Genomic DNA, 69,211 nt, shown 5'->3' with positions numbered 1-69,211 from the left:
GAGAGAAATAATAATGTTAAGTCACTTATAGTTCCAAACATGAGAACTCACCACGCTGGCTCCTCCCAAAAGTCTGAGCTACAGCTCTCTACCACTGCTTTGGGCAGGTGAGGAGTAGGCAGGAAAGGGAAAGGGCCAGATCAAAGACCTTGAACTTTCCCCTCCCTCATTTTACTGATATTAACAAGGAAACTATTCTTCCCGCACTGGACATCCTTATAGTCAACTTCTCAGGCAAAGCAAGGGAAAACCTCCAAGGACCTCCAAAGGGGTAGTCACAGCACTTGAGGGTAGGTGGGGGGGAGGGTTCAGGGCCCACCCCCAAGGGGTGTATGATCAACAAATCGAAAAGTAGGGATGATGGACTGAAGTCCCTGTAACAGCCATAGGGCTTTTCTCCAACACAACCACTCCTATCCATACTTCCCCAGTATCCACAACTCTGTACCTTCACTTGCTTGGCCTCACACCCAATTAAAACCTAACTTCTGACTACCGAAAACAGTAGCAGGGCTGGAAAATTCCACTTCATCCCCACCCAAATTCTAACCTTAAAGTATAGATTACCTAGTAGCTCCAGCCAACATTCTAAGGAGAGCTTTTTGTTTTGAAAAGAATAAAGTGAGATTGCAACAACTCAATAAAATTATCTTCTCCCTGAACACTGTACAAAGTAATAGCCACACTGTGCGATGACTGACTTTCATAGACTTGGCTCTTCTCTGCAGTGCAAAGATCTAAGACAATTCCAAAAGACTGATGATGTCCACATCCAGAGAACTATGGAGTCTGAATGCAGATCAAAGCATACTATTTGCTCACTTTTCTGGTGCTGTTGTTTTATTTTGTTTCTTCTTTCTTGTGGTTCCTCCCATTGGTGCTAATTCTTCTTTACAACATGACTAATGTGAGAATATGTTTAATATGAAAAAAAGGTTATCTTCTCCTGGATCAGAAAAAAAAAAAGAAAAAGGACCTAGGTACCTATGTATACAAAATATTTATGGCAGCCCTTTTTGTGGTGGTAAAGAATAGGAAATTGAGAGGATGCCCATCAATTGGTAAATGGCTGAACAAGTAGTACTATATGATTGTGATGGAATGCTATTGTGCTATAAGAAATGACAAGCAGGATGCTCTCAGAAAAACTGATGCAAAGTGAAGTGAGCAGAACTAGGAGAACATTGTACACAGTAACAGCAATATTGTACAATGATCAATTGTGAATGAATTAGCTATTCTCAGCAATACAAAGATTTAAGACAATCCCAAAGGACTCATGCTGAAAAATGCTATCCACCTCCAGAGAAAGAACTGATTTAAGAGTCTGAATGCAGATCATAGCATACTTTTTTAAAACTTTCTTTATTTTTCTTGTTTTTTTTTTTAATTTTTGGTCTGTGTTTTCTTCTACAATGTGATTAATGTTGAAATGTGTTTTGCATAATTGCATATATATAACCTATATCAAACTGCTTGCCTTCTTAATGAGGGGAGATGAAAAGGAAGAAGAGAGAGAATTTGGAAAAAAAAATTAAACAAATGTGAAAATTTTTACATGTAATTGGAAAAAATATTTTAAAAATATATCTTCCCCTCAGGGCAGCTAGGTGGCGCAGTGGAGAGAGCACCAGCCCTGAAGTCAGGAGTACCTAAGTTCAAATCCGACCTCAGACCAAACACTTGACACTAGCTGTGTGACCCTGGGCAAGTCACTCAACCCCAATTGCCTTAAAAAAAAATATATATATATACACACACACACACACACACACACACACACACACATATATACATACACACACACATTTATTTATCTATCTATCTATCTACCTATCTATCTATCTATCTATCTATCTTCCCCTCAAAGTTACTTGTCTTCCAAGTTTCCCTATTGTCCTATATTATCAAGGGTACCGATATCCTGCTAGGCACCCACATTCAAAACTTCATCGTCATCTTTGACTCCTCTCTCCTTCACTCCTATAGCCAGCCAGTCAGTTGCCAAATCTTGTCACTTCCTTCCCTTACACAGCTCTCTTATACTTTTCACTCACAGCCATCACCCTAGTTCAAGCCCTCATCACCTCTCCACCAGTGAGTGCAAGGTAATTTGTGAGAGGTGGGGAGACACTGCATTTACTTGATATATATTTGCCTATACTTATATGTGTATGTTGTTTCATTCATACACTTGTGATTTGTCCTTTGTTCTCAAAGAGGACTATAATGTCAGGAAGGTGATAGAATGACTTGCAACTCAATAGGGAGGGCTATGCAAAGTCACCAGCCTCACTTTCTCCTCCAGAGCCATCTGGGTCCAGTGGCCAGATATAGATCAGGACAACTGTAGATGACCCAGGCCTAGCATCCATACACTTCAAGCTCTTCCTCATATAATTCTTTATTTCACTCTCCAAAGGAGCTATTCCAAACCTTCTCTTATTCCCTCAATTTTACATTACTATCTCTCCTTCACTCTTTGACTGGAGAACTTTTCCTCATACTTCGCTGAGAAAATAAAGGCCATTTGTCATAAGTCCTCTTTCTCCCCACCATACCTCAAAATTCTTTGACATTACCCCACATCCTCTCCTTTCCTCCAGTTTATTTTTTTCTATTTTTTATTCACTTTAAACTTAAATATTGTTAAATACAAAACAAGGTGGAAAAAACCTTTCCATGTATACAGCAGAACATACGACTCAATATAATACAATAAATTTCCATTTCAAGAAAATCTATGTAATAAATACTGCATATTGTTTTCAAAGCTACCCAGTTTTTCTGTGCTTCCTCCTAGGTTTTCTTTTGTTCTCTGCTGTGTACTTTTCCTCCAATTTCTAATGAAAAGGTAGCATTTCTTTTCTCCAGGTTTAAGCCTTCTGCTTGTGTCTGATCCTATCCTCTTATACCTCTTCTGGCTGTTTGTGCCCGCAACCATCTCCCCTTTCTAATTTTCAATCTTTTCATATCTATTGGCTCACAAACTTGTCTAGGCCCCTCCAAGATTAAAAAATCCTTCAGGAGTCTTCTCATCTTCTCAAGCTATCTCTTATTTTTCCTCCCATTTGCAGTTAATTTCCTTTAAAAAAAAAAAGTCAAGTAAAAGCAAGGTAATTTGTGAGGAATGGGGAGAAACTGGCAGCTAGGTGGTGCAGTGAATAGAATTCTGGGCCCTGGAGTCAGGAAGCCCTGACTTCAAATCCATCCAACCTCAGATACTAGCTGTGTGACCCTGCACAAGTCATTTCACCCTGTTTGCTTCAGTTTCCTCATCTGTAAAATGAGCTGCAGAAGAAAACAGCAAACCACTCTAATATTTTTGAGAAGAAAACCCTAAATGAGATTGCAAAGAGGCTGTCATAACTGAAAAAAAACAAACAAACCCAAATGAACAACAACAAAAGGATAGAGGAGACAAATACAAATGGTTGGAGTGGGGGAGAATTATAGTTAAGTGGGAAAATCAGGGCAGGGTAAGTAATATGACATCATAAACTATGTTCAGTGAATATTTACTTCCATCCTTTTGTATTTATTTTCTTTTCACTGAGTTTCCTATTAAAAGTTCTTTTTGAGAAAGTCCGGCCTTGTCCACATTGAGCCAAAGGGGAGGGTCAACATAGCAGGGAAGAATCAGGGTGGTAGCTTTAGAGGGCAGTAAGCAATTCTAGGTTTGCCCTCTGGGAAGGGCTAATGGTTTTGAGACACATCAAGGAGAGAAAACCCAGCAGCAAAGAGATAATTGTGTATATTCAGTTCAATTCAAAAAAGACTTATTAAGCTGTCTAGCTTGAGACCAAGAACTGAAAGTCCTATGTCAAGACAACTTCTTTATGTGACCTTAGGCAAAACTTATAGGAGCAAAGTTTGTCTTTGATGCCCTCCCATTTTCCCATTCCTCAAAGTTAGGGTTCCCCTTCTCCCCAAGATATCCTTACTTCCCTTCTACTCTTGAGGAGGGAGCAATATTCTAAACTCTGTCCCTGAAAGTTAAGCTTGCTTTTTCCTTAAAAAGTATTCCAAGCCATCCTGCAGACCACTTCTGGATTGCCTTAGTACAAAGCAACTAGGAGTAGCTTGGGGCATTCTCTGAAGCTTGGCTGTGGAAATCTAGAAGGGCAACCCCAGCAAGGAAGCTTTACTCAGTTATCCTATCTAGGAGTCCCAACGCCTGGAGTTACAGAATTTCTTCCTGCTGGGGCTAAATGTCCTTTTGTTAATTGTTCAATGACCTAATAGTGACTCATTTTGTTCCATTATCAATTCTAAATTACCATGTGACTGGACTGAGGCAGGCCCCTGTGAGAGCAGCCAGATTAAACCCTTTGTAGGAAAAGGCCATCTACATTACAATAGGTACCTCCACTTTTTCTCCACTCTTTACCCTTTGCCCCTAACAATCCAACTTCCACCTCATCCTTCCACAGAAACTGCTCTCTCCAAAATAATAAATCATCTCTTAGTCACCAAATCCAAAGGCCTTTGCTCAATCCTCACTCTCCTGGACCCAGTGGTAGTCTTTTGATGCTGTTGATTACTTTCTCCTCCTTGATACTCTCTTCTTTCTAGGTTTTCTAGACACCACTTTTTCCTGGTTGGTCTACCTATTTGGACTTATTGCATTATCTCCTCTGCTCCTCTACTCCCTCTATCCTACTTTACTTAGTGATCTTACCAGTTCCCAAGGACTTAATTACCATCTCTCTGCTAATGATTCTCAAATCTACCTTTCCTGTTCCAATCTCTTGGGGACTTCCAATCTCTGATATCCAACTGCCATTCAGAAATCTCAAACTGGATTTCCAGTAGACATATTAAATTCACTATGTCCAAAACAAAACCCATCATCTTTCCCCCTAAACCCTCTGCCCCTCTTACCTTCTTCGTTACTGTAGAAGACAACACCATATTCTCAGTTCCTCATCTGCAACTCCTCATCTCTCACCGGACCCTCCCATATCCAAACCATTGCCAGGACTTGGCCATTTTACCTTTCCAACCTCTCTCAACTTTGCTCCCTTCTCTCCTCTGAAACTGCCACCACTCTAGTGCAGGCCCTCATCACCTCACACCTGGATTATTGCAATTAGCCCACTGGAGAGCCTAGCCTATCTGTCTCAAGTCTCACCCCACTCCAATCCATCTTCTATTCAGCCACCCAAGTGATTTTCCTTTCAAAAGTGTAGGTCACATTTTGCCACTTCCTACTCAATACTCAAGTGGCTTCTTATTGCCTCCAGAAGTTACCTTTCCAATCTTCTTATACCTTACTACCTAACACTTGCTCTTCAATACAGTGACACTGGCCTTCTGGCTGCCTGAGAACAAGACACTTACTCTATCCCTCAGCTCTGGGCATTTTCTCAGGCTGTCTCCTGTGCCTGGAGGGCTCTCCTTCCTCCCCTCAAACTTCTGTCTACTACAGCTTCCTTTAAATCCCAACTAAAATCCATTCTTCTATAGGTAGCCTTCTCTAACACCTATTTGTTTGCATGTTGTCATGCCCCCATTGGATTGTAGGAAATCATTTGACAAAATGTTTATGTGTGAAGGAGGTGAATAAGCCTGTGTACTGCAAGTTTTGGAGAAACATCAGCTTTCTAAATAAAGTAACCTTTGAAACCAAGGAAACAGAACTGTGGGATTTGCACTTTACTTCCCTCCTTGTTGAGGTTTAGGGGTACTGGAACTCTGAAATCATGACATGCGGGTCCTGCCTGAAAGAATTTGACCCAACCCTTCTTTCCGCCAAAGACAAGGTTTATTATTGGCCAGACCCTTAAAGAATGTAAGCATCTATATCGCGATGCAAGGGGGCCAGATCTTAACAATCTGAGCAGTGGCTATATTTTAAGAATATGAGCATTTGACTAGATTATAAGAATCTGAGCATTTACAGAAAGACTGTGGGAAAAATCTAGGAGTGGGACCAAGTAGTTTGGGGCGACTGGAGGAGTGCTCTAAGGAGTATCTGAATGGGAGTGGCCAGTAAACTGCCAGGGACTTAAGACCACATGGCCAGGGAGAATGGAGTCTAGACAGGATTAAGGGTAGGAAGCAGCCAGGGGGGAAGCTGGAGGTAACAGAATTGAGAGAAGATTGGGTATAGCCACAATGAAAGGCCAGTTGAGTGGATTACAGCCTCAGGCAAACTGCCAGGGATTTGGGAAAGGTCCAGGGATTTTCTTTTTGGGGGTCCAGATCTCAAAGACATGGCCTTTTCCTTTTAGGGGTTCAAATCCCATCCCCATCATCCCTAGCAGCAACAACAGGATGAACGAAAGTAATTCTATTTTAAAGGGAGCCTCTACTATTTTAAAGATGCCTTGCCAGTATGGGGAGTTCTGATAAGACTAACCACAGAGAAAATCATTTCTCACAGGAAAAAAACCTGACCTTTAGAAACTCCTATAAGCCCAAGGTTTTGCACACAGCATGGAATGCCAATGATTGGCTGTGTACTTTAAATAGTCCTAAAAAGCTATAAAAGTCCAATCCATATGCTAAAGAGCTTTATGATCTCATCAGCAACTAAGCATTGAATTTTTATTTCCATGCAGATGTTTCTCAGATCCCCAGATTAACCTGACATTTGGTCTTAACATCTCCCAACATCTTACTGGACATCTCAAACTGTATGTTCCTTAGTTATCTTAAACTCAACAAGTCTAAAACTGAACTTATTATCTTTTCCTCTCTATCCTCTTGCTAACTTCCCTATTCCTGTCAAGGATACCACCATCTTCCTAGTCATCCACAACCTAGTCTCACAAACTAGGTGTCATCCTCAACTCCTATTTACCACCCAAATCATGATAGTTGGCATACTTTATACAGATTTTCTAGACTGAGAGCACAGGTTGTCTCCTCTGGGAGACTGGTTTCAAATTGCTGTAAAACAAACATTCCTAGTTCTATTTGATAGTTCTAGCTGATAACCTTATAAGGCGGGTAAGCCTTAATTTGGAATTGATTCCAAATTATGTTTTGTTTTGTTTTTTGGTTTAGTCATTTCAGTCATATCTGGCACTTGGTGACCCCATTTAGGGTTTTCTTTGCAAAGATATTGGATTGGTTTGCCATTTCACTCATTTCATAGATGAAAAAACTGAGGCAAACAGGGTTAAGTGAATTGCCCTGGGTCACACAGCTGGTAAATGTCAGTGGCTGGATTTGGACTCATAAGGATAAGTCTTCCAGATTCAAGCCCAGTGATCTATCCACTGAGAGACCTAGCCGCTCATTATCTATACATTAATCTAAAGAGGGTGTGGACATGCCAATCAAGGTCTTCTCCAGAAGGGAAAACCTTAATCCATTTAATTAGAATCTGAATCTGCTTTTTTTTTCCATTTTAAACAGGAAGACAAAAGACCAATAGCCTTACAGATTCCTACTCCCAAGCATGTGAAGTCTTTCCCCACCCCATCCCCCCATTCTGTGACACAACTAGGAACTGGGGGTTCTAGTTTCGTTTTGTTTTGTTTTGTTATTTTAAGTATTTAAGTCTTTAGTCCTCTCAACCAAATGCCAAAGATCTAGCAAGCCGACATCCTCTATTAAGGTCAGTCTGGAGACTAACAAAGGCCACAAGTGGTAAGTGCCTAGTTTGTGGCAGACCTAAAACAAAGTCTGGAAGTCCCTGCCCTCAAGGGCATTCTAGGGGAATGCTCCCCATCAACCTCCCTCACACACAAATAAATACTAAATAAATACACATCCATGACCTCTGACCCAGAAATTCCACTGCTTGGCCCAAGAAGTCCTTGACAAAAATATTTACAGCCGCACTTTTTGGGAGAGCAGGTACTCATAGAATGAGGAATAGGTAAACAAATTGTGACACACGGATGTAACAAAATATTATTGAACCCTATGATGAAGCATAGAAAGACATACTGTATGTAAATTGCTGCAAAGTGAAATATTGCATATATAATGACTACAGCAATGTAGATAGAAAGACTAACAAACACAAAACAACTGGAAAGGAATGTTGCAAAATTATGAAAAACAAATTTGGCCCCAAAATAGATATCTGAGAAGAAATTTGGGGGGGGGGGTTGAGGTCCAAAGGAGTACAATGTGAGGGAGAGAATTTGGAACTCCAAAAAAAATTTTTTTAAAGAATGTTAAAAATAATTCAGAAAAACTTGGAAAGATTTGTATGGACTGATGCTGAATGAAGTGAGCAGAACCAGGAGAATGTTGTACACAGTAACAGCCATGTTGTGTGATGACTAACATCGACAGACTTAGCCCTTCTCAGCAGTGCAAGGATCTAAGACATATCCAAAGGTCTCACGATGGAAAATGCTATCCCAGTCCAAAGAAAGAACTATAGCGTTTGAACGCAGATCAAAGCATACTATTTGCTATTTTTTTCTTCTGTTTTCTCTTTCTTGTGGTTCCTCCTATTGTTTCTAATTCTTCCTTACTATTGTGAAAATACCACTAATGTGAAAATATGTTTAATGGGAATGTATAGCCTATATCAGATTGTGTGCCGTCTTGGGGAGGGAGGTGGGGAGGGAGGGGGAGAAAAATGTAAAACTCAAAAGCTTATGGAAGTGATTGTTGATAAATTAAAATAAATTAAAACATATAAATTAGACTGATTTAACAGGAAAAAAACAAAAAAATGTTAAAAATAAGTAAATAATTTACTTTTTAAAAAAGAAGGAAAAAAGATGTAGTGCCACAGCCAACCCATGAATTTAACCAATCAATCAACCAACCGGCCTTGAGCTAGGCTCTTAGGGATAAAAATGCAAAGGCATGAAATAATCTCTACTCTGAAGAAACTCATACTCTAATGACATATAAGCAAATATAGACTAAATAGCTAGCATATGTCAGAGTAAATACCAGATCCTTAGAGAAGCCACTAACAGATGGGGTGGGGGTCAAGAAAGCCTTAGTGTAGGTAGCAGCTGCTTTTTAGATGTGGAGAATGCAGAGGTGAGAAAAGGGTTCGTTCCTAGCGTGGAGGAAGAAGATGGAAAAATAGGAGAGATCCAGCTTATGAAGGGCTTTTAAAGCCAAAGGAAACAGTATCCACTTTATCTTAGAAGCAATTGAGAACCCCTGGAGTTTATCGACAAGGGGAGCTATGAGGTGAGAGATACACCTTAAAGGAAAATTACCTTAGCTGCTGTGGGGAGAATGGATTGGAGAACAGAGAGATTTGAAAGAAGGAGAGCAATTAGGAGGATCCTGCAATAGTCTAGGACAGTTGATTCAGGCTTAGGGTGGTAGCTGGGTAAGTAAAGGGGGTTAGATGCAAGAGACATAGAAGTAGAAATAACAATATTTGACTATTGTTTGGATATAGGGGATGAGGAGCTAAGAAGAAAGCCATGATCACTAATCTAGGAGAATGGAAGAACAGTGGTACTCTTAACAGAAATAGAGAAGTTTGCAAGAGAGCTGGGTTTGGGATTTTCAAGAGGAGAGGTGAGAAAGAGGGTTTCAGGCATGAAGGGCAGCCTGTTGAGGAGGAGTGAAGTACAATAAACCTGAATAGCCAGAGTGTGAAAGGCTCTGGAATCCAAACAGAGGAATCTATATTTTAGCCCAAAGAAAATAGGAAGTCACTTTAGATTTTTTTTGAGCAGGGAAATGGCAAGGTCAGGCTTCATCAAGGTCAGGGGTTATCAATATGGAGGGTGTACTGGAGAAAGGAAAGCCATAATCAGAAAGGGGATATCCAGACAGTTCTGGTAAAAGGAGATGAGGTTCTAAACTACAGTGGCAGAGAAGCGATTAGAGGGAAGATGAGAGATTAGAAAGATTTTTAAATCCAGGTCTTTCTTTTCATCCCTATTCAATTTCAATCTCAATCTCAATCTCTCTCTCTCTCTCTCTCTCTCTCTCTCTCTCTCTCTCTCTCTCTCTCTCTCTCAATTCTATCATCCCACCTTATTAGCTATCTATCTCAGATTCGAAAATTTCATAAGACTACATTTAGCCAAAAAGGATAGTTTAGAAACAAAAAATCTAATCATCTGTAGATCTCATTTATCAATAACACTAATTAATGTTTCAATTGTCTGTTCTCTAGATTCCACTCCTTTGTTATTATCAGCCCCTTAACATAAATGACCCAAGCTCTCTAAGTTCTATAACATTGTTCCCTGCTAATAACACTCCACCTAAGACTTGTGGCTCCTTAGGAAAAATTAAATGTAGAATTTAGGAATGTTTCACAGAAAATCAACATACCAACTGGAATTCAGTATCTACAAGAAGACAAAAGTAAATTTCAGGTTGAGCTGAAAGGCTCAGAGACTTTAATAAGAACTATTTGCTTGTGTGTATATGTGGTGTGTGTGTTTCAGGATTCAATGACACATCTGGCATATTAATCCTATTTTAACTAGTGCCAAGAGAAATGTCCTATAATTAAAAATAGACCTTTTGAAAATAATTAAAACATTTAGTCTAAGCATGGGACTAAGTAAGGGGAAAAAAATAAAAATCTTGTGAACGCCAAGTGCCTTGAGCTCTTGGGGAAATAGTGCTATATAAAGTATTTTTACTTTAATCCTAGCTCTGATGTTGATTGCCTAAGTGACCTTAGGCAAATTATTTAACCCTTACCTTCATTTCCCCATCTCTAATTTAAAGATTAATAGTTACCTACTTTACAGAGGTGTTGTGAAAATTAATTAACAACTAGCTATTTTCCCAAGCCCATCCTTACCTTGAAAAGGAGAATGAATGGAGGAGTAAGGTTTTCTCTTTCTCCCTTTCCCTGACTTCTCCAAAAGCAAAATAAATCAAAACAAACAAAAACCTTCATGAAAAACATCCCACCAGTGGGAAGAATAGAAGAAGAAACAAACTATTATCTGTTAGATAAAAATATAATAAGAAGCCTAGTAAAGAGTAAGAATTGTCCCAGAGTACAGGAGGGGTGGACACCTTGGACAAAGATGCACAGATACAGAGAGAGCTTTGAAGATGAAAGTTCTCTGCATGCAAAGCATTATTACTATGATGTAAATTTGTTAACATTACACAGCTTCCTTCCATTAGTACCACTCTTCATTTCTTTACATATCCCCATTCCAACTATTCATAGCCCTAGAATTTTATCTTTTTTGTTAAATTTTTTTTTGCAAGGCAGTTGGGGTTAAATGACTTGCCCAGTGTCACACAGCTAGTAAATGTTATGTGTCTCAGGCCAAATCTGAAGTCAGGTCCTCCTGACTCCAGGGCCAGTTTCTATCCACTGTGCCACCTAGCTGCCCTCATCATAGCCCTAGAATTTTAGCTGAAAATGAAAATGGTTATGCATTTCTTCCCCAATCGCCAATGTGGGTAGGAAAAGTATATCTACCTGCCCTAACCACTTGTTCACCAAAGATAAAATTAACAAATTAATGTAGTGTCAATTTTGTGCTCTGTACTTACATGTTACGAATTTTAATTTCCTTTTTCAAAGCCACTATATTTCTCTAAGAATAAGGTATTAAAGGCAAAAGGAAAATAATCCTTCCATATATTCCTTTTTGGGGGGTAATGACTCTTTCTTTACTTGAAGAGTACTTAGTCATGAGTATTCTATGTTTTCCAATTCTTCTCTATCACCAAAGGTCCTTCTCCCTCCAGTAAGAATTGAGTAGCACAAAAATAAACAGTAAATTGTGGGATTTGGATTGAGATTGAATTTGTCATTTTATTAGCATAGGGAACTCTCAGGCCATAAGAATACAGGTTGGCAAGAATTTCACAGCACAAAATTAATAACTAAAAAATGATAAACATTCATTTTTAAGCCTTCTACTCTTCCCTGCATTTGACTAAGATCTGTTTTCTTTTGTCATTTTTTGTCCCACGAATTATGACCAGGTATGTTCATAAATAGCTCAGCAAGACTTTCTCTACTTGTTTCTCAGTTCTTCTCTTTTGTTTTTCCTTCTTTCTGAGGTGTTCCAGATTAATAAGAATAGGTATGAGGATCAAAATATTTATAGCAGCACTTTTGCGGTAGCAAAGAAGGGGAAACAAAGTAGATACTCATCAACGGGGTAAGCAAATAATGGTACATGAAGGTAATAGCATGTTACTATAAGAATCGACAAATATGATAAATAAGGAGAAGCATGGAAAGACTTTTGAGAGTTGATGCAAAGTAAGCAGGGCCAAGAAAACAACATACATAAGTATAACAATGTAAACAGATAGAACACAAAACCATTAAAAAATGAATCTTGCAAAATAACAAAGAATAAACTTTACCTCAAAGAAGAGATGAGGACTCCTTTGCAGAGGTGGGAGATCCATGGAGTATGAAACACTGCATATGATGTCAGATTTGCCTATTCATTATCATTTGCAGAATTTTCTTCTCATTTTTCTTTTTAATTCTGTGATACAGGAATATAGTTCTCTCGGGAGGGGAGGAGAGTGTTGGGAAAATTAGGCAAAGTAAAAGAAAAAGATATCAGTGACTATTTTAATAGGTATGAGAGAAGAAACCTTTCCCCAAAGTCCTGCAAAAGATCAGAATCACAATCTATTTAAAGAGGGAGGTTGGCAAGCTAGTCCCATAAGAGATGGGGAAATGTACCTTCCTGCCTTCTCTACGGAGTTGGGGCACTATGGGTGAGCAATATTGTCAGATTCAATTGATATGTTGATTAATTTTGCTGAACTGCTTTATTTCTTCTTTCTCAGGCTTTTCTGGGTTTTGTTAAAAAGGAATGGCTGGAGGGGTAGAAAAGAAGGGAAATGAGGCCTTGGGAATGAAGGCATTGTAAAAACAAAAGAGAACAATAACAAAAATTAGAATCCCTGGCTTGCTGAAGTCTCAATTCAAAAGACCACCTCCTACATAAATCCTTTCCTGATCTACCCAGTTGCTAAGCCTCTCTCCTCCCAATTAGTTTATTATATGTATATTATATATTTGCATATGTAAACAATATACCTCCTTCCTTATCTCTGTGCCCCCAATAGAATGTAAATTCCTTGAGGGCAGGATGTTTAATTTTTTTTTCTCTCTATGTCCCCCAGGGCCCAGCATAGTGCCAGACATACAGAAAGGGACTCAACAAATGCTTGTTGTTGTAGGTGTCGATAGGACAATGTCCAGTGGACATAGGATCTACTCAGGTTATGTCCCTTGCTCATTAGAGATCTAGGTAACCACTGCTAAATCTAAACTGTTCTCCTCTTACATCCTGCTTTTAATTTATTAACAACTTAGACTGGCTCTGCATTTCAAAAACTAATACTTCACATTAACTAATAATAGAGCACTTTAGAGTTTATTTTACAAAGTGCTTTTCTGATAACAAAGCAGTGAGGTAGGTAGGTAGTACAAGTCTCTCATCAGCCTGATTTTACAAATGAGAAAACTGAGGCTGCCAGAGTTTAGGTGATTTACTTTAGGGCAAAAAGCCAGGAAGTTTTTGAGGCTCCAATTCAGATTCATGTCTTTTGACTCCAAAACTGAAACTCCAGTACTCTTTCCACTACAACAGGGCTCTCTAATATAATCTTTAGAAATTTAATGTAAGTTAAAAATATAAAAACAGTTCAAAGGAGTATTCCAGGATTTTCTGCAGATTTCTGCAGATTTTCTGCAGATTTCACTGAAATTATTAGCACGTCCCTTCCTCCGGTATGCCATCAAAAGTCAGTTATCTCTGAGCCCAAGTGAACTAGAATTAAGAGGCCTCCTGACCTGGAAGGGAACATTTATTAAGTGCTTACTATGTTCCAGGCACTGTGCTAAGTACTGGGGATACAAAGAAAGGTCAAAATAGTTCCTGTCCTCAAAGAGTTTACAATCTAACCAGGGAGACAACATGCTAATGATTGTGTACAAACAAGACATATACAATATAGCATGGAGATCACCTCAGACAGAAAATACTAGCAGTGTCCTCTGGGTCTGAAGTCAGGAAGATCTGAGTTCAAATGTGGCCTCAGACCCTTATTGACTTTGGACAAGTTTTTTTTTTAATTTTTCTTTCTTTCTTTCTTTCTTTATTTGCTTTTAGGCAATTGGGGTTAAGTGACTTGCCCAGCTAGTGTTATGTGTCTGAGGCCAGATTTGAACTCAGGTCCTCCTGAATCCAGGGCCAGTGCCACCTAGCTGCCCCCTGAACAAGCTATTTAACTTCTGCCTCAGTTTCTCCCTTATCTCCAAAACTGAGAAGACAATAGCACCTACCTTCCAGGGTTGTTGTGAGGATGAAATGAAACAATAATTGTAAAGTGCTTAGCACGGTGTCTGGCACATAGTAAAAGCTATGAGTTAGCTGTTAATATTATTATTGAAAGGCTTCTTGCAGAAGTTAGGGTTTTAGCTGAGATTTGAAGGAATCCATGGGGGGTAGTCAGTAGACAAGATGAGTCTTTTTACTTTCCAGGTTGTCCTGCTGATACATCTCCACAGGACTTTCTTTACCATACCTGGAAGTTCACTCTACTCCCAGACTACTTCTCACACTGGAAGCATCCATTCAGCCTCTCTCTCTGGCTGGTTCCTCTCAGAACCTCCCTGTTAAGAAGGAGGATGCCCAGGCCAGCCATGTCTTTATTCCTTCCCCAGGTTGCTGTTTACTCACCAGACTTTATCACTCCAGGCCAGATAACTTGGATATCCCTACCCCAAACCCCAACCCCAATCCCTTTTTGAGCTTACCTTCCCCTACTAGACTATAAGCTGCTAGCCAAGATGTTTCTATTCATACTTCATATGCCAGCACTTAGTAATCATTTAATGAATGTTTGTGGCCTTGATTTGTGGAGAGAAAGAATTCTAGGCTTGGGTCAGTCAGTGAAAATGCAATTTTGTTTAGAGCCATTTTTTAAAAAGGGATTTGGAGGGGTTTTCTAGAAGGAAGCATCTTATGAGAGGAACAGCAGTATGTGGAAGGGCCTGAGTTACCAAGAACTTTAAAAGCCATTCCTACAACTCTGAGGCCCCTCAGATTCATGTATTTGACTCCCAAACTGTTAAACTCCAGTGCTCTTTCCACTACAGCAGGACTTCCTAATATAATCATTAGGAATTTAATAAGTAAAACTGAAATAAAAGTTAAAACATAAAACCAGCTCAAAGGTATATTCCAGAATTTTCTGCACGGAGAGCAGTATTAAGTACTAAGTACTCTGGTACTAAGACCAGAGTCTACCTCACTTTCCCAAAGGGAACAATACCATTGGAAACTGTCCCCTTAATCCCAGTCATAAGTGCTACCTTTTACGGATTTAACTATTATTACTTTGTAGAACTCCACCCCACCCCAAATTTATATAACCAACTCTTATCTGTTTCCACAGCAACTGCTTCTTTGCCATTCCACCTGGATGTCTCATAGGCATCTCAAATCCAACCAGTCAAAAAAATAATAAAAAACCCCAAAAAACCCAAACTCTTATCTTTTGCGTCAATCCAATGCTACAACTTCCCTATTTCCATCAACACCACTACTATTCTTTTCTTTTTTTAAGACCACTCCCATTCATCCAGTAATGTAGATTCACAATCTAGGAATTATGACTCTTTGCTTTTATTCATTTACTCCCTGCCATATTATTTGCCAAATCTTGTTGATTCTGATTCAACTCTCATCTTCCTCAACCCTTCTCTACTCATACCACAACCACCCAGGCTCTCATTACCTCATCTGGATTATTGCAATAGCTTCCTAATTGGTTTCCCTGCATCTTGTCGCTTCTACCTCCAATTCATCCTCCAGTTACAAAATTGGTATTTCTTTAAAATAGGCCTGACCATGTCACACCTCGGCTCAAGAAGGCTTTAGGTTAAAATATAGTCATCTCTGGCATTTAGAGTCCTTCCTAATCCGGCTTCAGTCTGTTTCTAGGCCATGTACTCATTCCCTGCTTGCTGTGGAATGTGTTTTCCCCCATACCTGGAGTGCTCTGGAATGCTCTCTTTCCTTACCTCTGACTGTTGGAACCTCTTGGATCTCCTTTACAAACTACAGTCCACCCAGCTTAGACCCCTAAGAGCTCACAGCCATGACCCTCTTAAAGTCTCCAAGTTTGGGGGTTGTTTTTTTTTTAATTCCCTCTGCCTGGGATGTTCTCCCGACTTAATACTTACAGAATTTCTACCCACCTCAATGCTCACTTCAAATGCCATCTCCAAGAAATCTTCCTGATTCAGAGGCTTCTAACCACTTCCCCCTCAAGCCTTACACTACACTCCATCTTGTAACTCTCTAATGAACTTCTTATCTGGTAATGGTGTGTATTATAGATGTCTGGGTGTTGTCAACCTCCTGCCAGACAGTAATGAAACATTTTAAGGGCAGGGCCTGTCCTTAGAAAAGTTTGTACCTCCTAGTACTAGTGGTAGTACTCCAAGTGCCTAGTACTGTGCTTGGTTCATGGTAGGCTTGTTGTTTTATAACTGTTAGAGATTTCAGAAGGCAGTAACTGGCTCCTCTGGAGGCCAGAATACATGTGGTTTCCCTTTACTGGACGTTCTGCTCCCACAAACAGGTAAAAGTTCCAATGACACATTACGTTTGCTGTTGTTGTTCAGTTGTGTCTAACTCTTTATGATCCCATTTGGGGTGTTCTTGGCAAAGATATTGGAGTAATTTGCTATTCCAGTTTAGTGTACAGATGAGGAAACAGAGGCAAACAAGTGACTTGCCCAGGATCACACAGCTTGTAAGTATCTGAGGCCAGATTTGAACTCAGGAAGAGGAGTCTTCCTAACTCCAGGCCTGGCATTATCCACTTCCATAATAAGCTGCCTCCACATGTCCCCTTAGACTTGCGCATTGATAATTAGCAGAACCTCACCCAACACACACACACAAAGTAAAAAGATGCCTTAAGGGCAGCGGTCTTCTCTGTGTGGTACAGCCTGAAGGCACCTAGAGAGATCACTGCCTCTCTGGATGGTGGAGGGGTGAGACCTAAGTGATTTATTTGTTTGTTTGTTTCAAATTCCTCCCACTCATTCGAACTTCAGGTATGCGGGTACAAATTATAAAGAGAAATTAAGCCTTTTGGGTCCATAGAACAAATGTTGTGCCCATACCCAGCCTTCTCTAGGTGCCTTGGAGGGTTTCTAGAAGCTTCCAGAAAGGACTCTACAAGTTTCCATTGTGTGACTCCTGGGGAGTTTGTTACCCTCTCTGGGCCTCAGTTTCTCCTTATGTTAAATGAGAGGGTTGGGCTGGACAGATTCCTTTTGGATTTTAGATCTTATGACCATGAACAGTTTACAGAAGGGTGGATCTGAAATATGAGGATGCAGGTTTGAATTCTAGTCTGCCATTTATTAACTGTTTGAAATCGAGGCAATTCAATTTCCTTACTGTAAAAAGTAAGTGTACAAACGTGCTCTCTCTCTCATAAACGTAGCTACCTCACTGGGTTGTCAGTCACTAAGCACTAAGCACTTACTACGTACGAGGCAGAAGTTACTACAACCCTGGGCAAGTCACTTAACCCAGTTTGCTTCGATTTCCTCACGAAGAGGAGAGGGAGAGCAAGAGGGCCAGGGACAGGGAGAGAGACAGGAAGAGGGACAGGGAGAAGGAGACGGAGAGACTTAGCGTCTCCTAACTAAAGGCAAAGCGCTTGGCAAAATTTAATGACCTATTTAAATGTCACTTGTCACTCTTATTGCTACTTTTGGTATTATTCTGACGTGGTGAGCTAGGGAGCTCCAGCAGGCCCAAGAATGGGGAGTTGTTTTCCAGGCGCATCATTACAGTTTTTCCAAACAGCCCCAACTCCCCACCCTCCAGTGTAGGACAAGGGGAGGGAGGCGGGGCTCCCAGAGCAGCCAATCCCAATGCTTAATCCAGTTCTCGTGGAAGGAGTCTCGCCCTCTTCCCGCTCCGCTAAAAAGCATTAGGCAGCAAGCTGCAGTCTCCCGGCCCCCCAGCAGGGTCCGTCTGGCTATCGCGCTGTCGAAGGTCGGACGAGCGGTTGCCGCACAGGTGGTGGAATTTAACCTCTAGCCGGTAAGGACATCTGCGCGGTGATTGGCTGTGGAGGGGAAAGGCCGCGGCCGGCGGAGTGGCGTTCGTTAACGATTGGCTGGTCTGTGCACTCCCCGGGAGAGGCTGGTTCGTGCTCCCGTCGGTGTTTCCGCTGCTCCCAGCCCGGTAGTCTGCGCTGGAGAGGCGGGAAGGACCGGTGCCTCGCAGTTTTCTGATTGCGTAGACGGTGCGGGGTCACTCCACAGCCGTGCACTTGAACGAGGAGTTGAGAGGTGTCCCAGGAGAGAGAGGAGGTGGCTGCTGCGGCTGTTCCATAATTGGGAAGGGGGTAGTGGAAGGGATCTGATTTTGAGTTCAGCCCTACCGCTCATCTCCAGGCTACCCTCTTTCCCTCAAGGTCATGGCCAAGGCGAGCGCCTTGGAAAGCCTCCAGGTGGAGGCGAGCTGCGCCATCTGCTTAGACTATCTGAACGACCCGGTGACCATCGACTGTGGTCACAACTTCTGCCGCACTTGCATCCTCCGGTGCTGGGAGGAGCTGGAGGAGCGCTTCCCCTGCCCCGTGTGCCGCCGCCACTTCCCGCTGCGCACCTTCCGCACCAACCGGCAGCTGGGCAACGTGGCGGAGATCGCGCGGAAGCTGAGCCCCAAGCGCAGCAAGCGGAGACGACACGAAGAGGCGGTGTGCGAGAAGCACCAGCAGGCGCTGAGCCTCTTCTGCGAGAAGGAGCGCGAGGTGGTGTGCCTGGTGTGCTGCATCTCGTGCGAGCACCGCGACCACCGCGTGGGCCCCGTAGACCAGGCAGCCGCGTGCCACAAGAAGAAGCTGCGCGCCTACCTGGGGCCCCTGAAGCGGCAGGTGGAGGACTTGCGCCACTTCATGGCTTGCGAGCAGAGGAAGCCCGGCGAGCTGCGGGAAAAGGTGGAGAACCGACGGCAGAAGCTTCACTCGGAGTTTGAGAAGCTGCATCAGTTCCTGGACGAGGAGCACCAGGCGGTGCTGCGGCGGCTGGAGGACGAGGAGAAGGAGATCCTGCAGAAGCTGAGCGAGAACGTGGCCAAGCTCTCGGACCACGGCACCACCCCTGCACAAGCTCATCGGCGAGATCCAGGAGAGATGCCAGCGGCCAGCGGTGGAGGCGCTCAGGGGAATTAAGCACATCATCAGTAGGTGCGAGAACGCCAAGATCCCGGCTGCCGTCTCCCTGGAGCTGAAGAAGGACACCTGCAGTTTCCCTCTGCAGCATTTTGCGCTCAAGAAGATGATCAAGAAGTTCAAAGTAGATATTACGCTAGACCCCTCGACGGCGCACCCTAACCTGGTCCTCTCGGAGGACCGCAAAAGCGTGAGGTTTGTGGAGACAAAGCAAGATCTACCGGACATCCCGGAGAGATTTACCTTTTACCCCTTCGTCCTGGGTTCCGAGGGGGTTTTCGTCGGGCAGGCATTATTGGGAAGTGGAGGTCGGAGATAAGACTCAGTGGACTCTGGGGATTTGCAAAGACTCCGTGACCAGGAAAGGGAAGATTCAAGTATCACCTGAGGATGGCTACTGGAGACTGAGGTGGTATAAGAATGAATATACCGCCCTGACAAGAACCCCGACCCCTCTACTCCTCAAAATAAAGCCCAAGCGAATTGGGATTTTTCTGGACTATGACTTGGGGGAAGTCTCCTTTTACAATCTGAACGACAGGTCTCACATTTATACCTTCACTGAGACTTTTACAGAAAAACTTAGGCCTTTTTTCTACCCTGGGATCCATTCATCGCCTCTTATCATACGGCCAGTAACAGACTGGGAATGATGAACTGAACTTGGAAAGCTTCCGATTTTGCGTTTCATTTGCTTATTTCAATTTCTAGGGTGGGATAAAGGGGTAGGATAATGCCAGAATTTCGGGGTTCTTTTCATGGTTTTATCACGAATCAACCGAGGCATTTCGTTCCCCTAACTTCCCCTCCATTTTTAGTAGTCACTATCTGCTTACCTACCTGGATGCTATTTAAAAGAGGTTTGTGGAAATAGAAAACACCTAAATCCTTTTCTCAGGTAGGTAGGAAAAATATTATCCTTATTTTACATTTTTAAAAACTGAGAACTTAGATGTTATGACTTGCTCTTACCACACCACTAATAAACCTAAAATCTGCTTTGTTTTTTTAAACTGACATTCCAGGACACCACCATACCTTGCAGTACTAATTGTCATGGGTTTGAAAAAAAAGTGTTGAGCTGTTCATTTGACTTGTGCTCTTCATTTTATGGGTTGGCAACACCCTTCCTTTCCTCCTCGTTTCCCTGCAAAATTCTGAACTCTTGGATGTGTGACCTTTCAAAATATTTTATCATTTTTTATACATAATGTCAATATGTTTTGTCACTAGAAATTAGTAATGGTGGTTCCCCCCCCTTTCCTTGATTATCCCAGAGAGATGATTACATAATTTTGTGGTTCAGAGCTAAGTGTCTCTTTCTATGGGAATTTTAGTCTTGGAACCTTCCCTCATGGTTCCTTCCTACTATTTGCAACATAGATAGTCTTCGAAACTGGCGGTAGGAACTGAAGTTCAATCCATTTATCACTGCTGTTTGTAATGTACATGACTATACCATAAAGTTTTATTTTGCAATTCTTCAATTGCTAGCATGCCTGTGCATTCTTTGGTCTGATCTGTCTAAACTGTTGGAATTGTTTTAAAGAAGCATTATCAGGAGAAATCAAAATGTTATCCTTAGTCACACTGCTCAGCATTGAAATGTAGTATTTTAAATAATTGTAAAAAGATATCAGGAAGGTAAAATGAGTTTGCGTATTGGAAAAAAGCTTTGGACAGAAGGTCCAGAAGGATCTGGGTTATAAGTATAGATAGCTCTTGACATTTAGCTGAGTGGATGTAGGTAAGTTAACTTGGTGCCTCAGTTTCCTTATCTATAAAAGGGAGCATACCAGCTACCTCACTAAGCTGTAAGGTTGTTCTGTCACTTTAAAACTGGAACTGAAGCAATCTGATACACATAAAAATAACATAAATTATTAACATTTACATTTGCTCATCTTCATGTATATTTTACATAGTTATGTTCTGCACATAGTAGTTTTTGAAATTTTCTTCATGTAAACATCTTAATGTATAAACAACCATCATAATTTTTTAAGTTTTTAATTTAATCCTGAGCTGTGATTTGGTTAGTCATCCTCCTGCTATCAGGCATTACGTTACTTCTAGTCTTTCACTTACAGCTCTGCTTATAAACTGCTTTGTATATATTTCCTTAGGGTACATTCTCAGAAGTGGAACAAGATACAACTCTAGCTCTTATTTGCTCTCTAGAAAAGACTGGACCAACGTACAGAACACCAGCCGTGTTCTCCCTCTTCTCTCTCTTTATCATTGCTAGTTCTAATAGTTGAGTAATTGTTGTACCTTAAAGTTTTAATGAATTATTTCTTTTCCTTGTTACCATGGAGCTACATTCTTCCATCTTATTTACTCTTTTCTCATGTCTGACATTTTGAGATCTGAATGCAATCTTACATTTGGATAGTAAACTGACCAATGACATTGTTCCTTTTTTTTCCCTTTCTGTGTCTTATTTTCTTGATGTTTTGCTACACTTAACCTGTGAAAAAGGGCTTTTACTGTATGTATTCAAAATAATCAAAATAACGTCCATAGATGGTGTTCGTGGAATTATTTTCCAGTTCTAGACTAAAATAATTGTAACTGGACTGGCTATTCAGTATATGAACAAATTTGAATGGTAGAAGAACAGTCCAGTATAGTGCAAGGCTTGGAGTCTGGAAGACTCTTCTTCCTGAGTTCAAATCTGGCCTCAGACACTCACTAGCTGTGGGACCCTGGGCAAGTCACTTAACCCTGCTTGCCTCAGTCTCCCCATCTGTAAAATGAGCTGGAAGAGGAGCTGACAAACCACTCTAGTATCTTTGCCAAGAAAACCTCAAATGGGGTCATGAAGAGTCAGACACAACTGAACAACAAAGGTGATGTGTCCTTGGAACAAATATAGGGTAAGTGCAGCACAAGATAGTGGGAAGTTGTATTTGACTTTGTGTGTGTGACTTTAGGCAAGTCATTTAACCTTTGAGCTTGTAAAATGAAGATAATAATACCCTACCTGCCTCACAGAGCTGTGAAGAAAGTGCTAAGTAAACTTTAAAGATATAGATAAATGTGAATTAACTATTATGGTAGTTTAAATATCCCAAAAGTGAAAAGGTTGGTAAATGATAAACTTTTTATAAACTATAATTGTTAATCACAACTCCATTATGGAATTATAGATTTAGAACTGGCAGGGTAATTTAGTCCAACTTTTCTTTTTACAAGTAGGTAAACAGATCAGAGAAGGGAGGATTGTTACTTGCTTTTGGACCCTCAGGATTTTGTTATTCAGTTGTTTTTCAGTCATGTCTGGCTCTTCCGTGACCCCATTTGGGGTTTTTTCGTGGCAGAGATACTGGAATGGTTTGCTATTTCCTTCTCGAGATCCTAGGCTGGATTTGAACTCAGGGAGATAGGCTTCAGGCCCAGCACTGTCTATCCACTAAACTATCTAACTGCCAAGGACTCGTATGACATAGTAAGTGGCACAGCTAGACATCTGCATTCCAGCCTCACCTTTATTTCCATAGCAAGTCAGGCGCAGGGGCAGGTTGAAAACATATAAAAGGGAAAAGCTATCACAAATATACTTGATTACAGCTCTTTGTACTCTAACTAGTATAGTGAGAGTACTAGTATATATGACTATAGCTGTGTTTGAAAATGTCAGATGTGGTTATCAACTTTGGGGTACAATCTTACTGCAGTTTGAAGTATTTGTATTTAGGTTCCATCAATGCAGTATGTGGCAAAAACTGCTGCAACTAGTTAGGGTTTCTCAGTTGTAGTTTGGAAATGAGTGTTTGCAGCAGTCTAAATCAGTTGGCCAAAAGAAATTGCTGATACTACTGGGATTTAGTTCTTTTTATTGGCCTCTTTTTGTATAGACATTATAGTATGATTATACATCAGTTTTCTGATGTCTTTCATCTTCAGTTTGGACATGAAATGCTTCATTGCAAATCTGACTTGATTCTTGGGAACCTAGATTTTCAATCACAAAGATATTCTACATTTCCAATCCAATAAACATTAAGTATTATGTGTGAGACTTTGTGCTAAGCGCTGGAGATAAATTTAAAGAATCCCAGCCCTCAAGGAGCTTATTGTCTAAAGACACACAAAAAGGAGAGGAAAGGGGTTTCAGGAGAGACACCAGAAAGTAGCTGCTTGGGAGCAATCTTAGAGTTAAAAGCAGGGAGGGGCTTAGATTCTTATAATCAGGGAGGGGAACAACACTGATTTCTTCCTTCTATAAAGGAAGGCATTGGGAAAAGTTAGTGCTCTGCCCTCCTGTCCTCCCCCCCCCCATCAGAGGGGAAAGGAGGCTGTGGGAGGTGGTGTCAATCAAGGGTTCCATTAGCATGGTAATGAGCTTTATTCTGTTAGTAGGTTATGACTGAGTTATAACTAACTTTTCATCCTCAAATGAGAATGCTGTGATTAGAGCCATATTAACTGGGGAATCCGAACCTGATTTTGTAAAGACTGCAACAATAATCATAAATAGTAGTGAATTTTAGGTTGCCTTCATTTTAAGTGCCAGATATATACACACACAGCCATGCTTGATGTTGTATTTAGTATTTTAAATTCAAGATCAGTTCAGCTGTTAGTGAAATAAGAATTGTTTTGCTTTCATGTTCTAGGCTTAATAAATTTTTGTCAGGGAGTCAGACTTCTCCACAAAACTTCGGAACATGCTTAATGTTTTTCCTCTTCCTGTTAGGACTAGTAAAATAATGAGGATGTGAGAAGGGAGAAGTTATATCATTTGATCTTCCACTTGACTTCTGTAGGCAATAAAAAAGATAGACAAAAGATATTCCAAATGTGTGGTACTCTACCTCAGCTAAGGACACGATAGCTACAAATTCCTTATAGCATATTCACTTAGGAATTTCAATCAATAAAACATTAAGCAGTTACTCTGTACCAGGCACCCTGCTAAACACTGGGAATAAAAAGGGAAGCAAAACAGCCCCTGCCTTTGAGGAGCTCACAATTTCAGTAGCACTCATTTAGGGAAGCAGAGAGGGGGAATGTACAGTTTTCTAATTGTATTAAGTTATGGTAAACTTGTTTACTAGTGATAGTGTGAACTCCTCTGTAGGGGTAGAGAGCAGGTAATAAACATGCAAAGCCATTAGATGTTACTGAGTAGATGAAAAGTAGTCTTAGGGGAGAAGACTCCTGTAGCAGGAGTGGGGACCAGAAAAGCTCTCCTTTGGGAGGTGGTACTGGAGTGAGTTTTAGAAGACAAATGGTTTTGAACTTAAAATGCTAATTTCATTTTATATTTCATATAATAGGGATTCCATAATTGTTCAACAAACATTAAGTGCCCACTATGTGCCAGTCAGTATGCTAAGTGCAAGGGAAGTAAATACAAATAAAGAATCTGTACTCTCAAGGAGCTTACAATCTAATGGAAGCTTTCAGGAAGCTGAAAAGGTAGGCAAGGAGGAGAGAGAAGATTTACAGGGACAGAGGTGTCAGGGCATAATGGAGAGTTCCAAAGAAGTCAGTCCAAAAGCAGTGTATACAGCTGGTGGGAAATGTGGAGAAAAACTTTGTTGAGGCCCATGAGTCCATGGCCCTGACCTCTAGTTACAGGGTCTGGTCAGAGGAGCAAAGGATATCAAGGAAATGTGAGAACCAGACAATTCATGTTACAGTATTCCATCTCAAAGAATAACTATTTCCCATTGAGTTTCCAGGGTAAAGAAGGCATGATGGAGAGATCCAAAGAAATCTAAAACCAGTATAGCTGGTGGGATATGGGAGTGTGTGAAACTGAAAACACTGCTTTTTTAAAAAATGTTGTATTAAGTTCGACTTGTAGGTTTCAAAGCTGTGCTGCTTTCTGGCCATACTTCTGTTGTCTTCATTAAAAAAAAAAAAAGGTCAACCTGAATGATCCAGTTAATGAGGGAATGTTTTCCAGTGGTAAGGGACAGCAAAGGACAAAAGTACAGAGACAAGAGCCTTGTGTGAAGAACAGCAAATAGACTGGTTGGACCACCAACAGGTTAGAAGGGAGTGTGATACATTAAAAAACCGGAAAGATAGATGTCAGGTTTTTACAAGCTTTAAATGCCAAACACATCTTTATTTTTTATCCTAGAGGCAACTGGGTGTCATTGGCCTTTGATGAGCAGGGTAAAAGATGTGCTCTGACTTCTACCTTAAGAAAATTTGGCTGCTGTATTAATTAGGATTAATTAGAATGAGCAGAGACTTGAGGCAGAGTTCAGTTAGAAGGCTATTTCAGTGAACTATAAAAAAGGTAATAGGGCCCTTAACTAGGGTGGTGGCTATATGAGTGGAAAGAAGGGGGCATATTTCAGAGCTATTGAGTAGAGATGTCAAACTTGCAGCCCGTAATACCCATGGATGCAGCCTGAACTAGATTAAAACATGATTGGGAAATATTTAACAAAATAAAAATACAGTACAGGATAGGTAATGTTAATTAGCTTTCTGGGTCAATACGTGCAGCAGGGATCTGTTTCTATTTGAGTTTGACACACTGGTATAGAGGAAGAAAGAAATTACAGTATTTGGAGACTGATAGGCTATGTAGAGTATGCAGGGTGGGGAGAGTCAAAAATGACATGAAATTGCCAACCAGGGAGACTTAGAATGGTGATGTTTCCTTCTATAGCAGAGATAGGAGTGGGAGAGGAATAATAAAGTTTTGAATTGTTGAATATGAGATGCCTATAGGAGGACCTGAAGAAGGTATTTGGCCCAAGTGAAGCGGATGTGGAGATAATTTATAAATGAGGTTAGTTTCAGAGAAAATGAATAGGATTGATATTTCAAGAATAAAAAATGGTATTTGCAGTGTTTGGAAGTGGAGAAAGGTCCAGTTGTTTCCAGCGCATAGAAGGCCTGGGTTCCAATTGCATCTCTAACTTCCTTAGCTATATGACTATGAACAAGTCACAATCTCTCTAGGCCTCAAATTCCTTACCTGTAAAATGGGGATGATACTACCTGTCATATCTATCTCATAAGGTGATGTGGGTCAAATGAGACATGGAAAATATCATGTAACATTAATGTGCCACATAAGCATCAATGCTGTTTTGGTCAAAGATTTAGTTGATTTCATTTTTTATTATAGTATTTGCTATTCACCATGTCCAGTGCCTCCTGGCTCTCTTTTTACACAAAACATTCATAATATAGGTTATTCTTCTGAATAGACTGTAGAACAATGAAGCCTCTCTCATTTATTAATCCTGAGTCTTTTTTTTAATATAAACTTATTTATTTTTAGTTTTCAACATTTACTTCCACAAGATTTTGAGTTCCAGATTTTCACCCCATCTTGCCCCTCCCCTTACCCCAATATGGCATGCATTCTGAATGCCCCTTCCCCTAGTCTGCCCTCTCTTCTATCTCTCCCCCCCTTCTATTTTCCTGTAGGGCAGGATAGACTTCTGTATCCCATTTCCTGTATTTCTTATTTCCTAGTTGCACGTGAAAACGTTTCTTTTAAAGTTGTGTTTTTAAAACTTTGGGTTCCAAATTTTCTCCCTTCCTCCCTCCCCACCCACCCTCATTGAAAAGGCAAGCAACTCAACTTAGGTTATACATGTTCAGTTATGCAAAACAAATCCTGAGTCTTATTTTCCAACATTTTTCACTGCCCTTCCCTTTGTTTTTTTCAAGTTTGGTTGTTGTTCATGGACCATAGCACACCCGGCCCTTCTCTCCTCTACTATCTTTCAAAGTCTGTCCAAGCTTATGTTTGTTGTTTCCATGACAATATCTATTCATCTCATCCTCTGCCATCCCCTTTTCCCTTCAGTCTTTCCCAACGTCAAGGTCTTATCCATTAAGTCTCATCTTCTCATTATGCGGCCAAAGTATTTAAGCTTCAGTATTTTTTTTTTTGCTTTTTTTTTGGTGAGGCAATTAGGGTTAAGTGACTTGCCCAGGGTCACATAGCTAGTGCCTGAGTTTGGATTTGAACTCAGGTCTTCCTGACTCCAGGGCTAGCACTCTGTAGTAAATGCATACAAATAGGACAGCTTTGAAAGTAACATGTTGAACTATATACTTAAAAAGAAAAAAAAAGTTGTACATAGTAGAGATTTGCAGTTTCATATATAGCTCTGCTCCACTGTATAGTGCAGAAGTGCTCATCTTAATGTTAAGTTCAGAATTTTTAAAGAAGGGAAACATACAAACCCTAAACTTGTTTGCTTTACTGTGGAATTTTGATTATCCATTAATATTTTACTTTTATTAGGATCCTGTTGACCTCATTAAGCTTAAACAGTCTGCTTTGCATATATCAATTAGGTGAATAACTATAGAGGCATTAATTTACCAAAGTTCTGTCATCTCATTCTGCTCTCACTAAACTCTACCTCTTCCCCATACACACAAAATATTTATAGCAATTCTTTTTGTGGTGGCAAAAATTGGAAATTAAACTGACTGAACAAGTTGTGATATATGAATGTAATGGGATGTTATTATTCTATAAGAAATGATGAGCAGGCAGATTTCAGAAAAACCTGGGAAGACTTACATAAACTGGTCCACGACAATTCCAAAAGACGCATGATGGAAAATGCTGTCCACATTCAGAGAAAGAACTGTGGAGTCTGAATGCTGATCAAAGCTATTTTCACCTTTTTTTCGGTTGGTTTTTTCTTTCTCATGTTTTTTTTTCTCTTTTGTTCTGATTCTTCTTTCACAACATGACTAATGTGGAAATATGTTTAACATGATTGTACATGTATAACCTATATCAGATTGCTTGTCTTGGGAAGGGGACAAGGGAGGGAGGGAGAAAAATTTGGAATTCAAAATCTTACAAAAATGAATGTTGAAAACTATCTTTACATGTAATTGATAAAAAATAAAATACTATTAAGTGAAAAAAAGATATTGATGGGAAAATGTGATTAATGCAGACTAAATATAAAAGTGTCATGAACACATAAATAAAATAAAAGTGGGAGCTGAAGAGATCTTAGAGGTTTTCTTATTATTTTTTAAATCAAGCATTTATTTTCTTTCCCTCTTACTTTCCTTTCCCCTCTCAAATGAAAGGGGAAAAAATAAACCTTGTAACGGATAAGCAAAACTAATTTCCCACTGACCACATCCCAAAATGTGTCTCCTTCTACAGGTTGTATATACCACCTGTCAGATGATGATATCATCAGTCCACTGGAACCATGGTTGGTTACTGTAGTAGAGTGCTTACGTCTTTCAAAGCTATCTTTATAATGTTGTTATTGTCTGAATCATCCTCCTACTTCTACTCAGTTCATACAAGTCTTCCCAGGTTACTCTGAAACCATCCCTTTCTTGTCTTTGAACACAAAATATTCCATTCATGAACCAGAATTTGTTCTGCTGTTCTCTACACATGCAGCTATCACTACAAAAAGAGCTGCTCTGTGTGTGTGTGTGTGTATTTTTTTTTAAACACAAGGGTGCTTTCCACTTTCTTTGACCTTTTTGAGGCATATGCCTAGTAGTGGTATTGTTAGGTCTATTGCTGAGTATGAATAGTTGAATGACTTTTTGGAATATAGTCTTAGAGATCAGCTAATTTAATACCATTTTTTAGATGAGGAAACTGAGACCTAAAAAGGTTAAATGACTTAACCACTTTCAGGTAGTAGATAACAGAGCCACAGCCTAGAACACCAAATCAGTTTTTTTCCACTGAACCACTCTGCCTCATCAGGACTTCTTAATTAAGGAATACCCCTTGCTCAGCTTCATGAACTGGAATTATATGATCCAGCAACTAGCTCACAGTGTTTAATGATGGCTATGCCATTAGTGAGCTGTATAAACTTAGAAATGTCAGTGTAACTCCTTTGTGCCTCAATTTCCTGACCTGTAAAATTAGATACTCCAAGATACACTTGGGATAAAGTGAAACAGATATGAAAGCCCTCTCAAAGATTATTAATTTATAGATATGGTATTGATAAGAGGCTGTCAGAACCAAGTGGTAGTGGTCAGGAAAGAGGTTAATCTTTTTTTTGTTTGTTTTGGGTTTTTTGGTGAGGCAATTGGAGTGACTTGTCCAGAGTCACAGAACTAGTAAGTGTTATTTGTCTGAATCCAGATTTGAGCTCAGGTCCTCCTGACTCCAGGGGCAGTGCTTTGTCCACTGTGCCACCTACCTGCCCCTAAAAGAGGTTAATCTTTTTTTTTTAAGGCAGTTGAGGTTAAGTGACTTGCCCAGGGTCACATAGCTAGTAGGGAAAGAGATTAATCTTAGGGATCACCAAAAAAAAAAAGAGGGACATCCTTGGTGTAGAAAAGGTAGAAAATGATAGAGGATGTCGTAGGCAGGAAGAATGGCATTATGTGAGAACTCAGGTGGGTTGTAGATGGCTGGTGATGATGGTGGTGGTGGTGGTGATGATGGTGGTGGTGGTTGTCCTTCGTTCTCAAAGAGGACCAAAATGACATCACTATGTTAGAGTCGAGTTTCACCATGTCTGACTGTGGCTGATCAGACCAATATGAGCTCAGAATGTTCTACCACAGGTCAGGTACAAATAGTCTGTGAACATTTGGGGTGGATTTTCTAAATTTGCAAATTCTGGGTTTCCTTTGAGCTGTTTCAATTCTGCTTTGCTCATAGAGCACAGCCCCTTCTCTGATGTGGGCATGCTATGCTGAGCAGCCCTGTGCCAGTGTCTCCCATGTCACAATCAATTCCAAAGTTCTTTTTTTGTTTGTTTTTTGTTTTTGTTTTGTTTTGTTTTTCCTTTTCAGGCAATTGGGGTTAAGCAACTTGCCCAGGGTCACACAGCTAGTAATTGTCAAGTGTTTGGTCCGTATTTGAACTCAGGTCCTCCTGACTTCAGGGCCGGTACTCTATCCAATGAGCTGCCAACTGCCCCTCCAAAGTTCTTAAGAGAGACCTTGTGAATGTCTTTGTATTGCTTTTTCTGACCTCCATGTGAATGCTTGCCCTGTGTGAGTTCTCCATAAAACAATCTTTTTGGCAAGCATATGTTTTGCATTCGAACAACGTGGCCAGCCCATTGGAGTTGCACTCTCTGAAGTAGAGTTTGAATGCTTGGCAGTTTAGCTTGAGAAAGGACCTCAGCATCTGGTATCTTATCCTGCCAGGTGATCTTCAGAATCTTCCTAAGACATTCAAATGGAAGTGATTCAGTTTCCTGGCATGGCACTGGTATACTGTACAGGTTTCACAGGCATACAGCAATGAGGTCAGCACAGTGGCTCTGTAAATCATCAGTTTGGTAGTCAGTCTAATAGCTCTTCTCTCCCATACATTCCTTTGGAGCCTTCTAAACACTGAGCTAGCCTCTGGCACTCGTTATCAATGTGTACATCCCTGGAAAGTAAACTACCAAGATAAGTGAACTTATTCACAGCATTCAAAATTTCTCTATTTGTTGTAGCTGATGGTTCCACATATGGAAGGTGGTACTGGCTGGTGGAGCACCTGTGTTGTCTTGGTATTGTTAGGCCAAAATTAGCACAAGCAGCAGAGAATTGATCCATACTTTTTTGCATCTCAGCTTTAGAGGCTGCATTAACTGCACAATCATCTGCAAACAGAAGATCATGCACCAACACTCCCTCCACTTTGGTCTTGGCTCGTACCCTTTACAAGTTGAAGAATTTACCATCAGTGTGACAGCTGACCTTGATGCCACGTTTACCCTTACTGAAAGCATTTGACAGCATTGCTGAAAACATGCTAAAAAGCATGGGAGCAAGCACGCATTCACTCCATTACTTCACTCCATTGGTGACAAGGAAAGCACAAGAGCATTGTCCATTATCCAGAACCCGGGCAAGGATGCCATCATGAAATTGATGTACAATGCTGATGAACTTCTCCAGACAACCAAATTTTGACATAATTTTCCATAAGCCCTCATTACTGACAGTGTCAAAGCCTTGGTCAGATCTACAAATGTGTACAGACCTCCATTCTACTCTTGGCATTTCTCCTGGAGTTGTTGGGCAGCAAATGCTATATAGATCATTCCTGGCCTCTTTCTGAAGCCACACTAGCTCTCAGGTAGATGACCATCTTGCAGGCAAAAGATCAGCCTACTAAGAAAGACTCTGGCAAGAATTTTGCCAGCAGTGACTAAGAGAGAGAGAGAGAGAGAGAGAGAGAGAGACACACACACACACACACACACACACACACACACACACACACACACACACACACCCCCTCCTCCCCCCCCCCGACTGTCCCAGGACAATCTATTTCCTTTACCTTTATAAAGATGGACAATGGAGACATACTTGAACTCATGGGGGAATAACCTTCTCCTGCCATATAACCTGGACAATTTCAGTCAACTTCTGTATAAGCAGTGGACCCCTTACCTTGTAAATCTCAGCTGGAATAGAATCAGCACTAGGTGCTTTGCCACATGAAAGGAGCCTAATGACATTCAAAACCCATTCTTCATTTGGAACTTCAGCTAGGGAGGGATTGACTTCAACCTGAGATAAAGAAATGTTCAGCCCATCTGTCGAGGATCATATCCTTATCACTAATCAATGTTGCTCCATCAGCACTGAGTAGTTGAGATGCATTATAGGTCTTTGGTCAATAAATAGCATTCAGGGCATCATAAAAATGCTTTGGATTGTTACTATCAGCATAAAACTAAATTTCATCTGCTTTCTTACTGAGCCAAGAACACTGCATCTCTCTAAGCTTTGCTTGTACTTTACTTTTGATGGAATTAAATGCTGCTTTCTTAGAAATGGATGAACTATCCTGCTGGTAAACCCTATGGACTTCTAGTTTTTCATTTAGCAGCTTCTGAATTTCCCCATCATTTTCATCAAACCAGTCTTGGTGTTTGTGAGTGTTCTGACCCAGATGAGCTAATGCAGTGCTATACACCAAATCTCTGAGAGCTGCCCACTCCTTTTCTGCTCCACTGTTGCCAACTGTGTGTTGGCTCAACTTCCCTTCCAAATCAGCAACAAACTGTTCCCACTCAGAAAAGAGCTCTAATCTGTTGACATTAATTCTTCTGGTAGTTATTTTGCCTTGGGAACGCCACTTTTGTTGGATACAAATATTTAGCTTGGAGAAGATAAATCCTATGATCAGTCCAGCACTCTGCACCACACATTACAGACCATCCTGTCTCTTATTACACTGACATAGTCTATTAAATGCCAATGTTTACTGTAAGGGTGTATCCATAAAGTTTTGTTGCATTTAGGTAAACAGATGACAGTGTTGGTGATGAGGTCATGATATGCACAAGTCTTCAATAGTGAGTAATCACTGCTGTTGCTGTTTCCAACTCTGGACTCCTGCCAAATCTAGTAGTCTAAGCCCACTCTAGCATTAAAGTCACCCAGAATTATAAGCTTGTCGTCTTTTGGCACGTCGATGATAAGTGTCTCCAGGTTTTCATGAAATTTCTTCTTTGACCTCATCAGGGCTCATCATGGTGGGAGCATATGGCGACACGACGTTTTCCTACAAGCGGCAATCACATCATCATGAGTCTGTTGTTAACTCCTTTTGGTCGGCATACAAGCTTGTTGACTAGATTAGCTTTGATTACAAAACCTACACCAGCTTCACAGCGCTCCCCTTCACTGTGGGCACTCCAGAAAACATGTGTTAACTTCAATAAACTGGCCTTCATCTATCAGCCTTAATTTCACTCAGGGCTGCTATTTGGATGCAGTATCTGCTGAGTTCTTTTGCAATGAGAGCTGTTCATCATTCAGGTCTACTAGATTTTGTGTTGTCTTAAAAGTGCGCACGCATTCCATGTGCCAATGGTGAGTGGAATTGTCTTTGCAGACATTTTTGTACATTTTTTGTTTTGACCACAGAGTGAGATTCTCCACCTGCCCTGGTAATAGGGCCAGGGTTGGGTAAGCAGACAAATTTTAGATCACCTTTTCTAGTCCCTTCCTCACACCAGGAGGCGAGCAATGCAATCCTTAAAAGGCTGCTCAGACACCCAGGGGGCTGCTGAATCCCACTGCTGCTTCCAGTGAGAAAACAACTCTTGATTCAGCTGCCTTCATGGCCACTGAAACAAATTGTTCTTATCCACCCATTCCACCAGGGGAAGTCTTCACATGCTTGGGGTAGACACCCTCCTCGATTAACCTCAAGTAGGTTTAGCCCATCTGCCAAAAGGGTTTGCCGGGGTGTGGCCACTGCGCATGCTACAGCTTCTTGGAGCCACCGGTGAGAATTAGGTGGAACAAGTGGACACCAAATGTGGAAAGCAGCCCTGAAAAGGGCTCGGCAGCCATCACACTAGAGGTACTAGTCTTCCCTGAACACACCTTACACCCCTGTAGATGGCTAGGGTTAGCATAGAGGTGAGAAAGTTAAATTTGACAGTAATAGAGATATTCTGTGCTTAAAGTTTCTTTACCCAAATTCCAACTGAACAGTTACCACTCAGTGCTGCCTTCTGAGTCCTTGTGTGACATCTTATTACACTTGCCCATTACTCAGGCACCATCCTTTACAAAATATTTAATAAGAATTACAACGCAGCTAGGTGGTGCAGTGGATAGAGCACCGGCCCTGGATTCAGGAGGACCTGAGTTCATAACACTTACTAGCTGTGTGACCTTGGGCAAGTCACTTAACCCTACTGCCTAGCCAAAAAGAAAAAAAAAAGAATTACAAACATTAAACACAACTAGTTTGTAATAAAAGCAAAGGCTGTCAATTTTTTTCAGTAGTATTTATTGTTTGAACAATTCAAAGTATTTATTATTCAGTTAGAAATGAAGTACAGACAGGCATACACACATGTATGTCAAAACCTGAGTATCCTTAAAAAATCTCCAGAACATACCTGTTATTTACACCAAAACATATTCCATTATTCTTACAAAATAATTAAAATGGAATTGCAGACCAATTGCATAACCAAATTGAGTTGAAAATAATCTGTCTTCTACACACCTAAAAAGATGGTGGGAAAGTTGAGGGCAGAGTATTTAGAATGAAGGAGAAAGAGACTTCCTGAAATGGCAAGGCATTAAGGTACACATTGATGAATACAAGGCAGGAAACCCAGATAAAACCTAGAGTTTAAAAAAGGGCCCAGACACACTTCAACCTTTCAGAAACTACACATAGTATATATTTGCATTCTAAAACAGACACACACATACACATATATACTCTCTCTCCTCTCTCTGAACTGTTTGGAGGTGACACAATCACCTGAAGAGGATACATCACTTCATTCACCAATTAAAAAGTAGTAATGAAAGTGATAAGCTTAATACTGCACATCTTGCAAATGATGTATAATTTGAGTGTTCAAATAAAAGATAAATATACCTGTATACAAATATATTATATACACAAGTTTCTATAAATATATTCCGACACACTGAAGAAACCCATTCCTTCCTACCCACAGGATTAACCTGTCAAAAAAAAAATCACTAAAACTAAAAAAAAAAAAGATTTTCCTAAAGTATTTAATGTACCCATGGCAAATGTGTCAACTAAAATTATATCCAGCAGAGGGAAAATAATACAGTTGACTAATCACCATCCTTCATAGACTGTATCAGTAACTGAGTATGTTGGGTTCACAATTTGGCCTTATCTCTAAATTTCCAACACTGGAGAAACAAATTCAGATTACTTTTTGTCAGCTGTACAAGGTCCTTTCATACAAATCAACTCAACAATGTTGTAAATCTTCTAATGACTGCCTTAGTGTGAGTGAACTGAGTAGTAGTTCTGCCCAACCCAAGGCAGGTATGTAGAAATGTTCTGAGGGTCCTTTTTTGTCTTACATAATCATGGTGGCTTCAACAAACTTAACACATTTATATTGGGCTCATTCATTTAGAAATTTCTCTGGAATGATTAACTACCTCTATAAAGAGCAAGCTGTTAAGAAAAAGATGCTTTAAGTTAATTTGGAACAAGGAAGAAATTGAAACCACACCTTTAAGGAAACTGAGTAGTTAAATTAATTCAAACCTATTATGTGAAGGGCTAGGTTGGCTATAAGCCTATATGTTTTTAAATAATAATTATAGAAATGGATTTTCCAAATATGGAAGAAGCCTTATAGTTGTAGCAAAAGAAGAAAAAGTTCAGCATACCTGAAAACAAAATTCAAGTTTCCAACATAAATTATTTTAAAAAACTAGTCAGCAAAAGCTCTAATTGAATTCTAGCAGCTTGTCCGAAGGTCCAGTGCGAGCAGTTTTATTTTGGATTCTTGAAATGCTAAAATTTGGGAGATTTCACTCTCTACTTGGCTGAGAAGGTGAATCAGGGGAGGATGTGACAGCCAGTAGTCGCTTACTTAACAGAGCATTGTGTCGTTTCAGGTATTCTATTATATCTCCTTGCTTTTCAACTACTTCTTCTAGACTGGAACTAGTCCTGTAAATAAATGAGGCATAAGGTTATAAAACACACAAAAAGAAAGCCCACCTGATACAAGGTGCTTCCTGGCAGCCTCTTAGCAGTTTCTATTAGGCAGAATACTTTTATCACTCCTGGAATGAATTTTTCTTAATCTACTAAGCTGTATATGGTTAAGAACTGAATTTCTCTAAGTGATAATTTCCAGAAGTACACAGGCTTGTTAACAAGCCCACTTTGGAAGCTCTCAACCATATACTCTTCCCTTTAATGGGCGTTCGTTCATTGTATCGACTTGGAAATTGAAAAAAAAAACCAAACCTGTAATCCTTTGAAATAAGGTTTGCTATTGCTTCACTTCAGTGGCACTGTCAGAATTTGCCAAAGATAATAGAACTGTCCTAACTAATCTAAATAAAGGATACCTGGAGTTAATTATGAGCAAAAATAACAAAAAGCTACCTTCAACTGTAAGAAAGATAGTCTAAAAGAACAAAAGAACATTCTGATCTTATTTAGCAATTAAACCAGCATGATATTTTAGGAACTAGTTGCAGTATCCCCTGGGTCAAATGGTATGCATCATTCAGTAACTTTTGGGCACATTTACAAAGTGCTTTCCAGAATGGCTGAATCAACTCACAACTCCACCAACAGTAATTTTTCCTATCCCTGTTATATTCCCTTTTTGGATGTGTGAGGGGAAACCACAGAGCTGCTTTAATTTGCACTTTTCTAATTCTTACTGATTTGTAGCATTTTTTTATAGCTTTTTTGATTGCTTCCTTAGAAACCTACCTTTTCCTATCCTCTGACTACTTAGCAATTGGAGAGTGCCATCTGAGCCAATTTCTAATGAAAACCTAGCCTCTATACCCAAAAGATCAAAGAAATTGGAAAAGGGCACACATATATAAAATATTTTATAGTAGTTCTTTCTGTAGTGGCAAAGAAATGGAAACTAAGGGGGTTCCCACCACCTGAGGAATGGCTGAACAAATCTTTGTATACAAATGTAACAGAATTTTATTATGCCATAAGAAATGATGGAAGGGAGTCAATTTCAGGGAAACCTAGAAGACTGATATGAACTGATACAGAATGAAGTGAGGAGAACCTGGAGAACAATTCACACAAAATACAACACTATAATGAAAAATAGCTTCATAAGACTTTTTGTTGTTGTTTAGTCATTTTTCAGTCGTGTCCGACTCTTCATGACCCCATTTGAGGTTTTCTTGGCAGATTTCGGGTTTGCCATTTCCTTCTCCAGCTCTTTTTACAGATGAGGAAAGTGAGGCAAACAGGGTTATGTGACTTGCCCAGAGTCACATAGCTAGTAAATGTTAGAAGTCAAATATGAACTCTGGTCTTCTGAATCCAGGTATGGTGCTCTATCTACTGCACCATCTAGCTGTACTTTTTTTTTTTAAATAAAGGTTGCCTTTTTTTATAGTTACAAAGCAAGAGTATAAATAATCTTGATTATTTTTCCTTTTTACAGTATTCACACTGGAAGTGAATGGAGAATTCTGAAAATCAGTGTATTTTTGAAAAATGTTGCTTCAGTGATTATTTAAAATTTATAGGTTTAAAAATCAGGGGTTCTTGGAGAGATGCCAAAAGGCTGTTAATACTGGCTCAAGATACAGAACAAACTTCCTAAGTTCCGGGTATCAAAAGGGTGCTAAAAAAGACTGAAGAGCTGATTTCTATCCATAAGAATGACCACATCCATGCCAAACTTGTGATACAACTGAGAATAAATCATAGATCTATAATAGTTTGTCTATGGCTTAGCTCTAACCACATCTCAACACTCTAAACCACAATGCATACACACAAAATCTCCCAAAACCATCACTAATACAATCATTGAATGTGCCAAATATCATGGTACATAAACATTGGACTAAAAATATTCAATGGATAACTAAATATACAGGAACATGTCAAATATTACACAGAATTTCTTTTTCTATAGAATTTATTATATAGCCATATCAGTAAAATGGCACAAGCATGGACCATCTCCTGAAATATGGAACTAGCCTTTGTATGTTGATTTAAGTTTCTGCCTCTATTCTCAACTGACAAACCACATAATCCAAAGAGATTCATCATCTAGGAATTACCTTTGAGAAAAGTACAATGATAGATAGAATTTGGTAAAGGCTACTTTATGTGAAGGGAATTGTTTTGTGTTTGAACTGGGTAGTAGAGAAAGGAATTCAAAAGTAAGAACTTCAATAACAAGTTTGCACATTTGCAAACTCCCCTACCCATCTTATGGCTTGGCTTTATCTAAATTTTTTTAATACATGACTCCCTGAAATCAAATGCAATCAAGTCTGTCAAATGCTTTGTCAAAGCATCATCCCAAAGGCATGTCTGCAAGTACACACAGAACTGAGGTCAAAGAGTTTTTCTGGCTCCCAATCCATCAAAGAGCTAACTCACTGGTGCAGCTCCATACTTAAATCCATTCCAAGGAGCACCACCAACAAGACACTCTTTGCCTGCTAAAGGGTCATCAGGGATGTGTACTCTTTCTGTACTCTTGTTCTCATAACTAAAGATTTCTTCTCTCCTCTGCTAACATCTACTGTCTTCATGCTTTCTCCCTTTTTCATGGTATCAAAAAAAAAAACCACTCAGGAAAAAAAGCTGAGGAAATCCTCATTTTCACTAAGTTTTTGCTTTTGTTGTTTTGGTCCAGGGTTTCAATTTCTTTAGTGTAGAAGAACCTGGGGTGGAAACTCCCCATGTCGATATAGGTACAAAATAAGGACCTGGAAAGGGATTAAGAGTCCTAGGGTGTTGGCTGGGGTACTGAAAGATTAAACAGCTGGCCCATGATCACAACTCTACTATGGGTCAGAGACAGAAACTGAACTGAACTTGTGACCTTGCCTCTGTCACCTGCCTTGTCCACTAAGTCACTTACTTCATTTGCAAAATGAAGAGGTTGGATTAGATCAGTGGTATCAAACTCAAATAGAACAAGGACCATTATGATACATACATGAAGATCCCTGCAGGCCACATAATGACTTAGAAAACCACATATTAACATAATCTATGTTCTACTGTATTTTTATTTTGTTAAATATTTCCAAATTCCATGTTAATCTGGTTCTGGCAGTGGGCAATGCAAGAAATGTTACATACCCCTGGATCAAAAAACCTTCCAGTTCTAAATCTATGATTGTTGGAAAAGTAAATTCTTCATCCACAAAATGAGGGTGTTAGACCAGATCTCAAAAATACAGCTATATAAACATTCATAAATACTAAGAATTCAAGTTTTTTTCTTGGCTTTTAAGAAGAGTTCTAATTCTCAAAGAAAATACCTCTTCCTCTCCTGAACACTCACTCCATTCTCCTACTGTTTTCCCCTTCATTATTACCTGAATCCAGTCTCTGAAGTACTATTATTGGCATATGCATACATGTTCTCTTCTTCAATTACATCAGGTCTTGGCTTGGCTTTATTAAATCTTCTTATTTTCACTAAAATGACAAAGCAATAATGGTTATTCTTGTCTAGATAAGAAAGTGCACTATTTAAAGATAAATTTTTATCATGATTTTTGTTTTTGCATCACCTCCATATTCTTCCTCCTCCTCCCCCCCACCCTTCTTATAACTAGAGATTTGCATTTAAAAAAAATTTAAAAATACAGAACACATGATCTTTTGACTAAAAAAAAAAATCATTTGAATGCTTCTTACAGACAAGTAACAGTGCTAGGTACTATGAGTGATACAAAAATAGGGCCCCTGCCCTGAAGAAACTGACAGTCTAATAGGGGAGATGAGTTTTATATATACACCAGTATGTTAATTTATACAAGGAAAAATGCTGCAAAAGAAGAAATTAACCACAAAGGATATATGAAGAAAGACACTATCTGCATCCAGAAAAAAAAAACTGATAGATAAATAGAACTATGTATAGAATGGTTTTACATATATATAAATATTTGTGTCTAATGTAACCATCTCTAAGGTAGGGGTGGGTGGTGTTAGGGGGAGGAGGGAAGAAAAAAAGGGAAAAAAAAGAAAGTTACATGATAACTTTATTATATATTTAAAAGGAACAGCAAGTTGTACATAATAGATTTGTAGTTTCATGTGCAATCATCTTTCTATTCTATTACATTATGAAAGTCCTTGTTTTATTTCTTAAGTTCAGGATAAAATAAAGAAAATTCTAAAAAATCAAAGCAAAATATAGGAGGAAGGTCATTAGCCAAGATCAAAAGAGCTGGGAAAAGGGTTAAGGGCAGCTAGGTGACACAGTAGATAATGTGACACCTACAATCACTTAGAAATGAATTCGAATTCGGCCTCAGACTCTTACTAGCTATGTTGTCCTGGGTAAATCACTTAACCTCTGTTTGCCTGAATTTCCTCATATGTAAAATGGGGTTAATAACAGCACCTACCTCCCAAGGTTGTCTCAAGGATCAAATGAGATATTTTTAAAGCATGTTCCAAACTATAAAACACTATACAGATGTTAACTATTATGATGAGGAGGAATATGGAAATGGTTTAGAACAAAACATATCATATACAAAAGTCAGGGAAGAGGGCAACATTACTTTCAGGCCTGGCAAAATGGGTAAAATCAGGGAAGGGAAAGCCTCAGTGAGAACTCTGAAGCAAAGGATTTAAATGGGCAGAAGCAAAGAAGGAGGGCATTTCCAGGTAGGCAACATGAGCAAAAGCAGAGGTGGGAAATCACAGGGACTGCCGAGGTCACTGAGGAAGCTAAGGTAGCTGAAAAAGAGGTTCTTTTAGGGGCATAGCAAGACATTAGGTTGGGGGAAGCAGGTCTGGTGGTGAATGCCAGTAATTCCAGCTACCAGGGAGGCTGAGGCTGACAGGTCTCTTGAGGTCCTGAGTTCTGATATGTAGTGGGCTATGAGAACTGGGAGAAGGACCAGGTTGTCTAAAAAGGGGCAAATGAATTGTAAACAGAGCAAGTCAAGGCTTGTGTGCCATTTAGCATTGGGTTTTGGCCTTGTGAGTAGTTCCCACCCTCTAGCTTGAGCAAGATAAGGAGACCCAGCTTTTAAGAAAAAAAGAAAATTAAACTGGGGTCAGAATGGAGGCAATGTAGTACAGTGGAAAGATCCCTGGTTCTTAGTGTGAGAAGACTTGGGTTTAGATCCTACCTGATACTTGCTATTGTGTGACCCCAATGGGAAAGTCACATAACTTTCCTAGGTCTCAGTGTCCTTCAGAGAAAAATGAGGACGCTAGATTAGATAGCCTCTGGGGTCTCTTCCAATGCAGGCAGAAAAGTTTTGAATGTTACACTAAAGAGTTTGGACTTTTTAGAGCAGGCGATGATGGTATGCCAATTTGCCATTATTCTGTAAGCAATGACTATTCTTAAATCTCCTCTCCAGAGCTGTAAGTACTAACATGCTGCCTTTTTGCCAGGCAGTTATAATACCCTCCTCAAAATGGAGGCTGCTTGCCTTTGTCTGTTGTGGGACTCTGAATCAATGCAGAGCTCTCCCTTCTAGTAAGCAGTTCTCTATTTTGGTTTATTTCTCAAGGAAAAGCCATGCTTTCTTCTTCTGAACATTTTAAAACCACCAAATAAAAACAGAACTTAAAAAAATAAATTATACAGGACTCTCTGCCCTGTCCCTCCAATCATGATACATCACACAGAGGAAGTGCTGAAACCACTATACATTTAACAAGATGATGTCACGATTTATGTTTTCAAAGTATGAAAATTAAGTCATGGGGAAAAAAGTGTGGTGTTAGGAAGCAAAAGCCATATGAGATAGCATATGGCTAGAAGTCTAAAAGCCTGGGTGTTCTGGTCTCAGCCCTAGCATCGAGTGACTGAGCAGATTTTCAACTTTATTTTCCTCATCTGTAAAATGGGGATAATCATATTTGTACTACATCCAATCAGGCAGAAACAGAAGTTGATAGTTTCTTCTGGTGCTACACTTCTAAGATATTTTTATTTTAGTCACTTGATAGTATTATTCCCTAAAAAGTATTATTCATTAGTAGCATAAAGCTTCAACCCTCTAAAAATAGCCTATATTACTTTTGTACTTCGGAGAAAACAAACCAACAGACTCTCATAATTTTTTTTTTAGGCAATTGGGGTTAAGTGACTTGCCCGGGGTCACACAGTTAGTAAATGTCAAGGGTTTGGTCTGAGTCCAGATTTGAACTCAGGTCCTCCTGACTTCAGGGCCAGTGCTCTATCCACTGCCGTACCTAGCTGCCCCTGTCATACTTTTAAATACATGTGACTATTAGAACTTAATATGCAGATCAACTGTAAATATCCTTCATCACAGGCTTTCCCAAACTAAATTACTGATTTACTGAGAATTATTCAACTAAATATTAAGTGGATTGAGGTCAAGCCTCAGTCAAGATATCCTGAGTTCAGAACTGACTCTGACACGTCTGTCCCTGAGCAAGTCAATCTCTCAGGGCCCCAGGCAGTTCTGTAAAAGTCACAGAAGTGATTACAAGGTTGCTGAAGGCCATAGTAATTTAAACCAAAAGTACTTGAATAAAAGTTGTACCTTTTGGATACTTTATTTACACCTCTCCCACCTTCCCTCCTCCTGTCCAACACTTAAATGGACTGAAAATGTTGAAGGATAAGGCCTAACATTTTTTCAAGTTATAGATCTCTCTGGCAATCTAGTGAAACCTATGGATCCCTTTTCAGAATAATGTTTTTATACCACAGCCTGTTCATAAATTAAAAACAGAACAAATAAATGTGGGAAAAAATGAATAATGTTTAAAAAATAATTGAAGGGAAGGCTAACTCAGTTAGAGGTTAGTGAAAATAAAGATGTACAATTTTTTTTCCCCATCCAAGTTCATGGGTTCCCCTCCCCACCCCCAAAACCTACCCACAGACCCCATGTACCACAGAGTAAAAACCAAGAAAGCTCAGAAATGATGGTAACAGGTATTTGTCCTGAAGAAATAAAGGGGAAAAAAAGCAAAACTACTGCATTTCTTGTCAACAGAGACTGACAAAAAACAAAGAGAAGGGTACAGATATCTACAGCTTTCACACCTGACAACCAACAAGTGTATTTGAGAGTTTGTATACTCCATGCCTGCAATGAGCTTTAGATAGCCAAAGACAAGATGGTCAATAGGCCTCAACTTCCCCAGGAAGGGGATACCTGCCAGAAAGCCAGTGTTTTGTTTTTTTTTTAGAGGATTGCCAAATAAATTATGGTATATTTGTTCTTTTTTAAAAAATTAATTTATTTAGTTTTAGTTTTCAACATTAATTTCCACAAGATTTTGAGTTCCAAATTTTCTCCCCATCTCATCCTTCCCCCCACCCCAAAATGGCAAGCATTCTGAATACCCCTAATCTGCCCTCACTTCTATCTCCCCTTATCCCCTTCCCCTTCAATTTTCCCGTAGGGCAGGATAGATTTCTATACTCCATTTCCTGTATATCTTATTTCCCAGTTGCATGTGAAATCAAATTTTTTTTTTAACTTTTGTTTTTAAAATTTTGGGTTCCAAATTTTCTCCCTCCCTCCCTCCCTACTCCCCCTCATTGAGAAGGCAAGTAACTCGATACAGGTTATACACGTGTAGTCATGCAAAACACTTCCACAGTAGTCATGTTGTGAAAAACTAAGTATATTTCCCTTCATCCTATCCCACCCCCTATTTATTCTATTCTCTCTTTTGACCTTGTCCCTCTTTAGAAGTGTTTGCTTCTGATTACCCCCTCCCCCAATCTGCCCTCCCCTCTATTATTCTCTTGCTCTCTTGTCCCCTTCCCCCTCCTATTTTCTGTAAGGTAAGATAGATTTCCATACCCAATTGAGTGTGTGTTATTCTCTCCTTAAGCCAAATCCTATGGGAATAAGATTGATTCATTCCCTTTCACCTTCCCATTTCCCCTCCACTGAAAAAGCTTTTTCCTGTCTGTTTTATGTGAGATAATCTACCTCTCCCTTTGTCCTTCTCCCAGTATAATCCTCTCTCACCCCTTAATTTTATTCTCCAGATATCACCTCTTCATAGAAGGCCAGTTTTCACTCCTCGTTATGATAAACATCCCTTTCTGTCATATGTAACTGGAATAAATGAACATGTTACAGCCAACAGAATCCCTGAAGAAATGAAAAGGTAGAACTGAATATGTTCAGCTTTTGCAGTAAAATTTGACCAACTGAGCAAGTGGTCAGTTGGTCCAAACCTAAACCTGATGGATTTGTAAGGTCCTGTACAAAGCCCTCCTGCTCTGAATAGGTGTAAAGTTTCACAATTAAAGAAAGGAACACTCTCATTTAGTCAGTAAGCTGGAGAGGATGCATTTCAGCTTCAAAGACAATATGACTTTCCAATGGCTGTTAGCCCAGCTTAAATTAAGAGGCCAGATGAAAAAGGAACATACCATACTCCCAAATACAGGGTGCAAGAGTAACCAGCTAAGAACTAAAAGCAGGTCCTCAATTTGCTAATTCTGGAAGGCTTATTAAAGTTGTTTCAACAAAGCTGAAAGTCATTCTTAGTAGACAAACAACAGGGCACATGTGTTTTCTAATACTGATTTCTAAATTAGACTCCCAGGTTAAAAACTTAAGAAAAAAAGCAAAATGACAACCAGGTAAAAGGACGTTTATCACAGGGGCGTCTCCTGTAAAAGTGCTACTTTTAGGACAGCAACATTTTAATATATTATAAAATCCTTTTATAAGCAGCAATGATCTGATTAATGTCACAGGTTAAAACAAAAGACTCTTTTAGGTAATCAAGGTTACCCTGTGTAAATGACCAACTTTGACTACAAGAGTTGTTAATCTGGGGTTAAGATTTCAGAGGGTCCATGAACTTGGATGAGGAAAAAAAGATGACATCTTTATATTTGCTCACTTCTAATTGAAATTTCCTTTCATCATTTAAAAACATTATTCTGAGAAGGGTCCCATGGGCTTTCCCAAACTGGAATTATACAAAAAAAGGTTAAGACACATCTGCACTAGAGTTTCCAACACCAAATCATATAGATTCAGAGTTTTGTAATTCAAAGACATCATGTAATTACAACGATACTGGTGTCAAATTAGACCACCCAGAATGTGTTTTCCACTATTCTTTTAGATCATTAGCCAAAAGAGGAGTGTATTCAAAAACATTAACTCTCTGAAGAACTGGGTGGCCTTATGTGCCATGCAAATCTTCTTCCATTTCATTAGGGAGCTATGATGACTACAAAGCTGGATGCTGAACCTGGGTAGATTTAATTTTAAGAAAACACAAGGCACTGATCAAATTTAGCATAATGGAACTTCTTACAGTTTAAACAATCTCATTCGTGCTAGTGATCCTGACAGTGATTTCCCTGGGTGCCATAGCAAAGGCACTGAAATTTGGACAGAACCTCCTCTGTCCCCACCACCACCACCAAGAGTTAAACTCGGCAGACCCAACTGCAGTTAAAATGTGACCAATCCAAAACTATTTTCCTAATTAAGAAGTGATAAACCAAAAAAGCAGAGTTACTGACTTCACCAATGAAGAAGGCTGCTCTGAAAGCTGATATAAAATTAAAATGTTAAGCCTGGGTTTAAATCTTTCCCCCTGCTTCATAGTGTAACTGTGGACACTCACCTCTAGGGCCATGAAAAGTGCCAGAGAGCCAGTTATATACCCAACTAAATGACTCTGCATTCAAGCTCAGACCATAATTTTCAATCATTTCAGGTAACTTGTCAGATATGGAATAGAACTGACCCAGGCAGCAAGTGAATTAAATATTTACTCCAGAGACCAGGATCATTTTACTAAAGTAAACTTGGTAATCTCAATGACGGATTAATTTGTTGTAATAATAACTAACATTTATATAACACTCACTGTGTCCCAGGCGCTATGCTAAGCAGAATTATTATCTCATAAAATCCTTACAACAACCCTGGGAAGTGCTATTATTATCCCTATTTTACAGATGAGGAAACTGAGACAGAGAGGTTAAGTGACTTGCTGAGGGTCCTATAGCTATTATGTAATTGAGGCAAGATATGAAATGGTCTTCCTAACTCCAGTCCCAGCAGCTCTACCCACTGCTTCACCTTGATACCCACTCCTCCTCCCCCAACTCTGCCCCACCACTAGTCAGTTTTCCCCTCCTTCCTTTCCTTTTTTCCAAGACCCAATAAGATACAAATTTAGCATTATGCACGTATTTTTGGTTTTTGCTGCATGGTTAACATGGTGCCTTTTTATGAGTATAAATTAAAGATTATCATCTATTAGTTCCATTAGCATTGGGCCAGCCCAACTGGATAATATTCCACAAAAGGAATATAAACCATTAAGATTGCTTCTTAGCAGATAGGGGCAATGTAGCATAATGGAAAGAATGCTGGACTTGGGGTCAGGAAAACCTAGATCTAAATCCTGTCTCTCCATGGACAAATCACTGAAATTCTCTGAACCTCAGCTTCCTCATCTGTAAAATGGGAATGATGATATCTGTGGAACCTAACAGAGTTGTGAAATTCAGAAGAGAATGCATGGAAATAAAATACTCTTAGAAATTAAAAGTGCTCTATTATTATTCAATCAAATAATAGGCCTCAAGAGCAGTACACTGGATTATAAACTGACTCTAACAGAGATACCATACTGATTGCTAGATTACCACAAACCACAGCAAGAAACCTTTTCTCCTTTAATTGGAAGTGATCTCTCTTTGGATCTCATATAGAATTTTGTCCTTTGTTTTCCCTTGACTTATTTGGCATTCAGGTCACTTGTCTGTGACATATCCCCGCCCTGACCAGATTATAAACTCTATGAGGACAGAGAATATTCTTCCTCCTCTGTCTACTCCCCAGTGTTCAGCAGGGGGATCACCATAAGAGTAGGTACTAAGAAAATGTCTGCTGACTTGCTGAATGTCTCTCTCACTCATATCTCACCTTTCACAAATTAGATCAATTTACAATTTGTCTAAATTTGTGATTTACACAACAGGCATGATGCTGCAGTGTTATGTAAAGATAATTTTTTTCCAAATAAAAATTCTAATTGTGCAGATGAATTTGTAATTTACAAGACTGCAGTCAGTTATTTTATAAAAGGAAAGAATTACAAAAATAATTGCTATTCTTACCCATGTAAGTCAGTGCCCAATTAATTAATTTTAAACTCAAAACTTAAGTTCTTCATAGCATATTTTAAAAATCTGTTAACCTTCAGAGCATGTGTGATATTTTTATTTACATCACTATCATCTACATCATAAAGGATTTGTTAGGGGAAGCTAGGGGGCATAACAGATAACAGTGTCAGATCTGGAGTCAGGAAGACTTGACAGGTCAAATCTTGACTCAGTCACTTAGTAGTTGCATGAACTTGGGCAAGTCATTTAAAAACTGTGTCTCAGTTTCCTTATCTGTAAAACAGAGATAAAAATAATGCCTACACGCAATGAAATGAGCTAACATATCTAAAAATGCTTTGCAAACCCTAAGGTATTATATAAATGCTTGTTATTAATATAATAAAATACTTAAAGAGAATACTATTAGTTAAGAATAAATTTAAAAGAATTTAACACAGTCACCCTCATCTATTTTTTTTTAAATTTTTTTTAGGCAATTGGGGTTAAGTGACTTGCCCAGGGTCACACAGCTAGTAAATGTCAAGTGTTTGGTCTGAGGCCAGATTTGAACTCAGGTCCTCCTGAATCCAGGGACAGTGCTCTATCCACTGCCCCACCTAGCTGCCCCAGAAATGGACTTTTAAAATACTTTTTAAAAAATGTACTGCTATAATATCTTTCATACAAACATACAAAACTTCCTTTAATCACAGTTTTAAGACCGATTCAAAGAAGAGACAAAACCCAAAATTTAATTAATAGCAACATACTAAATATCTCACCCAATAGTAAATCAGTATTAAACACATATTTGTATGTGAAACTACTTTACTTTATCATTTTTTGTTTAAACATTTGGTGAAGATATTATCCAATTTCATGAGAAGCTTCTTCAAGTCAACAGAAGCCTACATTTACAATTAGTTCAGAATCATGGCTGCTGGTCATGGTAACACTTTCCTGCTAAGTTCAAAATGAAAGCACCAAAGAGGCGGGCACTAAGAGCCAATTCAAAGTCACAACTGAAGAGAAATAATTACCTGTATGTTGTATTTTTGTTGTTGTTGTACATTATACTTTTTTCAGAATATGAATTACATTATTACTTATAACAATGAGTATGAATGGTCTGAATTTCCCCCTAAATAAAAAAGTTACAGGAGGGATCAAGAAACAAAACAAAAATTATTACAATGTTTATAGTTACATATTTAATTCAATGAGTTATGGATAAATTATATATATTTTTTCTTTAGTATGAATTTTCAGATATTCAGTAAGATTTCATTTTTCTGAATTCCCTCCAATATGAATTTTCATACTGGAATTCATATTCAAAGATTCAGTGTTATTTGAACAGTACCACACGTTTCATCTATAGGGCTTCTTTCTAATATGAATCTTCTGCTGTTGAAGAAAGTCTAAGTTATGAGAGAATGCTTTCTGATATTCTTTATATTTTAAAACCTTCTTTCTAGTATGAATTCTCTGATGTATAATAACGTTTGAGATCTGATTGTAATGGAATTATGGAACCATAATGGAAAAGTAATGGGCTTTATAGCCTGAACTGGGGAAATACAATACTTAAAAGGCCACGTAAGAAGGGTAGACCTGGTAGATGGACAAAATGGGTAATTCTCACCTGTGTAAATGACTAGACATATCAGGGAACAAATCAGTTCCAAGGCCAGGACTGCCAGGATGAAGTCAAGATAGAGAGGACCGTGATCAGGGAAGGAGTGCTGTATACACAGGATGAGGAGCAGGGCTGCATTGCCTGACGAAAGGAACACAAACTTAGCCTTAGCCAAAGCATTGCACCTGCTGTCAAAAGAGGAAGCAATAGCCTAGTCAAAATGGTAGCATATAACAAAGCTGAAGATAAAAACCAAAGTGAGTGGTACCAACCATTTGGGGCAAAGAGCAGAACAAGTTTCTTAACACTGTATGAAAGCCTCAGGGACATTCCCGCATTATAGTTACAAGTTATAGCCAAAAGCAGAATTGTGTAAGTGCAATTGCTTAGGCCATCTGATCAAAGCCACTGATATTCTGAGAAAAGCTAAAACAGGAGAGAGGCAGGGTGGTATGTGGGAGGAGTGATGGACCTGGGGTCAGGAGCAACCTAGTTAAAATCCCATATTGGGATCTCTGTTGTGTGACCATAGGCAAGTCATCTTAAACTCTTTGGACCTTTAAAGTGAAGATAACAAATTACCTCGCAGTACAGCAGTGAGGAACAAATAACGGATAGAACGTGCTTTACAGCTACATAAAGGTCAGCTATTATCACGTGAAGCTTAAAGATATTAAAGATAATAAAACTCATAGTACTTTGTACAATGTATCATAATGGAAGTAAATCCAATTTGTATAAATCTAAACATAAAAAATAAGTTGGAGAATGATTCTATCTTTTTTCAAATAGAAAATGGATTAATTTTAATTTTCCTTCTGATTTGTATCAGAATAAAACTATTCATGAGAGGCAAATGATAAAGAAAAGTATTTATGCCAGAGTTGTAATGATCTTGAGAGATAATTATCAAGTATACTTGTTTAACATATATATATGTACACACACACACACACACACACATATATATATATATCTTCAGTGCAGTAACCAGAAACATTTCCCTTTGTACTTCAAATGTTCAAATAAATCTTTCTAGAACCCTTCAAAATGTAATATCTGACAAATTATAGACAGCATTACAAAATGTAAAATAGATAATTTTGATTATATAAAATTTCATTATATAAAATTATATAAAAAGTTTTTGCACAAACAAAACCGATGCAACCAAAATTACAAGGAATGCAGAAAACTGGGGAAAAAATTTGTAACAAGTAACTCTAACAAGGCCTAATTTCTCAAATATATAGAGAACTTAGTCAAATTTATTAAAATACAAGTCATTCCCCAATTGATACATAGTCAAAGGATTGGAACATGCAGTTTTCAGATGAAGAACTCAAAGCTATCTGTAGTCATATGAAAAATGCTCTAAATCACTACTGATTAGAGAAATGTAAATTAAAACAACTCTGAGGTACCACCTCACACTTAACAGAGTGGCTGATATGACAAAAAAGGAAAATGTTGAATGTTGAAGGTATGTGGGAAAAACTGGGATACTAATATACTGTTAGTGGAGTTGTAAACTGATTCAGCCATTCAGGAGGGCAATCTGGAACTATGCTCATAGGGCTATAAAACTGTACATACCCTCTGATCCAGCAATATCATTGCTAGGTCTATATCCCAAAGACATGCAAAAAAGGGGAAAAAAGGATCTATTTGTACAAAAATATTTATAGCAGTTCTTTTTGTTGTGGCTAAGAACTGGAAATCAAAGGGATGCCCCCATCAATTGGGGAATGGCTAAACAAATTGGTATGATTGTAGCAGAATAGTATTGTGCTATAAGAAATGACAAGCAGGATAATTTCAGAAAAAAACTGGACAGACCTGTATGAACTGATGCATAGTGAAGTGAACAGAACCAAGAGAACATTATACACAGTAGCAACAATATTGTTTGATGAAGAACTGTGAATGACTTAACTATTCTCAGCAATACAATGATCCAAGACAATCACAATGGACTAATGATGAAGCATATTGCCTTTCTCTGAAGGCAGATAATATGCTTCATCTTTAGTACTTTGTGATTATCTTGGATCATGATTCTTTGTTTTAAAAAAACTTTCAAAGTAGGATTCCCATAAACAGCAATATCCCTTTATACATTTAAAATAATCCCAAAAAAATCACATTAATATACGGTTGTGTTTTTTTTAGCAGTACCCATCTCATAAAGATAGATACGCTTGCACAAGACAGAAATATCCAGGATAGCAGTGGCTTAGGTAGCTCATGTAGGTGAATGCCATTTCCCCCTTAATCATCCTTCCATGGTGATACTCTCCCAGTAAGTCTATGACATATTTCTCAGTGTTGTTTTTAAAACTACTTTTCACATCGCTAATTTGATGAATTGGCAAACAATGAAAACATACAAAGAGGAAATGATTTCCAAGTTCCTTCTTTTCCTAGTGTTTTTCTAGATCTGGAAAATGTTCACTTAGTCCAAAGAAGAGAAGGGATCTCCTACTTGTTGGTGCAAGCAGAATGCCTATGAACCAGTAGGCCAAGTTTAAATTACATATAAAAGTCACTTTGCACTTTAGCTCTGTTCTAACATGTCCTATTCTACTGAAAATCATATTAACATGTAATCATGCTGCTAGTGAATCAGCTTTGGGGAGACCTAATTGGTACTTGGTCTCAAAACAATTACACTTTTAAAAATTGGGGGAGGAAAGCTTTAAAAAATGAGAGAAACTGTTCTGCATAGATAACATGACTGTACCATTACAGATGCTAGACTACATATAATTTTCAAAGGAATTTTAATTTTTTACGATGTTCTATAACAGAAGCCCTTTTTATGGTAACAAAGATGGAGGTTATCAACTGGGGAAATACTAAGCAATTATGGCACATGAATGTAATAGAATATTGGAGAATGGAAGAAACAATGAATTAGACGGATTTAGAGAAGCATGGAAGACTTCTGTGAACTGACTGAGCAAAATAAGCATAATCTAGAAGGCAATACATACAGTGACTACAACAATGGAAAGCACAAAAGAAAAGTGACTGAATATTGTGTAATTTTAATGATCTGGCTTAGCCCCAGAAAAGAGTGAGAAAATGTACCCCTCTCTCTCTCTCTCTCCTATGAAAAGATGGGAAATTATGGCTATGGAGTATTACATATACCGTCAGATATGGTGAATATGTTGATTGGACTTTGCTGACGTACCTTTTTCCTCTTTTCAAAATCTGTTACAAAGACTGACTCACTGGGTAGGTTAGTGGGGAGGAATTTATTTACAAATTAAGGTGATTTAAAAAAGATGAAAAAAAGAATAAAAAGTGTTCTATAGTAAATTCAATTTTACTGCACAAGACTACATAGTATGACTCTAGAGTAGACCTGGATAGAAGATACAAATAGATTTCAAAATGACATAAGCTCACAGCTCTACCTAGTGGCCATTTCCACAAACTCTCTAGCTAATCCATAGAGATGTCTGGTTTTATTCCATTTGACTAACTGAAATGTGCTTAAGAAGGCATACTTTAAAAAAAAAAAAAGGACTTAAACAATAACAACAAATCTTACAGGAATGTTTCATGATGGGCATCCAGGCATTGAGCCAAAATTATTACCTAGCAACTAGGAACCCCTGAAACTCATCAATGCAATTCACTGATATTTACTATAATAAGGAACCCCAAACTCACCTCTCTTTATTGTGCTTAATAGCATCAGGCACAATTAAGTGGCCACACTCCCAATCCATATGACTGAAATTAATTTGAGTTTCCCATCAGTGACATTCAAGAAAGCTCTGGTTTACAGGGCTCCTACTCAACTAAGCTGCCTGTACCCTATGTCAAGAGTATAGGCTATACTATGCTAGGACATCTTGCAATTCCTGGTCTAGAAGGCATCTAGGAGATGTAGTATCTAGTTACAGTTCTGGGCCTGGAGTCAGGAAGACCTGAGTTCAAATATGACCTCAGATACTAGCTATATGACCTCAGATAAGTCACTTAACCTCCACTTCCTTTCCTCCTTCCCCCATGGTGGTTAATCAAGTGACTTGATCTGCTTCTAAACCAGTCAGTTCTTCATCTAAAATTCACAGACAGCATCTTTCCATATTGTAAAGTTTCAATGACTAAAATCAAATAGTTTTGTGGATGGCCTAAGAGAACACAATCACTAGACAATTTTGAAGGACTTGGAAGACTCTGATCAATGCAATGGTCAACTGCAATTATAGAGGACTAACTGAAGCATGCTACCCACCTCTTGACCGAGAAGTGATGGACTCAAATAATGGAATAAGGCATATATTTTCCAACTTGGCCAATGTGGCAATTTCTTGTTTCAATTATGCATTTTTGCTGAAAGGGTTTTGTTTAAAGGTGGGGGGTGGGGGGCTTGGCCTAATAGAAAAGACATGAGAAGACACCTCCCTCTACTCCTCTGTAGAAGCTAGGAGGCTCATGGGTATGGGGTGTTTCATATATTTTCAGATTTTAAAAAAAATTACTGATTTGTTTTGCCAACTGTTTTTTCTCTTTTTTCTTTTAAAAACTGTTTTTTTTTATATAGGATGGCTCTCTGGGAAAGAGGAGGGGAAAAAATGCAGGGGATTGATAAGGGCCTTTTTTTTAAGAGGAAGAGAATCCTTGTTAATTTTTCAAAAGTCAAGTAAAATAAAAGTTAAATTAAAAATATAATTACTGGACTAATATTTGAAAAATGGATATTCTGCTTTGGTTAGTTGTTGTTGTGTTTTCTCAAAGAGGACTATGACATCAGGGAGATGATGACATGACTTGCAACTGAGTTTGTTTTAAGTGACGGAGGGCTGTTCAAGGTCACCACCCTCACTTTCTCCTCCAGAGCCATCTGGGTCCAGTGGCCAGATATTCATCAAGACAACTGGAGATAACTCAGGATGCAGTGGGAGACCCTTTCAATACTAACACAGGAGTTTCTGCTCTTACCATGCAGGATACTGTGACCCCTTATGGCCAAAGATGCAAGAATCAAAGTAGGCTTCCCTAAAATCTACCAAGTTCACCCTCTTAAGAGGTAGAAAATGATAAATGTTGCAGAAGATGTGGGAAAATTGGAACACTAATGCATTGTTGGTGGAGTTGTGAATTCATCCAACCATTCTGGAGAGCAATTCGGAACTATGCCTAAAGGGCTGTAAAAATGTGCATACTCTTTGACCCAACAATAGCACTTCTAAGGCTGTATCCCAAAGAGATCATAAAAATGGGTAAAGGACCCCTACATGTACAAAGATATTTACAGCAGCTCTTTCTGTGGTGGCAAAGAACTGGAAATTGAGGGGATACCCATCAATTGGGGAATGGCTGAACAAGTTATGGTATACGAATATAAGGGAATACTACTGTACTATAAGAAATGATGAGCAGGCAGACTTCAAAAAAAATTGGAAAGACTTACATGAACTGATGCAGAGTGAAATGAACAGAATCAGGAGAACATCGTACACAGTTAACAGCCACATTATGGGATGACTGACTTTGATAGACTTGGCTCTTCACAGCAACACAAGAATCTAAGACAAACGACTCATGATGGAAATTGCTATCCACACCCAGAGAAGGAAATATAGAGTCTGAATGCAGATGCAAGTATACTATTTGCTCTCCTTTTCCTTTGTTGTTTTGTTTTATTGCTTCATTCTTGTGGTTCCTCCTTCTAATTGTTCTTTACATCATGACTAATGGGAAAATATGCTTAACATGAATGTATATGTAGAGCTTATATCAGATTGCATGCCATCTTGGGGAAGAAGGGGGAGAAAATTAAAAACTCAAAAGCTTATGGAAGTGATTGATAAAACTAAAAATAAATTAATTATAAAAAAAAAAGAGGTAGAAGGCAGAGACTATATCATTTTGTATAGACCAGATAATAGGAGCCTTTTTTTTTTTAAACTGCCAAACCTTATCCCCATGGAGAAACTGGACACACTGCCATCCATAGGTCAGCTGGTTCTGAAGGTGTCTTAGAGAGGGAGACCCCTCACATAACCTTCTTTTAAAAATTCACTTATCTTTATTCAGTTCTGTGGTTGCAGTGTTCTCAGATGTTCTAAGACAGCAATTTTAATCTAGATTAAAAATACTTCAGGATGGTCTAGGATAGAAAGGCAAAGAAACTAAAAAATAAAAAACAAAACATGGGATTTTCACTGAAGAAGACTTCAAACAACCTAAACCAGGTCAGTTTAATTTCATTTCAATTCCCAGACCAATGAAAAAAAGTCAGCTTTCATCCACATGAAACCCTTTGTTAAGATCCTGAGATCCAAAATATAGGCCCAAAGAATTATCAATAAATAAGCAACTATTAAGAACCAACCATGTGCCACTGACTCAGTATTTAAAAAAATGAAAACAGTGCCTGGCCTCAAGGAGCTCATAGTCTATCAGGAGTGATCACAGGCACACATATAAGTATATACAAAAAAAAAATTTCAAGATAAATTCAGAAAGGAGGTAGGAAATCAGGCCTCACATAGTGGCTAGCTTTTGATCTGAGTTTTCAAAGAAACTAGAAATACTAAGAGGCAGAGTTAAGGAACGAGTCCACAGGGATAGCTTCAACTATCCCCCTTTAGAAGGATCTAGCGGCAGCTAGGTGGCACAGTTGAGACAGCACTGGCCCTGGAGTCAGGAGGACCAGAGTTCAAATCTGGCCTCGGACACTTGACACTAGCTGTGCGACCCTGGGCAAGTCACTTAACTCCACTACCTAGCCCCCCCCCCAAAAAAAAATCTAGAATATACATTTCAGGCAGTCTGTGAACTTGCAGGGGGGAAAAAAATTTACCTTCCTTTTTACTAAATTCTAACTGAAATGTAGCATATTTTCACTTAAATGTAACACATTTTCTTCCATTGTTTTAAAACATGGCTCTGAAAAAAGTCCAAAAGCTTTATCAGATTGCCACAGGGATCCAGGATACAAAAAAGGTGAAGAAACCAGCCCCTAGTCTTGATCACCACCCATTCTCATTTCCTGACAGCCTGTTCTAACCCTCATTACACTTGAATGTCTGATCAGCATTGCTTCCTAAGGAAGAATTTATCCGTTTAAAAAAAATATGTTTTTTCTACTTCTCACTCCCAAGGAATAGTCAAAAAAGCAATAACTTATTTCCTCCAACTCACATCTCTTCTTCTGTGGAAGGCACAGCACTGACCCTAGAAAAAAGCAATTATAAAGTTTTGCTGGTTGTTCAGGGACAGATTTTCCAGGCTCCACTTTTGTATACTGGGATCATCCTACCACCTAAGATTAGCACTGTGCCTGGTACATAGTAGGCACCTTATAAATTGTTATCGAATGAAAGAATGTTGAATTATAGGAACACACAAATGGCTTTGGAGTTATTCAAGAGCTCTTAAGATTTAATCATTGGGAAAAGCATTCCAACTATTCAGGGTTTTGTTGATGGGCCAAAAGTTAGCCCCTAAAAAGGGTTTGGAAGTCCACTAATCTGTTGGGGGGTTTTTTAATTTAATTTTTTTCAAGTCAACGAAAATCACTTACTCTCACTTCCACTTTCTCCCTGCCCTTACAAAAAAGAAAAAGAAAGGAGATAATACCTGTACTCATCCCAACGGACTACTTCAAGAAAAGCTTCTCCTAAACTATGAAGCACTTGGTAAAGGTGACCCACAAACCAGAATGATTTGGGAAAAATTATAGCATTCCTTCCTCATCATTTGACAGGAAAGGAAAATCCAGTGACCTGATGTCACTTTTCCAGGTTCTACTACAAATTTACAGAAACAAAAGAGTTTTTGTTGCACTATATAGCCCAATCTTTCACAATCCTGACATTTCCAGCAATAGATGGGGTCAAGAAGTTAGATTTTTGTAAGGTTAGGAATAAGCAAACCTTAGCAAACCCAATTTAAAGCTTGAGAGCGTCACACCAGTCCTATCCAAGTTATGAGGCAGACTTTTAAAAACATAGCCAAAAAAACCCCCAAAAAACAAAAAAGTGTAACAGAATGAAAAAAACTGTTCTAACTGTGATGTAACATTACTGCACCCTAACGAATAACGTATATGAAAATGCAGAGGCATAGAAGGCTTTGCATGAACTGATGCTGAGCAGAAAAACACCCCAACAAACCCAGAACCAAGACAACAGACAGAACGATTATAATAACAGAAGTAAAAACAATATGAAAAAGCAGTTGAACTCAGATTAAAAAAAGATAACCTTGTTTCTGAAGGACAGATGCTGAAAACACTTGCTTCTTCTCAGTAGAGAGCTAAGACATGTCAAATGAAAAATGTTACCAATCTTGTCCTTTAGTACTGCCTAGTTGCTTTCCTTTATCACTAAGAAAAGGACAAAGGAGAATACATTGGGGAAGGACTGTGATCTAAAAAACCTAAGGCAACAAAACCACATTTTTTTAAATATAAAAAGCTAAGAGAGGCAGGTGGGCTCACCAGTAGAGTGTATCATTAACGACAATCTTTTAAGATGTCTTGTGGATCTATAGATGATGATGTAACCTCGGTTTCTCACTTGGCTATGGTGATACTGAATATAACGTTCAAGAAGCACATGGAGGACCCATAAAATCACTTTTCCAAGGATGACCACAGTCTGAACTTTAAGTGGGTTGATGTAGTTTCCTGGGCATTTGTCCTCATTTGGATTAGGATAAGAACAAAGCAAACCTGTTAAAAATGCTAAAACAACAAAAACAACCTAAAAGGGAAAAAAAAGTACCACGATTAGGTTTTAGGACTTTGAGGTTAAACACACAAGTCACTTTTACTGTCCTACATTCAATCATTGTTCTCAATTTTCAGAATGCAAGAACAGAAGATGACAGATTGAATTGAATTTTACTTTCCCATACCCATACGATTTTGGTCACAAGACTTATCAAATAAATGCAATATAATTCTAGGACTGAATGTAGCTTGCTTGCTATGCACTTAGAGGCCATGGCACTCTAAGTCATCTAGGTAGGAAAGCTTAATCCCAAACTGTGATAGTTAAAATAAAAATAACTTTATATTTTACACTATTTTGTATGGCTTCAAGTCAACAGTTTCCAAAGAACTGAAACTGAAAAAGACCAGGTTCAAATCTTGTCTCAGACACTAGCTGACCCTGGGCATGTAACACTCCATGACCATCAGTTTTTATATTTGTAAAAAAAAAAATTTCAAATTTGTGAAATCTGGACACTCAACCTCTAAGGCCCCTTCTAGCTCTAAATCAGTGAGCACCCAAAGGGCAATGGAGAGGGTGCACAGGGGCACGAATAAGCAGCAACACATTACAAATTATGTAGGGAAGGCGGTATAAAGGATACCGTAAGAAAAATGTCTGGGGACTGCTAAGTGGCAAAGTGGATAGAGCACCAGCCCTGGAGTCAGGAGGACCTGAGTTCAAATCCGGCCTCAGACACATAACACTAGTTGTGTCACTCTGAGCAAGTCTTTTAACCCTAACTGCCTCACCAAAGAAAAAAAATCTGGCAGAAAAAAAGGCAGGGGAGGGGTAGTATTGACAGACAGAGATGACCCACGTACCCTGCTCTATAAAGAGAATTCATCAAGGAAGACTCTCAGCATGTTGCATAAGCCTGCAGGAGTGAATCTGTGAGAGGATAACGGACTACAGTTACACAGGATGAGTTGAGTAAACAGGGAAATTCATCACTATGGAATGCCCACTCTGATGAGATTGAAGATGTGTTGGAATATTATTTAAGTGAAAACATTAGCTATTCAGATCTATAAAAACAATATCCGTAAGACATCTAGTTCCAATAATCAACAATTCTTAAGAAATAGTATAATACAGGAGGGCTTAAAACTTTAACTTTTTAAAATTAAGAGGTACATTAGGATCACAAATTTATAGATGGAAGGACCTTTAGAGGCCATCTAATCCAAACTCCTCATTTTACAGTTGAAGAAACTGAGGCTCATAGATATTAAATTCATTCTGAAAAGAAAAAAAAACATCCTAATTAAGAAGCAGAACAGTTTAAGAGAACTCCTGCATAGTTCAGAAACTCCCCAAGTGTGATTATGGTTGAGTAATTTAACCCCTCTGTGCTTGTTTCCAAATGGGTAAAAGAAGGAATTTGGACCACGTGATGTTCAAGGTCCTTCTCAATTCCATAATTCTATCACCCACATACCTGCTTATCTAGTAGCAACAATACTAATACTCTTACTACCTAGCCTCAGGTCCCCACCCCTGAATTTTAAAATAGTTTGACTAATTTAACTTTTGACTATTTATCAGTATAATTGGCTTCCTTTTATAATCCTTTGTATTTTATTTTAAAACCATGATTCTGAAAAAGGTTTCAGTCTTCACCAGACCATCAATGGGGTATCTGACACACACAAAAAAGTTTAAGAATCCCTAACCTAGACCATATGAGGTAATAAGCTTTTGAAAAATCAAAGTAACTAATCAACTCCTTTGAATACACTTAAAATAGCCAACAGGTCTGGTAGGTAACAGTTACTCTTCTGACCACTCTCACTGCAACAAGCACCATGGCAGAAGTTGGAGGAAGTACTATAATTTTTGGCTCCACTGTGGCAAGCATTTTCTAGCAGTGCTTTCATTCAGGCGCTATGGCCCAGGCAGATGTTGCTTACTGGGGACGGGCATTAGAATAACTGACAATGTAATAGTTAACTTTTAGGGGGCTATGTATGTATGTACATGTGTGTATACGTGAATGTGCATTTTGTTCCAGATTTGTGATTTCACTATTATAGAGAACGTCCGAACCTTTCAACCAATTCAGACTGGGGCCTGTTCTGAGCCTTCTATTCTTCACAAGTTAGGGTGCTCAGACTAGGATCAGTCAGTATGCATCAAAGGTGGCACTCAAACCAAGATCTCTAAAGTGGCTCTCTGTTCACTAGGCTATGTTTCTTTTTATAGTAACTGACTTTACAGCAGAAATAGCATACTTATTCTAATCTAGATTCTCCAGTGTTCACAAGCTGAAGCAAGAAAAGTTACAATTTTGTCTGTGACATACTCCTTGGTGAACCTAGCACTCTTTCTTCTGTCAAACCCCCAAAATTAAAAAAAAAGTCCCCACAGACTTACATGTATTAATAAGAGGAGATTTGCTATGATGACAGTAGGAAGGGCATGGAATCTAGGTCTGAAATGAATATGCAATGGATGTTGTGGCAGAAGCTGAGCTTCTAGAAGAGGGTCATCTTCTAAACTTTGTGTGAGATCCAATGAACCCTAAAGGGGGAGAAATCAAAAGTCAGTATATTCTTAGACAATATTCACAAAATCAGTTATATAACATAAAGTTTGAAAATTTGTTTTATACATTGAAAGGCCTTCCTCCATTCTAAGAATATTTTTTCTGAAAAAAACATTTAGTTTCAACTACTGGAAGCATACTAAGAAGCAGAAGGAATTGTCTCCTACCCTCAAAGGGCTTACCATCTAACTGGCAGTCTAGGAATAAACAAATGAAAAGCTCAGTAATGATAAGAATTCAGTAAAGAAGTATTGTGTTTTAACAGAGGACAAGCTATGGACTCAGGAAAATCTAGGTTCAAGTCTTACATCTAATATGTATTAGGCATATGACCATGGACAAGTTCTTTAACTTCTCGGGACACTAAGTAACTTTCTTTCTTTCTTTCTTTCTTTTTTGGTGAGGCAGTTGGGGCTAAGTGACTTGCCCAGGGTCACACAGCTAGTAAGTGTCATGTGTCTGAGGCCAAATTTGAACTCAGGTCCTCCTGACTCCAAAGCTGGAGCTCTATCCACTTTGCCACCTAGCTGCCCCATCCAGGCAACTTTCTAAGACTAAGTTACAGATGATACACTTATTTGCATCTGTGTAAGAAGATTCCACACCAGAAGCTCCCAGTGATAATGAAATCTAATCCCTGCAAAATGGGAGGGAGGAACAGAATTTGAAACTAAAAACTTATTTGAAAAAAATGTTAAAAATTGTTTTTACATGTAATTAGAGGGAATATTATTTTTAAAAATGTTAAATGACAAAGACAATTTTTTAAGTAAAACAGGCAAATTGTATTATCCCTCTGGGATTCAGTTTATGCATTTGCCAAAAAAAAAAAACTTTACCACTCTAAACAAGGAAGGGTAAGCTGGACAGAGAGTTAAATTCTACCTAATACTTATTAGTGTGGGCAAGTCACTTACAACCTCTGGTCCTCAATTTCCACATTTATAAAAGAGATAATGACTTTGAAAATACTTATCTCAAAGGGTTGTTGTGAGGCTCAAATGAGATAATGGATGTGAAAGGCTTCAGCTTAGAGTTCTATTATTGGCACACAGTAATCGTTTAATAAATGTTTGTTGATCATATACAGAGTGTCCCCAAATGTCTTACCACAGTTTTAAACTTTACTAGTTTTATTGTACTAAAACTTTGGGGTCACACCATACAATGCAACTCTGCCTCTGAGTTTTTAAGGCACCTGGCTGGAACTCTGCTAGGTAAGGTTCATACCTTTCCATTCTCCTCACTTCCCTCCCAACATTAGTTATTCCTTTTTTTTTTTAAAGTTTATTAATCTGCAGTTAAAAAAAACCATCATTTCCAGACAATGAGTACACAAAAATAGTATTAGCTAATATACACTGAGATTATGTTCATGTTTATTTTAATAAACTAAGGCATCATCTGGGACAAGAGGGTATTCATCTCACCCACCTACCACGGAGTAAACAACGAGTAAAATGTCTCTCTCCTCCTCATTTAGGAAGTGTGTGTGACCTATGGCCCTGGGCACAGTGAAGACAGGTAAGGGTGCAAAGATCAAGGTGGCATGTTGTCAGGCAATGAGTCATAACAACAAATGTGCCTCCCCCAAAGGCAGGCAGATTCTATATAAAGCACTCCCAGGTTACGCCCAGAAAATAGTATGGAAATGGAAAATAGTATTTGTGTTCCTTTTTCAGGTGTAATCAGTGTTCTGAAGAAAGGAAAGCCCAATCTAGCACAGAAGTAAGCCAGATGTGAACAGAACGGTGTAGGTACTTCCCCATGAAATGTCTGTGGTCTTTTCTAAGGGGAAGAGGGGAGGTGAGAAAGGATTTTGAAGAACAGAAAGAAGAGCAGGCAGTTTTACTTCTGTTATGCCTCTCGTCTCCCAGCCCTTTAGTTCACAAAACCAGAAGAAATAAAAGTCTGATCATCTATTGTGGCCTCTACAATTCATAGCAGATAACGGAGCCTAACTCTTCTTCCTGAAGGTTTTATATTCCCCCAAGAGCAACCTTAGAAGAATTTTAGTCCAGCTTCCTCATTTTACAGATGAGGAAACTGCAGCCTAGAGAGGCTAAGAAACTTGGCCAAAGAATACTATTGTGTTATGAAAAATGACAAGGGGAATGGTTTCATGAAAAACCTGGGGAGAATTATATGACATGAGGCAAAGTGAGCAGAACCAGGAGAACGTTGTATACAGTAACAGTAATGTTACGAAGATCAACTAGGAAAGATTTAGCTACTGTGATCAAAATTACGATTCATGACAGTTCCAAAGAACTCGTAATCAAAAATGCTATCCACTTCCAGAAAAAGAGAGCGTTGAGCGCAGATTGAAGCATATTGTTTTTTACTTTGTTCCCCCCCCAATATATGGCTAATAACGAAATGTTTTACATGACTTCACGTGTATAATAGGTATCGCGTTGCTTGTCTTCTCAATGGGCGAGTGAAGCATTGCTTATTCCTGCAAAATCAGGTGCACCACCGTTTCATTTTTAAAGCTATGCTTCCTGGCGCCGACAATGACAAGGCTTCACGTGGTTGCTGCGCTCAGTACAGCCTTGGCCCTCGCAAGAGCTGCAGAGCCGGGGCGGGGTCCCCGCCACTAGGGACTGCCCCTAGTCTAGTCCTCAAGCCTCAGCCCGGGCTCTGGGCTATCTGAACCGGCTTCTGAACCGGCTTCTGACCGAGCTGAGGCAGGCTGCACAACACGTAGGGCAGACGCGCAGTCACGTGAAAAAGCCGAGTTCCGGGACTAGAAGCAAAGCCGTTTCCGAGCAAAAGCTTGGAAGTGGGGGCCTGCCGCGCACCTGGGGCGGCACACTGGGACACCCCCGCGCACACGCGCCGGCACCTGGTCCTGCGGCCGCCCCGCGGCCGAAGCTCAGCCTCTCAGGGACAGCCAGCGTCCCATCCCCAGGGCGCAAGACCTGCTGGCGACCCCTTCCTGGGGCGCACAGCTGTTACAGGGGTCCCATTTCCAGGGTGCACAGCTCCTCCAGCGGTTCCCTTCCTAGGGCGCACAGCCCCTGCAGGTGTGTCCTCCCTAGGCGCATCGCATCCCCTTTCCCCCATCTCAGGGTGCAGTCCCTCCAACGGTCCCCTTCCCAAGGCGCACAGCCCCAGCGGGTGTGCCTCCCTCTGGGAAGTTCCTCTCCCCTGCGCCCCTTTCAGGGGTTCCCGCCTGGGGTGGGGGGGTGGGAAGGAAGGCAGCTTTGCCGCTCCAGGCCCCGCCCCGCAACGCCGGGAGCCCCCGGTCGCGCCCGCCCCACGCGCACTCACGTCCTCCAGCCTGGTCCCTGCAGCCATCTCCTGAGCTCCTGAGGCTGAAGCCCCCGCCGCCGGGGCGCTATCTCCACCTGCGCGTCTCCGCGGCTGCTCCGGGAAGGGAGGGGGAGGAGGAGGGGGAGGGGAGGAGAAAAAACCCTCCGTGCCCCGCCCGCCTTCCCGAGCAAGCTCACCCTGACTTTGGGCACGCCCACGTTTTCGCAGGCCCCGCCTCCGTGGGAGGCTTGCTGCTCCTCCTCCAAACCCCTCATTGGTGGAGCCCGAGAGGCTTCCCCCCGACGCTGCCGGCCCCCGGAGGGAGGGGGGGGACGTTCGCAGCCGAGCTGCTGCGGGTCTCCCTTCTCTCCTATCTTGACCCATTGCTTTGGCACCCTGCTTTCTCCTTTCTAAGGTCCTGGACCCCGAAAGGCTAAAGCATCGTAGGCTGCATTCCTAAGCCTTCGGTGGCCTGATGTCCAAGCCGTCGCACCTGTTATTTATGTGCCTTTCAGAGATGTTCTCTTTGGGCGTGATTTCCTGTGTCTCCAAGCCCTGGCTGTGTATGTACTGGCTAGGAGGGCTTGAGGATGCTAGACATAGAGCTGAGCTTCAGAGGACACCTCGTCTAACCCTCTCATTTTACAAATGGGGAAACCGAGGCCCAGGGAGGTTCAGCGAATTGACCAAGGTCGGCATAGGCAAGGAAGCATCAGACCTGGGATTTAAACCTAGCTTCTTTGATTCCAAATAGAAAGCTGTTTTCACTGCACCTGACAAGATCCAGCTGTATGATTTTTTTTTACCTAATTACATAATAACTCAGGGCCTCAGTGTTCTCATTGGTAAAATAAGGGGTTTAATCTGGAGATTAACCTGGGGTCCCATTAATATGTTAATATATTTTTAAATATTTTGGTAACTATTTCAATATAATGAAAATTTAAAAGCATTACAGTACTCTGAAAAGGGACATATAGGTTTCATCAGACAGGCAAGGGGTCCACGACACAAGAGTCCCAAAATGTCTTTTCTAGAAGACGAAGTGGGAGTATGTTTGGAGTCAAGAAACCTGAGTTCAAAAACTAGAACAAACTTGGACAAATTCTGAGCTGACTCTCTGAGCTTCACTTTTGTCACCTGTTAAAAAAAATTATAACACTTGCAATAACCATCCTGCTAATCTGAGTCTAATAATAAATAATGTTATAATCAAAATCATAAGACAATAGATTAGGAATTTGAAAGGACCTCAGAGGCCATCTGATTCGGTTATGGGGGAAACGTGAAGCATAGTAGATAAAATGCTGAATTTGAGAGTCAGGAAGAACTGAGTTCTAATCTTGCTTAGATACTACTCCCCATGTGACCTTGGAAAAGTCACGTAACATCTCTTAACCTCATCTTCCTTATCTGGAAAATGGGGGTGAGAATCGAATGAGATAATATATTTAAAGGCCTATATAAATGTTAGCTATTATTATTTTTACTAAACCATAAGGCACTTTATAAGTATGAGTTACTCCATCTCTAATAGTCTGTGATTCTGAAATGCAACTTTAAGAGGAAAAAAAAAGGGTAACGTCGCCATCATTATGGTCATTAGAACAGTTGTTGAGGATTACTTAAAGCCCAAACCCCTGCCAGGGGGACAGGATGCAGGTTACAGAAAAAAATAATTAATAACCTGAATGCAGGGCCAGTTCCAAGCAACCCAACAATAAGTTAATGATTTACGAAGTGCTTTTTGAGCAGCAGTCCTATTAATTCCTATGCAGGTATTATTATTATTTTCACTTTTTTAATGAGGATGAGTAGGAAAAAATGAACCCATAGTCACACAGATGGGAAACAGCCACTACAGCTACTATTTCTTTTTTATATATATAAATTTATTTATTTTAGTTTTCAACATTTACTTCCACAAGGTTTTGAATTCCATATTTTCACCCCATCTTGCCCCTCCCCCACCCCAAGAGGCATGCATTCTGAATACCCCTTCCCCTAGTCTGCCCTCCCTTCTATCTCCCCCACCTCTCTTATCCCCTTCCCCTTCTATTTTCTTGTAGGGTGGGATAGATTTCTGTACCTCATTTCCTGTATTTCTTATTTCCCAGTTGCATGTGGAAACATTTTTTTTTAAAACTTTGAGTTCCAAATTTTCTCCCTTCCCACCAAGCAAGTCAATACAGGCCATACATGTGCAGTTATGCAAAACACTTCCATAGTAGATATGTTGTGAAAAGCTAACTCTATTTCCCTTAATCCTATCCTGCCCCCCCATTTATTCTATTCTTTCTTTTGACCCTGTCCCTCCTCAGAAGTACTTCCTTCTGATTACCCCTTTCCCAATCTGCCCTTCTCTCTATCATCCCCCTGCTCTCTTGTCCTCTTCCTCCCCCATTTTCCTGCAGGGTAAGACAGATTTCCATACCCAATTGAGTGTGTATGTTATTCCCTCCTTAAGCCAAATCCTATGAGAATAAGATTCCCTCATTTCTTTTCACCTTCCCCGTTTCCCCTCCACTGTAAGAACCTTATTTGTCTGTTTTGTGCAAGATAATGTACCCCATTCTACCTCTCCCTTTCTCCTTCTAGAATAATCCCCTCTCACCCCTTAATTTTATTCTCCAGATATCACTCCTTCATCTTCAACTCACCCTGAGCCCTCTATCTATCTATCTCTCTCTCTCTCTCTCTATCTATCTATCTATCTATCTATCTATCTATCTATACATATAATTTTCCCCCTCCCACTACCCTAATACTAACAAAGGTCTCAGGAGTTATAAATATCATCTTTCCATGCAGGAATGTAAACAGTTCAGCCTTAATAAGTCTCTTATGTTTTCTCTCTCCTGTTTACCTCTTCATGCTCCACTTGAATCTTGTATTTGAAAGTCAAATTTTCCATTCAGCTCTGGTGTTTTCATCAAGAATGCTTGAAAGTCCTCTATTTCACTGAATGACCATTTTTTCCCCTGAAGGATTATATTCAGTTTTGCTGGGTAGGTGATTCTTGGTCAGCCACTATTCTTTCCTAGAGACCACTTTCTAACCTGGGTGGAGTATACATGATCACATTCATGGAATGAAGAAGGATTCACCAGTGCCATGAAGAATTTAAGCAGCTCTTTACAAGACTTCTTGGTTAAATCCCTCCTTCTTCTATGGAATGAAGAATGCTGAGGTTGGATTCAAGAAGACTTTGACTGGGTGAGTCTAAGTCCCTGCCAGAGAAGGTAAAGTGACTATTTATCTTTTGGGCAATTCAGCTTGTTAATAAGAAAGTTAGATGAGTTTTATAGATTATATGTGGTTTTCCCTTTCCCTATTTTTTGGGGATGATCTATGTTTCCCCAGGTCTGCTTTATTTGGATTCTCTAGTTATCCCCTGCTTTCTTGGGTATATAGAAAGATCCTTCATGTGACCCTGCTGCTTCTTTACAGCTACCATCGTGGCTCCAACTTCCCTTCCAAAAAACACTTCTCTGTCAAACAATTTTTTCCCCAAATGAACAAAAATCAATTGCTCTCTTCCCCATTGGGAAAAAAAAATTAAGATCATTACAACCATTTTGGAAAACAATTTGGAATTATGTAAATAAAGTGACTAAAATGTTCATGTCTTTTGAATCCAGAGATTATATACCAAGTAGGCCATTGATAAGTCCACATATGTACCAAAATATTTATAGCAGCACTTTTTAGAGAACAAAGTAATGGAATCAAAGTAGATGCCGTTGATTGGAGAATAACTAAATAAATTGTGGTACATGAATGTAATGGAATATATTATAAGAAACAACAAATGTGACACATACAGAGAATCATGGACAGATCTACATGGAGTCATGCAGAGTAAAGTAAGGAGAGCTAAGAAATGACTACAATGTAAATGGAAAGAACAACCACAAAAAAAGGTCAAAAAGTGAAAGCTGCAAAATTGGAATAAGTATGGCTCAAAAGAAGAGATATGAGAAGGTAGTCCCACCCACTTGTAAAAGGTCCACATGTTGTACATTGCACACATTTCAGACTTTTGGGGATGTATTAAAAGTTATGGTGATTTTTTTTCCTTTTTCTTTTTTCTTTTTTTTTTTGCTTTAAAAATATGATATAGAAAAAAGAAGAAAAAAGAAAAGAAAAAATATATAGGATGGCTTTCTGGAAGGGGCAGCAGGAGGGATAGTGGGGAAAATTATGATAATGTTAAAGATAAGATAATTAAAACTGATTAAAAAATAAAACCCTTGTAATAAATATATCTAGTCAAAGAAAACAAATTCCTACATTTGCCATATATAAAAAATGTGTATTTCATTTTGCATCCAGAGTCCATCACCTTTCCTTCAGGAGGTGAGTAGCATTCTTATTTACCAGTCCTTCAGAATTGTGGTTTGTTTTCTTGATCAGAGTTCTCATGCTTTTCAAAATTGCTCATCTTTATCATCCTCAAACAACCTGAGGCTCAGGCAAGTAGACTATACCAAATGCTTTCATAGTTTCAACACCCACTCAGACTTTGACACCCCTGCCAAAAGACTTCTGCTCCCAGACAACAGATCTGTCTGAGGTTGCCTGCCACTGGTCTCTTTCTAGTCAGATTCAAAGGTCTCGGTTTTCTTCCTTCCTGTTTTGAAACTTCCTTAATTGGTTATCTTCTGCTACCATTCCATCTTCAAGTTTGCCTATTTCTTCTTACTTCTCTAATTCTTCAGCAGTTGGGAGTATATTTCCAGTCATTACTGGTCAACTTTTGGCTGAAGGAATTGATGGAAATACTCTGAAGCATGAGGAAGCAGAATGCTGGTGTATATTACAGTCACTTTAAATAAGGAGCACTGAAAACTTTCTGTACAATGGAGCATGAAAGCAATCGGCAAGGCATTTTATATTCTACGATGGAAAGGCCATCTATTTTCAGATACATACTTCTTCCCAGAGGCTATATATATTCCCCATACTTCCTAGAAATAAACATAATGTAACATATAAATAAAACTTTAATGAATTATTTGGACAGAAGGAAGGTTCATTTAGTTTATTGAAAGCTTACCTCAGAAAATAACTGAAGAGCTCAGAAAGTGTAGTTTATTCACATTCACAGTAGGAAGATGAGAGGTTTCCTTCAATTTCCACTGCAAAATGAAAAGTGAATGGAAAATTTTTTAACTCTGATTGTCCTAAATGGAAAAAATGAGAAATACTTTTTTTTTTAAATCTAGGTCTGCGATTTCACTGGTGTACAAAAATCTGAGAAAACTCCCTCTACAAACGGATATCAATAAGTATATTGTATAGTCCGGTCTTGAGGAGACTGTAACCTGGAAGACAGATTCAATTTGCTCTGTTAAATAAATAAATGTAAATTTATTAAGCACTTACTGTTTAGATTTAGAGTTGGGAGAGCTGGTTCAGGTGTGCAAGAATTCACTTGGACTTTCTCTGTAACCATTGGGAGCTTTATTGATGCAAAAGTAGTGGACTAGCCCTGGAAGGAGGACTAGCACCTTAAAAGAGGAACAGGGGCTTGTTTTATAAGGACAGTATGAGGAAGATGGTTGCTTACAAGATAGGTTTAGAAGTTTTTATGGGGGTTAAAGATTAGGGACAGGTCAAGGAAGGATTATATGACAGGAGACAAAGGGAATTCTTTATGGTTTAAGGATTAAAGGATAGGGCATGAGGACACAGGTTAAAAATTAAGGGACAGGGGCAGCTGGGTGGCACAGTGGATCAAACACTGGCCCTGAAGTCAGGAGGACCTAAGTTCAAATCCAGCCTCAGACCAAACACTTGACACTTACTAGCTATGTGACACTGGGCAAGTCACTTAACCCCAATTGCCTAAAAAAATAAAAATTAAAAAAATTAAAAATTAAAGGACAGGGGGAACATAGGATGAGGGACACAAAAGCAATTGTTTTAGTATAGATTCAAGATAAGAGGAAAAGGACTTGAGGATGCCTTTCAAGTTACAGAATAATTCTCTTAACCCTTAGGGCACTATTTGTATCCACATCATTGCTATGTACCAGGTATTGTGCTAAGTACTAGGGATCCAAATATTTTGATAAAGAAACAACTCTGCTGCTGAGAAGTTTGCATTCTAACGAGATAATATAACACACCTAGGGAGTTTCATTTAGGTGGGTAATAGGAAAATATAGGCATAGAGAGATGGCCAGTGTGTATGGCTTTAATAGATAGATGAGATGTGGGAAGTAGGGGGGGAAGGAATTTATTTCCAGTCTTGAAAAGCTTCACGGAGGCAAGTAATGTGACTTCTCCCACCTCGCACAGCCAGTGTTTGTCAGAGGTCGAGTTTGCACTGAAGGTGACTCTTGATCCACTACCCTATGTTGCACAAGGG

At 39.4% G+C, this 69,211-nt stretch overlaps 1 protein-coding gene and 1 pseudogene across 2 annotated transcripts; one reads left to right on the top strand and one right to left on the bottom strand.

Annotated features, from left to right (window-relative positions):
- The first annotated feature begins 18,289 nt into the window (after positions 1-18,289).
- On the top strand, positions 18,290-20,606 carry LOC110200936 (E3 ubiquitin-protein ligase TRIM39 pseudogene; annotated as a pseudogene).
- A 13,205-nt stretch (positions 20,607-33,811) lies between these two features.
- On the bottom strand, positions 33,812-63,022 carry TMEM192 (transmembrane protein 192). Of its 2 annotated transcripts, XM_020976345.2 has the most exons (6): positions 62,854-63,019; positions 59,406-59,552; positions 56,753-57,017; positions 48,289-48,423; positions 38,899-39,001; positions 33,812-35,506 (listed from the first exon to the last, which is right to left on the bottom strand). In XM_020976345.2, the coding sequence occupies exons 1-6, from the start codon at positions 62,878-62,880 to the stop codon at positions 35,365-35,367; spliced, it is 819 nt and encodes a 272-aa protein (XP_020832004.1). In that variant the 5' UTR covers positions 62,881-63,019; the 3' UTR covers positions 33,812-35,364. The 2 variants fall into 2 exon arrangements, with proteins under 2 accessions (XP_020832004.1, XP_020832005.1); XM_020976346.2 differs by lacking the exon at positions 48,289-48,423 and having other exon boundaries at positions 62,854-63,022.
- Between the last annotated feature and the right edge of the window lie 6,189 nt (positions 63,023-69,211).

The sequence above is a fragment of the Phascolarctos cinereus genome, unplaced genomic scaffold (genome assembly GCF_003287225.1).
Source record: "Phascolarctos cinereus isolate Bilbo 61053 unplaced genomic scaffold, phaCin_HiC Scaffold_9;HRSCAF=440, whole genome shotgun sequence".
NCBI classification, from domain to species: domain Eukaryota; kingdom Metazoa; phylum Chordata; class Mammalia; order Diprotodontia; family Phascolarctidae; genus Phascolarctos; species Phascolarctos cinereus.
This window is presented reverse-complemented; position numbering and strand designations above follow the sequence as displayed.

Coding starts and splice junctions, on each gene's coding strand:
- TMEM192 (XM_020976345.2), bottom strand. CDS start 62,880: ATGGCTGCAGGGACCAGGCTGGAGGAC. Junction 48,424..56,752: donor GTTAATGATACACTCTACTG/GTGAGCCCACCT, acceptor TCCTTTCGTCAG/GCAATGCAGCCCTGCTCCTC. Junction 39,002..48,288: donor ATGTCTAGTCATTTACACAG/GTGAGAATTACC, acceptor TTGTCATTTTAG/TGAAAATAAGAAGATTTAAT.